General features: G+C 44.5%; 3 protein-coding genes across 4 annotated transcripts; 2 read left to right on the forward strand and 1 right to left on the reverse strand.

The window, feature by feature from the left end:
• The first annotated feature begins 1,083 nt into the window (after positions 1-1,083).
• LOC123121806 (pentatricopeptide repeat-containing protein At5g48910) lies at positions 1,084-3,111 on the forward strand. Its single transcript, XM_044541869.1, has one exon. The coding sequence runs from the start codon at positions 1,254-1,256 to the stop codon at positions 2,994-2,996; it is 1,743 nt and encodes a 580-aa protein (XP_044397804.1). The 5' UTR covers positions 1,084-1,253; the 3' UTR covers positions 2,997-3,111.
• A 5,416-nt stretch (positions 3,112-8,527) lies between these two features.
• On the forward strand, positions 8,528-11,353 carry LOC123121807 (transcription factor bHLH49). The gene is made up of 7 exons (XM_044541870.1): positions 8,528-9,128; positions 9,216-9,443; positions 9,555-9,620; positions 9,720-9,788; positions 10,094-10,165; positions 10,258-10,440; positions 10,871-11,353. The coding sequence occupies exons 1-7, from the start codon at positions 8,601-8,603 to the stop codon at positions 10,997-10,999; spliced, it is 1,275 nt and encodes a 424-aa protein (XP_044397805.1). The 5' UTR covers positions 8,528-8,600; the 3' UTR covers positions 11,000-11,353.
• Positions 11,354-26,688: 15,335 nt separating this feature from the next.
• LOC123124954 (uncharacterized) lies at positions 26,689-31,142 on the reverse strand. 2 transcript variants are annotated; one of them, XM_044545501.1, is made up of 5 exons: positions 30,293-30,503; positions 30,091-30,209; positions 28,848-28,951; positions 27,312-27,366; positions 26,689-27,237 (listed from the first exon to the last, which is right to left on the reverse strand). In XM_044545501.1, exons 2-5 carry the CDS (start codon positions 30,135-30,137, stop codon positions 27,024-27,026), a joined length of 420 nt encoding a protein of 139 aa, XP_044401436.1. In that variant the 5' UTR covers positions 30,138-30,209; positions 30,293-30,503; the 3' UTR covers positions 26,689-27,023. The 2 variants fall into 2 exon arrangements, with proteins under 2 accessions (XP_044401436.1, XP_044401435.1); XM_044545500.1 differs by lacking the exons at positions 30,091-30,209; positions 30,293-30,503 and adding an exon at positions 30,906-31,142.
• Positions 31,143-72,089: the final 40,947 nt, after the last annotated feature.

The raw sequence follows: 72,089 nt of genomic DNA on the forward strand, positions 1-72,089 counted from the left end.
GTCCAAATGCTTTGAAATTTGGAACGCACCTCGCGCACTCAAACATCTTCCATGCAAAAATATGTTTTTTTTGAATTTATTGTTCGTGTGAGCCAGGGTTCAGAATTGGATATTCGATATTGATTGATTTTTTAATTGTCTCAGGGTGGGACATCTTGACGCTGTCGATGTAGATCCTAGCATAGTGGATGTCGGAGGGCCCCTGCTTGGTCACGACCTTGATGCAGGGCTAGATGCACCAAAAGTTAACTCCTCGGAAATTGAGGGGTTAGGTTTTGAAGTTCCTTATAGAAAAAACACCCTCGGGTCTCTTTATTCATCAGTGGACAAATTCATCATATGTGATTTAACATGCTCAACCAGATTAACAGGGATTACATCATAAACAGTAAAGTAATGAGCAAGATGAAAAGCCTTTCTACTAGCCAACACATGTGCTAAAACTGAAGCTTAAACCCCCGCGGGGACGAGACCGCCACACCGACACCACCTCATGGCACTCCATCTCAATCATCACATCCACGAACCAGTTATGAAGGTTATTTGAGGACTTCAAGTTCAGGAGAAGGGCTAGAGATGCTTCCAAGCTCTTTAGAGAGTGTTTTTGTTGTTGCGGGAAAACATGTGAATTTTACAAATCATATTTTATTTTATTTATAGATAGAAAAATTGGGACACATCAAAAGCCAAACTCTCGTGTGATTTTAATATCTCATTACTGATAAAGAATCATTCAAAGAATTATTTTCGAAAGGAAAATATGTACAAAGAAGTTGCACATAATGCTAGAGTCAGATACACATGTTTCTTTCTTTTTTGATGGTACACACATGTTTCCTTTTAATTAGGGGAAGATCTCCATGTTTCTTTAGCAAAAAATCTATATTTTGAGAAGAGATTCCCATGTTTTCTTTTCTTGAGAACCATGCTCCTGTGATGGATGACCTATGATCCAGTAAGACCCAGTTTGGAAGTACTACATTTGGGCCTACAGCTGTACGAATCCAGTAAAGGCTAAGCCCAGTACAACTACTTGTCTCTCAGTACTGTAGGGCCCAATAGAATTATAGCCCGAGCCAAAAAGGGATTGCACGGGCCGGAATCCCATTTCGACCTCATCCACGACGCGACGCACCCGCCGCGCCTCCGGCGCACGACGCGCCCGCCCTTGCCATCGTCTTCACTGCCCTCGCCGGCCGTGACACGCTCGCTGCACGCCGCTCGTTCCTCCTCCACGCTCGCTGCCACAAGCGATGCCTCCTCCCACCGTCCCCTTCTTCCTCACCTCCACCACGCTCGCCACCGCCGCGAAACCGCAACGGCAGCAGCTACCGGCGCAGCCGCCGTCATGCGGCGCCCAAACCCCAGCCGACTCCCTCGCCGCGTCGTACACCGCGCGCATGCGGCTCAACCCGCACCTCGCGCTCCGCTTGTTCGACCACCTGCTCCGCTCCGGCGCCGACCCGGACCCCATAGCGTACGCGCTCGCCCTGGCCCGCTGCGCGCGGGCGCGGGCCCACCCCGCTGCCGCGCAGCTCCACGGGCACGCCGCCAAGCGCGGGGCCGCGTCCCACCGCCGCGTGCGCAACGGGCTCATCCACGCCTACTCCGTCTGCGGGATGCTCCGCGACGCGCGCAAGGTGTTCGACTATGGGCCCGAGGTGGACATGATCGCCTGGAACTGCCTGCTGCGAGGGTACGCGCATGTCAGGGACGCAGGAGCACTCCGGGAGTTCTTCGCGCGGATGCCAGCCCGAGACTCGGTCTCTTGGAACACGGTCATTGCATGGTGTGTTGTGAATGGGGAGCATGAGGAGGCAGTTGCGGTGTTCCGGGAGATGCTTGCGAGCAATGAGTGCCAGCCTGATAGGGTGACATTGGTGAGCGTAATCTCAGCAATCGCGTACTTGGGAGCACTTGCGCAGGGGCTCTGGGCACATGCATATGTTTGCAGGAAAGAGATTGAGGTCGATGAGAAGTTGAGCTCAGCTCTAATAAACATGTACTCCAAGTGTGGTTTCATTGAGGGTTCAGTTTATGTGTTTGAAAATTCGTGTGCGCTGAGGAGCGTGGATACCTGGAATGCGATGTTAGCTGGTTTCACAGCAAGTGGCTGCAGTGAAAGAGCTTTGGATCTTTTTGCTAGAATGGAGTCATCTGGGTTCATGCCTAACAAAATTACGTTTAACAGTTTACTGAATGCTTGCAGCCACGGGGGGTTTGTTGAGGAAGGTATTGGTTATTTTGAGAGAATGACAAATTCGTATAGTATTGAGCCCGACATTGCCCACTATGGTTGTATGGTGGATCTGTTTTGCCGCGCGGGGCTGTTTGAGAAGGCAGAGGAGATGATTCAGATGATGCCAATGGAGCCAGATGCTGCTGTGTGGAAGGCCCTAGTTGGTGCTTGTAGAACTTACAACAACTTCGAGTTGGGAAAGAAGGCAGGCCACAGGCTTATCGAGGCTGCACCGAATGATCATGCAGGGTATGTGTTACTATCCAACATTTATGCGCTGGATGGCAACTGGAAAGGAGTGCATAAGGTGAGGAAGCTGATGTTGGATTGTGGAGTGCAGAAGGTACCTGGGAGCAGTTCAATAGAACTTGATGGTGTTATTCATGAGTTCATATCTGGAGATAAAAGTCACTCAAGGAAGAGGGATGTATATGAGATGCTAAGCGAGATATGCCAGCAGTTGAAAATTGCGGGATATGCTCCAGACACCTCCCAAGTGCTGCTAGATATTGATGATGAGGATGTGAAAGAGAGTTCACTTGCTCTTCACAGCGAGAAGCTTGCACTTGCCTTTGGGTTGATTAGCACTGCACCTGGGACACCAATTAGAATTGTAAAGAACCTCCGGGTCTGTGGAGACTGTCATAATGCGATAAAACTTCTAAGCAAGATTTATGGGAGGTGCATTATTGTTAGGGATGCAAATCGATTTCATCGTTTCAGAGAAGGGTCTTGTTCTTGCGGAGATTACTGGTAACCTTTCAGATGAGCTGCAGTTCAGTTCCGTTAGTTTCTTGTTACACAGAAATATATAGCATGCTAGAAATGTTCTGGCAATGATTATACTTGTCCATTTGAGAAAGATTTTTAGATGGGCCATGAAGCTCTTGACTCGATTTCATGTCTCTTAAATGCTAAGCTACCCATAAACCAACACCATGATGACCACCCTCTTGTGTCTACACAACTTGAAACCTAATTATTGTCCTTTTCAGTCCCCATGATTCAATACTGAACATGAATCTGAGATGTATGCCCTACGCAAAAGTGCCATTAAATTCCGATAATTATACATCCTTTCAAATGGTAGGGACTAGAAATCATCAATTACCTGTTACATACTTAATGCTGTTTTCCAAATGTCATTACTGTCATCATACAGTTGAGGATGACTGCTTCACATAAACTCACATTTGAATGAGAAAAGCGTAAGCCACAGGACCAACTAGGCCTTCTGCTTTTAGTTTTGGCATGTGAACTGAGACCTTGTCCGTTTCTTTTTCATCTCACACCAAGTATTAGCCTTTATGTTATATTTTTTCTGCACATGATAGATACGTCTACATTGTAGTAGCCTTGTAGGTACATATATATTTGCAGATTTTCCATAAGCCATTTGATTGCACATTCTTTGGCGAAGGCTGAGGTTGATGGATTTAACTTGCTGTTGTGTTCTTCGGTAACTGCCCTTGAGGGCATCAGAAACTCATGTACTAAAGTTTTTAACTCCTGGGATAGCAGTTACCCACTACCACTTTTATGATAGTATTATTATCTCCCTTGCTACCTGTTGTTGATTTCAGAAGAGACATGAAGCGTTCTGCACAAGTGGGTAATTATTGAATTTATGAACCATCTAAAGAGTGAGATTGGTAACAAGGACAAAGATCAACACTATTGGATATAAGTAATCACTTCCACCGTGCTCTTGTTATTACTACCTGGTGGTCTGGTGGATGTAGGAGCTTTGCTTTTGAATGAAAGGACAGTGGATGATGCAAACGCATGCCTATTTGGCATTATAGCATGGGTGCTGTCTGACGGGAAGGCTTCCTAGGTGTAAGTATCACATTCTTGAAGGTGTAGTTTTCTTTGCTAGCGAAACTTTGCATGATTGCATCAAAGCCAGTAATCTTAAAGTTTAACTCTTAGATGTCAAAATTGAATGTTTACTCTTATCTGTGCAATTATATTAATATTTGCATCTGCATGTGATATTTTGCAAGGACATTTTCATGATAAAGAGGAAGGATGTAAAGCATCATACATCTTCACTCTTCACATCATATGATGTTTGCCATTGCTTTATAGAAAGCACCAGACTTAGAGAGACTGGACAACAGTTAATCTAATCAACCTTGTCCCATGTAAAACAGGACGTTCTAACATTTGTAAACATTTCGAATGGTTAGTTGATTGCTAATCGAACGGGAATCTCCAATAGTGTGACGCTGGTTATCTCAAAGCTTTGCTGCATCTGATTTTGGGTGAGGTAAAGGGGGGAGAACTCCAAAGACAAACCAAAGCTGTCTTTCATGCAAGCGACCACTTTGCTGTGGAGTGTTTGAGCCATTATTTTGACAATTTATAGATAACATTTTCTCTACCATTGAGTGGTGTGTTTTGCATTCATCCAAGATTATGTTGAGGGGTATTAGAAATAACTATTGTTAGACTATTATATGTTCCCTTAGGCACCAGAAAGTTCTACACGGCATTAGTAAGCGACCAGATGTGGTACATTATGATTACAAATTGATTTTCTTCTCTCTCTTCACACAAGGCAACATACACACGCATGCATGCACATACGCACACGCACATAATGTTATATGATAGTGTAGAATGCCCTAGCTCCACGCCAATCATTAACAGGTTGGCCTTAATAAACAGCCTGCTGCCCTTATCAACACTATTAGTTTATTTTCCTCTTGGGGGAAGTTCTTTAGTGTTCCCCAGATATGCATTTTGTATTTTGCACCCTATGCCCTAGTTTGTAGCTCTAATCACTGCTCTAGAGTATAATAAGACCATTAGCGTACGCCATAATGCATAATTAGGGTTTAGAATAATCGGTAATATTTACCGCTTTGTATGAATCATAGCCCACGAGGAAGGTTTCACCTAACATCGACCTTTACCAAAAATATACTCACTTGCATCTCGCGTGGAGCTGGCTTTGCCATGGACTGTGCTTTGTTTATGGTTTACAGAAAGGTGTAACATACGCTTTCCTAAGCACAATTAGAGATCCTGTACCCTAGCACATGGGAACAAATGCTGAATTAACACAGAGGTGTACTCACAATGTGGAGATACTATGGGCCAACTTGCCCTGTAATCGAATCATCCATGTTCAACTCAAATCATTCATCCTTGGTAATGATCCCGTTAAGACTGCTTTTGTGCTCTTTGCTTCTCGATACATCTTGGTAGTAAGTGTTTGCACAAACTTTTGTAGCATGTAGTACAAACTATGATAGGTATGGTGGATTGTTTGGTCGTTTTCTTTTTTCTTTTACTTTGAGGAAGCTTAGCATGTTTGAATCAAATCCCTTTATAGCAAGTGTTTGCACAAACTTTTGTAGCATGTAGTACAAACTATGATAGGCATGGTGGATTGTTTGGTGTGTTCTTTTTATACTTTGAGGAAGCTTAGCATGTTCAAATCAAAACTCTTTATATTTGTTCTGGATATTAGATAATTTCTCTTAATAAAAAACCTAAATCATTTGCTGTGTGCTGTTCTGATGATGTTCAAATTTTAAAAGGCGAAGTTGTGATTATTTTTTTCCTGGGAAGAAAAAAAGACATCCGTTCAGAACTTGCTAAGCAGGACAGTAAATACAGGGAGCAGATTCTGAGAGATGAACGAATCCGATGTCGAAACTCTTACCCCATTCTAGCAGGGGGTGTGTATTTTAGCTTTAGACTTACCCGCTAAAGAGACGATTGCCAGCTAATCTCGCGCAGGCATTATTCCATTTGTTTACTTACAGCTCTTTGGCTGCTATTTGTTGGAGCTTCTTTTGTTTGCAGGAATCAATCCTCTGCTCTCACTCACACCAGACGAATGGATGGATTGTCCTGCTGCCAACATGTAGGACCTAAACTCATGTATGTAGTCACTCTCATCACATCAGTACTGCCTATTTGCTCTAAATTATTTCTCTTGACAAAAAAACGCTGCTCTCATTTTCAGCTCATCCTTGACAGCAAGCTCTTCCGCGTCGTCCGTGGATAGGCTGCCCTCGCGCGCTATCCGTCCGTGATGCGATGCGATGCAGGCGCATTCGCATTGGCGCGAGAGAGCACGGATGGATGGATGGATGGACGGATGGTACTGCAACACATGAATTTGTGCGGCAATGATTGGGGAAGGGGGACATAGATCTGCGGCAACCTTTCTGGCGAGCATAATGATGCAGAAGAAGATAATCTGGTGGGCGGTCGGGTCCAGTTCCATTCCTCAATGACTGCGGCGCACGACGGGGGTGGCAATGGCATGGCATGGCACGGGTAAATGCCTTGTGCCGAGCCCGGCCAGCGCTGCCGTGCACAGGACTGGCAAAGCGCGTGCGGACGGACACCGGGTCGTGGACGGCGAAGGCCATGTGTAGGGGCTACCCTAACAAAACCAAAACCCTCTACGATACGAGGCTCACGGTCTTCTCCTCCTCGTTCTCAAAGATAAGATGAGGAGGGGAAAAGAAAAGCGGAGGCAGAGCTAAGCTGGGGAGGGGACTGGTCTCGGAATCTATCTATCTATCGAGGCTTGTTATCTACGTAGCAGCAGCAGCAGCTCGTGGTCCATGCCCTGGGCAGTTTGAAGTCGTATCCTTTCCGGTCTTTGGCCCGGCATTTCTCTCTCAAGATTCGCTACGTATATGTACGTACGTGCCTTTGCTTTATTTATTTATTTTTATCTTCTCCTTCCCGCTTTGGGGTGAACAGTTTACTAATGGCTCCACTAATGTTAGGCAGATGAGGAGGGGAAAAGGCATGGAGCGAGGGAGGGACGCTGCTGCGCTGAGTAGAAAGATAAAGAGGAATGGAGGAGGTAAGCTTAGCTTAGCTGCAGGGGAATAACTTGCACTTCACTTCTTGCAGTGTTAATCAGCATAGATGGCTTATGACACGGCTGCTTCCTTCCTTGCTGATGCTTTTCTTAAGCCCGGATTTGAAAGCTTAAGGAGGGGGGAAGGGGGAGGGGGGGCAAAAGCGTGTTTGGAGTGAATAAAAGTATTGCATGGGTAGTAGGCTTTAACTAATCTAAAGCTAGATTCGAGCCTTCGCTAACCCCGAGGCTAACGAATTGTTTTTATCCTGCTGCAGCCACAGAAAGATTGAGATTAGGAGAATCTCAACTCTGCCCTGCGGGAAAAAGCATCTCCAGCAGCTGGGGCAGACCGCAACTCCTCCTCTAATCAATCAAACAAAGGTTTCATTTTCAGCTCTGAATTTCGCAAGAAAAAGAAAACGGTATAATTCCTACTACTCCCTAGTATGAGTTTCCTACGCTCGAAAGTCCAAACAAATCTCAATCAATAATGAAATGAAATGAAATGGGACGAAAGCGGCGTTGCTTTGCCGTGGGGGGCAAAACGGCGAGGCCTCGAACGCAGCCCCTCCTAATGTTGACCACCAATTTCCCTTGAGCAAAAAACTAATGATGGCGATCATGGAGGGCGTGTAAATAATTGCCCGTGTCCACCCATTAAAGAAGTGCAAACAGTCAAATAATGATGAGCGGGGTGGGTGCACAAGTTTTACAGCCAGGCAGGCACCTTGAGAAAGCGAGCATAAACTAATGCCTGCGAGGGTTGGCAATGTCAGGGATGCCTCTTTACGCCTGCTCCTCCTCTGCTCCTGCTATGCTATGAGCGGTGCGGTGCGATGCCAAGCAAGTAAGTAACCCAGGCAGAGGGAGTTGTAACTAAAGGAAAGCAAAGGTAAACACCATGATTAAAGGGCTGTTAACAAAGGAAAGATAAAGCGGGGACGGTTAAGGTGCCCTAAACATTTTAATAAAGCTTATTAAACAAAACAGAAAACTGGCCGTGGATGGCGGTGGTGGCCAGTTTGTGACTAGGAGGAGGAGCAGAGGGCTAAAGCGGTTTGTTGCCCCTCTCTCTCTCTCTCTCTCTCTCTCTCTCTCTCTCCTCTCTCTCTGTGGTTAACCATGCACAAAAACTAGTAGGGCCTCTGGTGGTGGTGGTCAAGAAGAACTAGTAGTAGTACTAGCAGTGTAGTCCTACAAATGCCACAAGCCTTTGCCTCCACACTCCCTCTAGCTATGTAAGCATGGTCTATGCGTCTCCCTCTTTTCCTAGCTCATCTTCTTCCTACGCCTCTCGCCGGAACCCCTAGCGCCACAATCTGCAGCGGCCGCCCCTCCTTTTCTTGCCGTTTCTGTCCATAGCCTCGCTGCCTTAAGAGCTTTTGCCCATCGCATTGCCCACACGGCCCTACCCGACCAGAGCACTTCGTCTTCCCTCTCGGCTGCCTCTCGGGTTCTTTCGGCCAGCGGAGGAATCCATTTGCTACGCTTGTTGTGCGAGCAGGCAGCTAGCTAGGAGCCATGGACATGAACGAGAGCAGCGAGAAAGGGATGGAGGGCAATGGGTCCTCTGGCCCCGGCGGCGGCATCCCCGTGGAGTGGCAGAGCCAATTCAGCGGCGGCGGCTTCTCGGCGCACCAGCACCAGCATCCCCACATGATGGACTCCTTCGCGTCGGGCATGTGGTCGGCGGCCTCGCAGCATGGCGCGGGGTTCCTGGCGCCGGTGCCCGGGTTCCTCCCGCCGCCTGGCCTAGGTGGCCATTTCCCGGTGGACTCGGGCTTCATCGAGCGCGCCGCGCGATCGTCGTGCTTCGTCGGCCCCGGCGCTGGCGGTGGGATGATGGGCGCCGGCGCCTACGGCGGGGCGGGCGATCAGCACATGGGCAGCGCTTTCGGGGAGGGGTACTTGGATCATCGTAGGAAGGAAGGCGGGGACAAGGCCGAGCCGGAGCTCGCCGGGAGCGGAGGCGTGCCGAGCTCGGAGGCAGCCGGCGGAGACTGCTCGTCCAAAGGGTCAGACTCCAAGAAGAGGAGAAGGCCCAGCGAGGTATATACTGCTTGCTGTTCGTCGTGTTTCCAGCTTCAGTTCAGTACTTTTGTCAGGTGTTCAAGAACGAGCTTGTGCTTCATTCAGGCGATGGGTGGAGGCGATCAGGTTCAGTCTTCCAACGTGGCCGCTGACTCCGCAAACGAGAGCGCCCAGAGCAAAGATAAAGGCGAGGAGAGCAGCCCGGCGACGGGGACGACGACCGGCGGCAAGTCCAAGGGGAAGGGTGCCAAGGAGAGCTCCGAGAAGGAAGACTACATCCATGTCCGAGCCCGGCGCGGGCAGGCAACCAACAGCCACAGCCTTGCTGAAAGGGTACACAGATTTTGCTCACCGCTTCCTCGTTTGATTAGCATGGATGCAGTATGTATGCATTTGAGCACACGAGTGGTGCTGAAACCATGGATGTTTTTATCCTTTGTGCAGCTGAGAAGGGAGAAGATCAGTGAGAGGATGAAGCTTCTACAGGACCTTGTTCCCGGCTGCAGCAAGGTACTCCCTTTTTCCACCGAAAGAAGTTACGTGTTTCTGATCAGTCCTAGTATTTCGTAGCAAATGTAAAGGATGTTCTGTGTCTTGGACTGAATTCAGGTCACCGGGAAGGCGGTGATGCTCGACGAGATCATCAACTATGTTCAGTCCCTGCAAAGACAAGTTGAGGTAACGGCCAACAATTCGTCTGAGAATCTATCTAGGCAACCTGAGCATACATACTAGTAGGATTTTAGCTTCTCTTGAACATACTCCGTGTCAGGTGTAAGGGAAGAAGTACAATCACTGGATACAGATAACTTTTTTTTTGTTGAAACATTGATACAGATAACTGAATACTTTGCTCTAGTAAGTAGCATGTCAGTGATCACTGGATGCAGATAACTGATCAGTAGTGTGTTCTAGTAACTGGTACGTCGGTGATGGTAAACAACCACCAGAGTTTTGACGCTCGCTCCCTTTGCAATTTGCAGTTCTTATCGATGAAGCTGGCGACAGTAAACCCGAGGCTTGACCTCAACATAGAAGGGCTTCTCTCAAAGGATGTAAGAGCATCATCGCTTATATGAATTTCCTTGGACTACCAGTTGCCTGCTTTCAAGTAGTGTCTAACTAATCATGTTCATGCCAACAACAGCTTCTTCGCTTCCCTGGAGTGTCTTCGTCGTCCATGGGATTCTCCCCGGAGATGATGCACCCGCAGCTGCAGCTGTCGCAGCCGGGGCTGATGCAGGGAGGCGCCGCCGCCATGGCAAACTCGGACGTGTTCAGAAGAATCATGCAAGCGCAACTAGGAGCAAAAGATGGATCCCATTCCCAGGTTAGCATGATAGCATCTCTTCAAGCTCAACAACTGACATACATACCAGTACGTGGTTAATTACTCCAGCAACGAGCTAGTAGGAGATGACACAGCTCACTAAGATAAACAATTTAATTTGCTCCCAAAACCCCATAGTACGTCAGCAGTCAACAGCTCCCAAAGATCCACTACCTACCAATGTGCTAGATAGACCATAGTGTGACCGAGACCTACGCCTGTAGGCTAGCAGCTAGCAGCCTATTAGATTCATTCACCTGGCCTGGCCAGTAGGAGTATGAAATGAATAGTTTGAACAAGTACGTGCATGCATACTTACATAGCTAACGTGCGCGGCAGCTTCATGCATAAACAACATGTGGATGAATTACTAACATGTTGAAGCTTGCTGATAATGTTTCCGTTTGGTTTTGTTGTTTGGATTGCGCAGATGGCCCACGCATTGAATGGCCCGTTCAGCGATCACGTTGCGCAGATGGCTTACCCGTCCATGGGCTCCTCGCACTCGCACTCGCAGGACCTCAGCATCAGGCCGTCCCAGGACGCCTACCAAATGTGATTGATGAGAGATGCCATTGCCAGCCCCGAGCCTGAGAGCCACCCGGCCCGAGTTTGTTTGTCCAGCTAGCTGGCTGGCCTAGCTATCAATCACCTGACCGCCAACGGGACGGGCAGCAGAGGCCACATGCACGAGCAATATGACCACTGAAGCTGCTGCTGCTGCTGCCCGTGCGTGCGTGCAGTGCACAGCTGGAGCCTTTAACTGCGCCGTGCGTGCGTGGCCGTGTGTAAATCGATCCATGGGTGGATCGGTCGTGTTCTTGTTGTATTCGGGGCTGGAACTGGAAAAGGGGGTTGAGCCCCGCGGGGTGAAATGAAATCCTGTGGCGTGGAATGGATGGGAATTGTGCTCTGTCTGCATTTATGTGTGGTGCACGAGGCGGTGGCAGCGGCAGCGGCTGATGAATTGCTGCCGCTGCTGCTGCTGCTGCTGCTGCTGCAGGATATCTCATCCCAGGGACGCAAGCACAACCAGTACGTCCCAGAACTATGGGGGTGCATGGCGACGTTCAAACATCGAACGGGAACGGGAATCTACACCTGCACGAGTACGAATGAATGGCAAGATGATTAAGCGTCTCCGTCGATTGATTCGGTGCTCCTGGCGAGCACGAACTTTTACCAGCCCCGGTCACACGACGAAAGCCCTAGCGACCAGTGCATGCAGGTGACGCCGAAGCGGACAATGCTACGCGCACGGGTGCACGCAACCCACAGCACAGTACTACGAGTAAAACACAAGTCGATCTTTGGGGTGGTACGTAGAGTACGTATATTCTGCTCTGCGGGTGTCGTCGTGTCATCGCTAGGGGTTCCAGCCAGGACAAGGGGTTTGGCACGATCGGGATCAGTTTAATTCCTCCAACGAGAGGGGCCGCTGCTTCTAGTGTTTTGTATCTACGTCTGCCTGCGGCCTGCACACGTCGAAAACACCGGCGCAAGGCAATTCCGTGAACGCCTTTTTTTTAGGCAAACTCGGCTGTTGATCGTGCAAGGATTTATCTAGAGGAAAATATAGGAGAGAGAGATCGATCCCGGTTGGCGGTACGGTCGGAAACACCCAGCGAAGGCGACGGCGAATGGGACAATTTTCTCGCCGTGCATGCGCTCTGCTCCACGCGCGTTTCCACACTCGTCTTGTATTCTTGTTGGCCGTAGACATGTAAGTTTTCTGGCCGGCTGGTTGGCTGGCTGTCTATGGCGCACCTATGCAGCGATTTCTATCACAGGGTCGCCTGCACGGCGCCTGTTGGGGGGTGGGGGGGTGCGTTCATATTTTCGTTTTTTTATTTTTTTCCTAATGTATATATATATGAAAAAAAATACTAATCATGCATTTGATTTTTTTAAACATGTATACAAAAATGTTAATCATGTGTAAATAAATGTTTGTGACATTGAAAAAAATGTCATGTGCGTACAAAAGTGTATGTGCCATTTAAATTTTGTTTACAAAATTTATGAAAAATGTTCAAAAATGTTTTTATGACATTTTCAAAAATAATTATACAATGTAAAAAAATTGTATTAATTTTTTTCATACCATTAAAAATGTACATGAAATTTTACAGAAAAAATTCGTCGATTCAAAAAAATGTTTGTGACATTTAAAAATCTGTTTGTACAATGTTAAAAAAAAATGTTCTCATAGGTTAAAAAATTGTATTAAAAAATGTACAACGTGTATTTGGAAAGAAATATATTCAATTTTTTTTAAAAATGTACATCAAGTATTTGAAAAATATCCAAAGTGTTTCATAAAAATGTTTCACATGTGCTCTAAAAATGTACATCGGGTACTAAGGAAAAAATAAGACATGTTTGGGAGGCGGGGGGACCTATGAAAACGGACAAAGAAACAAAAAAACAAAGAAAACGAATAAAAGCAAAGAAGAAACCAAAGTATAACGAAAGAAAAAAACAATGAGGAAACAAAGAAAACCATAGCAATAGGGAAAAAAAGAAAACCGACGAAAACTGGTGGAAAACAAATAAAACGAAAGTAAAAAAAATTGTAAACCAGACCTACAGCGACCGGAGTGAGCGAACATACGCGTGCAGCGAGCACACGCGCTAAAATGGGTCGGCCTGCTACTGTCGCCCGTAGGTGATTCCTATTAGGAATCAGTACGTGCGACATATAGTCCTGGCGCGTGTGTAAAAAAATGTTTGTGACATTGAAAAGATGTCACGTGCTTATAAAAGTGTATGTGCCATTTTAAAATTTATTTGCACAATTTATGCAAAATGTTTTTATGACACTTTAAAAAAATATACAATGTAAAACCCAAATTGTGTGCTTAAAAATGTTTCATACCATTAAAAATGTAGATGACATTTTACAGAAACAATTCGTCGATTCAAAAAAAAAAATGTTTGTGACACTTAAAAATATGTTTGTACAACGTTAAAAAGATGTTCTCATAGGTTAAAAAAGGTTTATGAAATGTACAACGTGTATTTGAAAAAAATGCTATTAAAAAAGTGTTAAAAAATGTACGTCATGTATTTGAAAATGTCCAAAGTGTTTCATAAAAATGTTTCACGTCCGCTCTAAAAATGTACATTGGGTACTAAGGAAAAAATAAGACATTATAATTAAACAAAAAACCCAAAGAAAATGAATAAAAGCAAGGAAGAAACCAAAGTATAACAAAAGAAAAAAGAAAGAGAAAACAAAGAAAACCGTAGCAAAATGAAAAAAAGGAAAACCGAAGAAAACCGGTGATAAACAAATAAAATGAAAGTAAAAAATAGTTGTAAACCAGACCTACAGCGACCGAAGCGAGCGAACTTATGTGCGCAACGGGTACACACGCTAAAATGGGTCGGCCTGCTACTGTCGCCCGTAGGTGATTCCTATTAGGAATCAATACGTGCGACATATAGTCCTGGCGGGCTGTCTACGTGGTTTGCGGAGGTGGGCGGGTCGAACAAGGCCGGGAGAAAGGGAGCAGCCGTTTCCTGCTAGGTTGTGGCCCTTTGGGTCGCTTGTGCAGTCGTTGGCATGCATAATGATCTACTCAATCATAACTGTGTTGCTCAAAAGAAAAAAACTTGGTCATAACAGTAAAAAAAGCTTTTGATCAAATGCCTGGTTTTGACTATAATTTTTCATAAAGGTAAACTCTCTCTAATTTGGGGGGAGGGGATACTATTGAAAAATGCGATCTATATCAAGATTTTTTTTACTTGTGAGTTGGGTTCCGTTCCTTTGAAATATTTGGGCTTACGTGTGTCCATTGTTAGGAATAAATTAGAAAGGAGTAGATGTTAACGTTGGCAAAGGAGGCTGTTGAACGACAATTTTTCTAATCGCAACAGGTATGGGATTGAAAGACATCATGAAAAGAGCAATATTAGTTAAACAAGACCGCACTAGGGTAATTTTGCCAACAATGTTATGTGCTATCTAGAGATGTAGAAATGGCATTGTATTTGAGAGGAAATTGATTAGTGATCCTATGATAGTCGTAAAATTGATTTGTCAATGGATTACCGGTTGGTCCATTTTGCAGGTAAAGGTGTAAGAACAAAGGGAGATGTCCCCGGGGGCAAAACTCGTCGAATGAGTAGCAAATGAGGTGTATCGCGCTTCACAAGCCTTGCGGCCAGGAGTTCTGAGGATTGATGGCTGATCACCAGCGGTGCTTCTCTCTTAGGGTGCCTCTTGCTGCTCCGAATGGATGATGTCTCTTCATGCTTTAGTTTGCTTTATTATCTTCTATCATACTTGTTTAGTATAAGCCATGGTGGTTTGGAGTCTGGGATCCGGCATGTGTTGACTTGAGACTTGGAGTTGTTCATGCTTGATCCTTTTGCTACATCTAGACCCTCTTATCTAGATGATTGCAATTAGGTTGGTTTCCTTTATGGTCATGGGAGTCTGTAGCTTGTCACCTGAACCACTTGATTTCATTTATATGAAATCGGAGGGGGTGACCTCGCTTTCACTAAACAAAACTGTAAAAAAAATATTAGTTTCCATAAAAAATGTTACCCCTAAATTACTCCGATAACGACAAGTGGTGTAAAACATTTGCATTGGTTTCCGCTACGAGAGAGTTTTGCTGGATTTTTTTCACCGTGGGAGGATGGGGAGGGTGTTGTGTGCATTTTTCTGTGAGATCTGATTTTAATATGAAATATCTCTTAAACCGAGCTTCCAAACAGTTTTCATAGTTGCATTCCTTGCGTTGAGACCTCCCAAATTAGATCACATATTGACAGGCTTTGATGAACTCTTTTCTGGACGTTATGTGCTCCCATCGAGAACTAATTTGTGTCCCACTGTAACGTACTTGTGTTTCATGCTGCAAAAAAGTGGTACTCCCCACGAGCAATGTAGTCCCATGTGCTGCAACTTATGCCTTCTGTATAGTGTAACTTGCACTTCCACTGTAATGTTCTTGTGCTTCACGCCACAGCAAATTGTACTCCCATGTATTGCAAGTTGTGCTTCCTGGGTAGTGCAACTTGTGTTCCTGTTATAGTACAACTTGTACTCCTCGACGCAACATGCCAACATGTACCTCCTGCACAATGTAACGTGTACTATGCATGCAACTTGTGCTTCATGGGTGGTGCAACTTGTACTCCCCTATGCACCTAAGTAGTGCAGTATGTGCCCCCTGTGATGCACAACGGGGCACGCTTGTGATGCGTCATGGAGCACACCGTGCGCATCATGCTACTGTTGGGAATCGTAGCATAATTTTAAAATTTTCCTACGTTCACCAAGATGCATCTATGGAGTGTACTAGCAACGAGGGGAAGGGAGTGCATCTACATACCCTTGTAGATCGCGAGCGGAAGCGTTCCAATGAACGTGGATGACGGAGTCGTACTCGCCGTGATCCAAATCACCGATGACCGAGTGCCGAACGGACGGCACCTCCGCGTTCAACACACGTACGGTGCAGCGACGTCTCCTCCTTCTTGATCCAGCAAGGGGGAAGGAGAGGTTGATGGAGATCCAGCAGCACGACGGCGTGGTGGTGGATGTAGCGGCTCTCGTGCAGGGCTTCGCCGAGCTACTACGAGAGAGAGAGAGAGAGGTGTTGCAGGGGAGGAGGGAGACGCCCAAGGCTCTTGTGTGCTGCCCTCCCTCCCCCCCTTTATATAGGCCCCCTGGGGGCGCCGGCCCTGGAGATCAGATCCAAGGGGGGGGGGGCGGCGGCCAAGTGGGGGGAAGGGGTGCCTTGCCCCCCAAGGTAAGGGGGAACTCCCCCCCTAGGGTTCCCAACCCTAGGCGCATGGGGGGAGGCCCAAGGGGGGCGCCCCAGCCCACTAGGGGCTGGTTCCCTTCCACTTTCAGCCCACGGGGCCCTCCGGGACAGGTGGCCCCACCCGGTGGACCCCCGGGACCCTTCCGGTGGTCCCGGTACAATACCGATAACCCCCGAAACTTTCCCGGTGGCCGAAACTGGACTTCCTATATATAATTCTTCACCTCCGGACCATTCCGGAGCCTCTCGTGACGTACGGGATCTCATCCGGGACTCCGAACAACTTTCGGGTTTCCGCATACATATATCTCTACAACCCTAGCGTCACCGGACCTTAAGTGTGTAGACCCTACGGGTTCGGGAGACATGCAGACATGACCGAGACGCCTCTCTGGTCAATAACCAACAGCGGGATCTGGATACCCATGTTGGCTCCCACATGCTCCACGATGATCTCATCGGATGAACCACGGTGTCGAGGATTCAATCAATCCGTATGCAATTCCCTTTGTCAATCGGTATGTTACTTGCCCGAGATTCGATCGTCGGTATCCCAATACCTTGTTCAATCTCGTTACCGGCAAGTCTCTTTACTCGTACCGCAATGCATGATCCCGTGACTAACGCCTTAGTCACATTGAGCTCATTATGATGATGCATTACCGAGTGGGCCCAGAGATACCTCTCCGTTATACGGAGTGACAAATCCCAGTCTCGATCCGTGCCAACCCAACAGACACTTTCGGAGATACCCGTAGTGCACCTTTATAGTCACCCAGTTACGTTGTGACGTTTGGCACACCCAAAGCACTCCTACGGTATCCGGGAGTTGCACGATCTCATGGTCCAAGGAAAAGATACTTGACATTGGAAAAGCTCTAGCAAACGAAACTACACGATCTTTTATGCTATGCTTAGGATTGGCTCTTGTCCATCAGATCATTCTCCTAATGATGTGATCGCGTTATCAATGACATCCAATGTCCATAGCCAGGAAACCATGACTATCTGTTGATCAACGAGCTAGTCAACTAGAGGCTTACTAGGGACACTTTGTGGTCTATGTATTCACACATGTATTACGATTTCCGGACAATACAATTATAGCATGAATAATAGACAATTACCATGAACAAAGAAATATAATAATAACCATTTATTATTGCCTCTAGGGCATATTTCCAACAGTCTCCCACTTGCACTAGAGTCAATAATCTAGTTACATTGTGATGAATTGAACACCCATTGCGTCCTGGTGTTGATCATGTTTTGCCCTAGGGAGAGGTTTAGTCAACGGATCTGCTACATTCAGGTCCGTATGTACTTTACAAATATCTATGTCTCCATTTTGAACACTTTCACGAATGGAGTTGAAGCGACGCTTGATATGCCTGGTCTTCCTGTGAAACCTGGGCTCCTTCGCAAGGGCAATAGCTCCAGTGTTGTCACAGAAGAGAGTCATTGGGCCCGACGCATTGGGAATCACCCCTAGGTCGGTAATGAACTCCTTCATCCAGACTGCTTCCTGTGCTGCCTCCGAGGCTGCCATGTACTCCGCTTCACATGTAGATCCCGCCACGACGCTTTGCTTGCAACTGCACCAGCTTACTGCTCCTCTATTCAAAATATACACGTATCTGGTCTGTGACTTCGAGTCATCCAGATCTGTGTCGAAGCTAGCGTCGACGTAACCCTTTACGACGAGCTCTTCGTCACCTCCATAAACGAGAAACATATCCTTAGTCCTCTTCAGGTACTTCAGGATATTCTTGACCGCTGTCCAGTGTTCCTTGCCGGGATTACTTTGGTACCTTCCTACCAAACTTACGGCAAGGTTTATATCAGGTCTGGTACACAGCATGGCATACATAATAGACCCTATGGCCGAGGCATAGGGGATGACACTCATCTGTTCTATATCTTCTGCCGTGGTCGGGCATTGAGCCGTGCTCAATTGCACACCTTGCAATACAGGCAAGAACCCCTTCTTGGACTGATCCATACTGAACTTCTTCAATATCTTGTCAATGTATGTACTCTGTGAAAGACCAATGAGGCGTCTTGATCTATCTCTATAGATTTTGATGCCTAATATATAAGCAGCTTCTCCAAGGTCCTTCATTGAAAAACACTTATTCAAATAGGCCTTCATACTTTCCAAGAATTCTATATCATTTCCCATCAATAGTATGTCATCCACATATAATATGAGAAATGCTACAGAGCTCCCACTCACTTTCTTGTAAACACAGGCTTCTCCATAAGTCTGTGTAAACCCAAACGCTTTGATCATCTCATCAAAGCGAATGTTCCAACTCTGAGATGCTTGCACCAGCCCATAAATTGAGCGTTGGAGCTTGCATACTTTGTTAGCATTCTTAGGATCGACAAAACCTTCCGGCTGCATCATATACAACTCTTCCTTAAGGAAGCCATTAAGGAATGCCGTTTTGACGTCCATCTGCCATATCTCATAATCATAGTATGCGGCAATGGCTAACATGATTCGGACGGACTTCAGCTTCGCTACGGGTGAGAAAGTCTCATCGTAGTCAACCCCTTGAACTTGTCGATAACCCTTAGCGACAAGTCGAGCTTTGTAGATGGTCACATTACCATCTGCGTCCGTCTTCTTCTTAAAGATCCATTTGTTTTCTATGGCTCGCCGCTCATCGGGCAAGTCAGTCAAAGTCCATACTTTGTTTTCATACATGGATTCTATCTCGGATTTCATGGCTTCTAGCCATTTGTCGGAATCCGGGCCCGCCATCGCTTCTTCATAGTTCGAAGGTTCACCGTTGTCTAACAACATGATTTCCAGGACAGGGTTGCCGTACCACTCTGGTGCGGAACGTGTCCTTGTGGACCTACGAAGTTCAGCAACTTGATCTGAAGCTTCATGATCATCATCATTAACTTCCTCCCCAGTCGGTGTAGGCACCACAGGAACATTTTCCCGCGCTGCGCTACTTTCCGGTTCGGAAGGGGTGACTATCACCTCATCAAGTTCCACTTTCCTCCCACTCAATTCTTTCGAGAGAAACTCCTTCTCTAGAAAGGACCCGTTCTTGGCAACGAAGATCTTGCCTTCGGATCTGAGGTAGAAGGTATACCCAATAGTTTCCTTAGGGTATCCTATGAAGACGCATTTTTCCGATTTGGGTTCGAGCTTTTCAGGTTGAAGTTTCTTGACATAAGCATCGCATCCCCAAACTTTTAGAAACGACAGCTTAGGTTTCTTCCCAAACCATAATTCATACGGTGTCGTCTCAACGGATTTAGACGGTGCCCTATTTAAAGCGAATGCGGCAGTCTCTAAAGCATAACCCCAAAATGAGAGCGGTAAATCAGTAAGAGACATCATAGATCGCACCATATCCAATAGAGTGCGATTACGACGTTTGGACACACCATTTCTCTGAGGTGTTCCAGGCGGCGTGAGTTGTGAAACTATTCCACATTTCCTTAAGTGTGTACCAAATTCGTGACTTAAATATTCTCCACCACGATCTGATCGTAAGAATTTTATTTTTCTGTCACGTTGATTCTCGACTTCACTCTGAAATTCCTTGAACTTTTCAAAGGTTTCAGACTTGTGTTTCATTAGGTAGACATACCCATATCTACTTAAATCATCAGTGAGAGTGAGAACATAACGATATCCTCCGCGAGCCTCAACACTCATTGGACCGCACACATCGGTATGTATGATTTCCAATAAGTTGGTTGCTCGCTCCATTGTTCCGGAGAACGGAGTCTTGGTCATCTTACCCATGAGGCATGGTTCGCACGTGTCAAATGATTCGTAATCAAGAGACTCCAAAAGTCCATCTGCATGGAGCTTCTTCATGCGCTTGACACCAATGTGACCAAGGCGGCAGTGCCACAAGTATGTGGGACTATCGTTATCAACTTTACATCTTTTGGTATTCACACTATGAACATGTGTAACATCACGTTCGAGATTCATCAAAAATAAACCATTGACCAGCGGGGCATGACCATAAAACATATCTCTCAAATAAATAGAACAACCATTATTCTCAGATTTAAATGAGTAGCCATCTCGAATTAAACGAGATCCAGATACAATGTTCATGCTCAAAGCTGGCACTAAATAACAATTATTGAGGTTTAAAACTAATCCCGTGGGTAGATGCAGAGGTAGCGTGCCAACGGCGATCACATCGACCTTGGAACCATTCCCGACGCGCATCGTCACCTCGTCCTTTGCCAGTCTCCGTTTATTCCGTAGTTCCTGTTTTGAGTTACAAATATGAGCAACCGCACCGGTATCAAATACCCAGGAGCTACTACGAGTACTGGTAAGGTACACATCAATTACTAGTATATCACATATACCTTGGGTGTTGCCGGCCTTCTTCTTGTCCGCTAAGTATTTGGGGCAGTTCCGCTTCCAGTGACCACTTCCCTTGCAATAAAAGCACTCAGTCTCGGGCTTGGGTCCATTCTTTGACTTCTTCCCGGAAACTGGCTTACCGGGCGCGGCAACTCCCTTGCCGTCCTTCTTGAAGTTCTTCTTACCCTTGCCCTTCTTGAACTTAGTGGTTTTATTCACCATCAACACTTGATGTTCTTTTCTGATCTCTACCTCAGCTGATTTCAGCATTGAATATACCTCGGGAATGGTCTTTTCCATCCCCTGCATATTGTAGTTCATCACAAAGCTCTTGTAGCTTGGTGGAAGCGACTGGAGGATTCTGTCAATGACCGCGTCATCCGGGAGATTATCTCCCAGCTGAGACAAGCGGTTGTGCAACCCAGACATTCTGAGTATGTGCTCACTAACAGAACTGTTCTCCTCCATTTTACAGCTGAAGAACTTGTCGGAGACATCATATCTCTCGACCCGGGCATCAGCTTGAAAAACCAGTTTCAGCTCCTCGAACATCTCATATGCTCCATGTTTCTCAAAACGCTTTTGGAGACCCGGTTCTAAGCTGTAAAGCATGCCGCACTGAACGAGGGAGTAATCATCAGCATGCTGCTGCCAAGCGTTCATAACGTCTTGGTTCTCAGGGATTGGTGCTTCACCTAGCGGTGCTTCTAAGACATAATCTTTCTTGGCTGCTATGAGGATGATCCTCAGGTTCCGGACCCAGTCCGTATAGTTGCTGCCATCATCTTTCAGCTTGGTTTTCTCTAGGAACGCGTTGAAATTGAGGACAACGTGGGCCATTTGATCTACAATACATAGTGTAAAGATTTAGACTAAGTTCATGATAATTAAGTTCATATAATCAAATTATTTAATGAACTCCCACTCAGATAGACATCCCTCTAGTCATCTAAGTGAAACATGATCCGAATTCGACTAGGCCGTGTCCGATCATCACGTGAGACGGACTAGTCAAGATCGGTGAACATCTCCATGTTGATCGTATCTTCTATACGACTCATGCTCGACCTTTCGGTCCTCCGTGTTCAGAGGCCATGTCTGTACATGCTAGGCTCGTCAAGTGAACCTAAGTGTATTGCGTGTGTTCCGAGGCCATGTCTGTACATGCTAGGCTCGTCAACACCCGTTGTATTCGAACGTTAGAATCTATCACACCCGATCATCACGTGGTGCTTCGAAACAACGAACCTTCGCAACGGTGCACAGTTAGGGTGAACACTTTCTTGAAATTATTATAAGGGATCATCCTACTTGCTACCATCGTTCTAAGCAAATAAGATGCAAAAACATGATAAACATCACATGCAATCAAATAGTGACATGATATGGCCAATATCATCATGCTCCTTTGATCTCCATCTTCGGGCACCATGATCATCTTTGTCACCGGCATGACACCATGATCTCCATCATCATGATCTCCATCATTGTGTCTTCATGAAGTCGCCACGCCAACGATTACTTCTACTTCTATGGCTAACGCGTTTAGCAATAAAGTAAAGTAATTTACATGGCGTTTATTTAATGACACGCAGGTCATACAAAATAATAAAGACAACTCCTATGGCTCCTGCCGGTTGTCATACTCATCGACATGCAAGTCGTGATTCCTATTACAAGAATATGATCAATCTCATACATCACATATATCATTCATCACATCTTCTGGCCATATCACATCACATAGCACTTGCTGCAAAAACAAGTTAGACGTCCTCTAATTGTTGTTGCAAGTTTTTACGTGGTTTGTAGGTTTCTAGCAAGAATGATTTCTTACCTACGTATGACCACAACGTGATTTGCCAATTTCTATTTACCCTTCATAAGGACCCTTTTCATCGAATCCGTTCCGACTAAAGTAGGAGAGACAGACACCCGCTAGCCACCTTATGCAACTAGTGCATGTCAGTCGGTGGAACCAGTCTCACGTAAGCGTACGTGTAAAGTCGGTCCGGGCCGGTTCATCCTACAATGCCGCCGAAACAAGAAACGACTAGTAGCGGCAAGAAGAATTGGCAAACTCAACGCCCACAACTGCTTTGTGTTCTACTCGTGCATAGTAACTACGCATAGGCCTGGCTCATGATGCCACTGTTGGGAATCGTAGCATAATTTTAAAATTTTCCTACGTTCACCAAGATGCATCTATGGAGTGTACTAGCAACGAGGGGAAGGGAGTGCATCTACATACCCTTGTAGATCGCGAGCGGAAGCGTTCCAATGAACGTGGATGACGGAGTCGTACTCGCCGTGATCCAAATCACCGATGACCGAGTGCCGAACGGACGGCACCTCCGCGTTCAACACACGTACGGTGCAGCGACGTCTCCTCCTTGTTGATCCAGCAAGGGGGAAGGAGAGGTTGATGGAGATCCAGCAGCACGACGGCGTGGTGGTGGATGTAGCGGGTCTCGTGCAGGGCTTCGCCGAGCTACTACTACTACGAGAGAGAGAGGTGTTGCAGGGGAGGAGGGAGGCGCCCAAGGCTCTTGTGTGCTGCCCTCCCTCCCCCCCTTTATATAGGCCCCCTGGGGGGGCGCCGGCCCTGGAGATCAGATCCAAGGGGGGGGGGGGCGGCGGCCAAGTGGGGGAAGGGGTGCCTTGCCCCCCAAGGCAAGGGGGAACTCCCCCCCTAGGGTTCCCAACCCTAGGCGCATGGGGGGAGGCCCAAGGGGGGCGCCCCAGCCCACTAGGGGCTGGTTCCCTTCCACTTTCAGCCCACGGGGCCCTCCGGGACAGGTGGCCCCACCCGGTGGACCCCCGGGACCCTTCCGGTGGTCCCGGTACAATATCGATAACCCCCGAAACTTTCCCGGTGGCCGAAACTGGACTTCCTATATATAATTCTTCACCTTCGGACCATTCCGGAACCTCTCGTGACGTCCGGGATCTCATCCGGGACTCCGAACAACTTTCGGGTTTCCGCATACATATATCTCTACAACCTTAGCGTCACCGGACCTTAAGTGTGTAGACCCTACGGGTTCGGGAGACATGCAGACATGACCGAGACGCCTCTCTGGTCAATAACCAACAGCGGGATCTGGATACCCATGTTGGCTCCCACATGCTCCACGATGATCTCATCGGATGAACCACGGTGTCGAGGATTCAATCAATCCGTATGCAATTCCCTTTGTCAATCGGTATGTTACTTGCCCGAGATTCGATCGTCGGTATCCCAATACCTTGTTCAATCTCGTTACCGGCAAGTCTCTTTACTCGTACCGCAATGCATGATCCCGTGACTAACGCCTTAGTCACATTGAGCTCATTATGATGATGCATTACCGAGTGGGCCCAGAGATACCTCTCCGTTATACGGAGTGACAAATCCCAGTCTCGATCCGTGCCAACCCAACAGACACTTTCGGAGATACCCGTAGTGCACCTTTATAGTCACCCAGTTACGTTGTGACGTTTGGCACACCCAAAGCACTCCTACGGTATCCGGGAGTTGCACGATCTCATGGTCCAAGGAAAAGATACTTGACATTGGAAAAGCTCTAGCAAACGAAACTACACGATCTTTTATGCTATGCTTAGGATTGGGTCTTGTCCATCACATCATTCTCCTAATGATGTGATCCCGTTATCAATGACATCCAATGTCCATAGCCAGGAAACCATGACTATCTGTTGATCAACGAGCTAGTCAACTAGAGGCTTACTAGGGACACTTTGTGGTCTATGTATTCACACATGTATTACGATTTCCGGACAATACAATTATAGCATGAATAATAGACAATTACCATGAACAAAGAAATATAATAATAACCATTTATTATTGCCTCCAGGGCATATTTCCAACAGCTACAACTTGTATTCCCACCTTTTTTTTACAATGCACGGAAAAAAGGTAAAAAACCAAAAGAAAAGAAAGGGAAAATACCATTTCATTGGGGAACATAGTACAAATTTAGAAAATTACTATCTGTACAAACACAACCAGGAACACTATAAAGATGCATGGATAGATCAGTCTCACCAATACAACACAACGAAGATGAAGTAGATGTTGATGAAGATTTGAAGATTCCCACAACTAGGTATTACCTCTCAGCCGCGAGAATTTTCCCCAATCGAGAATCGAATGTACGGCCCCTCTGCTACAAAGCGTACCATATCAGTGATTCGACAACACTTCATCATCTAGGACAATGAGCTACTAGTAGAGAACTAGAGACGGAGCAGCCTTCCGGCGTGAGAGAAAGATCACACAAATGGGAGGGGGCGCAACCTTGGACTTGTGTGTCTTTGGGGGTTGCCCCTCCCCTCTATTTATAGATGGACATGGGTGCGACTTGGAGGAGGGGCAGCCCCCTCCTAAGGCTGGCAAACAAAGGGGAGGGAAATCCTCCCACGACCCCCTCCCCCCGACACCAAGTGCCCCCCCCCCGGATGGGAGGGGCCAAACCACCTTGGGACCAATGTGGCGCATGTGGCTACTGCCTCTTGGACCAGCCAAGGAGGAGTCCCACTGGGACTTTCTAGAACCTTTGTGAAAGTTACATGCCCTTCTAAATTATTCCCGGACCTTCCAAGGCCTTTCGGGACACTCCCAAAACATTTTTAAAACATTCAGAACACTTCCGGTGCCTTTCTCTCATTCTCATATGATCTCCAAGTACTCTATCAAATCACTAACGACTAGCATGTGACCCTGCAGAATTGGTAATATGCAAATATGGCACAGAACACCTTCCGGTCAATAATTAACAATGGGATCTAGGCACCCATATAAATTTCCACACATACATGAAGATATTTATTTTGCTTTTGTTCCCGTACACAATTCCCTTTGCTTCAATACACTACAAAACTCAAGGCGAGACTTCAGTTGGTATCTTTGTGAAGCAACTCTTTGACCACAATACCAAGTTATCTTTGTTATCTGTTTGTTCTCTTTTCGTGTACTTATTCCAGTAAGCCCGTGATCACTATCTCAATGTGTCTGGCCAGACGGTGATGGATACCGTAATACTGAGTGCGCGTAAAGAGTATCCCTCCATCTTCGGAGAAGCAAATTCCAGTCTTGTACTATCGAGTCCCGTGACAAACTTTTCTGATGTACCCGGAAGTTACCGTTATGATCACCCATTTACGAATAACGTTTGGAAACCCCAAAGTAACCGTTCGGTATGAAGGTCCACAATATTCTCATGGTCTAAGGACGTGATTATACGTCAACCTATAATATGAAAATATCAACAACAGGGTGACGATTAAATCTCATAGTAATCATAAGTTGGATCTATCCAATACCATTATTCTGCCAACAATGTGTTATCATTATTACCATTAAAAGAGGCGTCATTGTACACCTACTGTAGGGTTTTTACCCTACTGTTTTTGCTAAAAAAAGGAGGTGTCACCGTACACCGCCAACCATGCTCATAGACCGACGATTTTGCTGCAACTTCACCGAAGAGCACCGCCGTGCCGCGAAGGACAAGACCTCCACAATCATGACATGTGTCACTCCGGTCTTGAGAGGGTGGCCAGCCTGATTCGTCTAACGGTACATGCATGCCAAGTGTGCTCCAAATGCCCAACACTGACAACCAATGGTCAGCCCCAAACGGACCCACCACCGAAGACACCACCCTCACCTTACCATCACCAGCTCCCGACATTAACGGCGAGAAAGTGCACACCTACCGTCGAGACAACATCCCAAAAGCACCCCATCATCAGATATGGAGCTCCACACATCCTGGTCGGAGCACAACCAACAGCACCGCGGTCTCGACCCGAGAGCTGAACAAGGACGCAGCCCTAAGGTGCACCTCCACTCCACGACATCGGGTGTCACAACTCAGGCCACCGCACCGAAGCTTCCCCATATGCATCGTGCTAGTTGGAGAAAACGACCAACAGGGAAACAACATGCCGCCGGCTTCCCTAGAGCTGGCCCGACGTAAAAGGAAGGTGGCAGCGGTTTTAGGGTTTCTTCCCCCACGCCACCCGAGGGATAACACGGTATGATATCACAATACTTAATTCAAAGTGCATATTGATACTCAGAGTTGCAGCTGGTTAATCCGTTAATGTTTTACCACAAATACTCAGCAACCAAATAAAATACCAAGAATACAACAATTCTTCGCAACAGGTAATACTGAAACAGATTCAATGAAATGAATGTAGCATCGCCTACAAACAAGCTTCAGGTAGCATATACCTTCAGACTTAAGACAAAAAATTGTTCCGAACAGATGCTGAAACCGGTTCGATGAAATGAATCAAGCATCGCCTGCATACATCTGCTGGACGGAATTTTATTTCATGATGATACTTGCATGCTTCGGGTTGTTGCACGTCTTCGGACTTGAGAACATACAACGACCCACCAGCCTACTGTTATCCCATCAGGTCTCCTTGGATACCTGTCTCTTGGCAGGTGTCAGATTGTTTTCTGTTGCCGGAACACCTGCATTATTTTTTGGCGAGGCTTCAGCTACCACAGATGGAGAATCGTTCTTCACAGAGGAATCTGCTGCTGATGGAGAATCCCTCCTTTCATGGTTGTTCTTCTCTCGGAGAAAATTTGCCGGGTTCGCATACGAGCTTGTGCATGGCCACCTAAGAACGAAAAATGAAGATCATTGCTATATCCAAATTTGAGATATTTACACAAAAGCACATAGGAAACGCACCTGCTTGAATGGATGGTTTCGCCTTCAACAATAGTTTCTTCTTCAAAGATTTTTCCTATTAACAAAAAAAGGATGAGGAACTGAACATTGACACGGTCTAATAGCAAAAAGAAGGACCAACATATAATTAGTAATAATCAGGAAATTTGAACACAATTATCAGTCATTTACACAAGTTTGCAGACTAGCGATCACTACTGAGTTCTGAAAAAAGGCAAACATGCAAATTGACCTAAAAGACCACCTCAGTAATGAGGTGTCCCATTCAATAAAGTCACTTCTATACTATTTTCCCCTGAGAATTCATTTAAGTAGGAGTCTGCTAGTGGACACTAGTAAAGTATATGTAAAGTCAAAAAAGGAAATGGCTGAGAAAAATGTGAACATAAAGTACATAACTATTGTTAATAATTTTCAATAGTATATTCCCATAACCATAGATTCATAGTGCTTCAAGATGTTGATCAAATCACTTGCTATATAAAAGGGCCAATTTACAAATAACCATATACCATGACTACAATGCTGGCTAAGTCACATGGCCCCATATTAAGAAACAATGGATCATTTTTTTTGACAGAAAGACTGTAAGGGAACCCCCTACAGTATAATTGGTGCAACAACCCCAAATTGCACGTACCATGCCTTGAAACTGAGTGGGTCATTGTCAATATAGATTGACAAACTAGGCATAAAGATAAAATATAGCATGTACTTGTGCATAAATAATTACAATCAAAGTTCATACCATATATGCAAAATATCATGTGGGAGATATCATTCATTGGCAAAAAACATAGCCACGGACCCATAGCTCTTGACTTGTTGAAACTTAGGATTACTGGTAGTAAGTTAGCTAATTTAACAATTAAAATATGACCTTCAGATAGAGATATTTCAAAATCATGTACTCCCATTAGATTTTCAGTTATGGATATCTGGCTGACTTGTGAATGAAAATGCGCAAGTTATTTCCCTATTACCAGGCAGATAAACAACAAGACAGGCTATATTTTTTCATTTACAATATGAACCAAGTAACTCACTCGAAATCAGATGAGCTTAAATCAACCCTACCTCTACATAGTTGGAAGTCGTACATTGGAAAATACATAAATAGAAACACCATCATAGTTCGAGATCTACTATCAAGATACGATGCCTGACGCAGAGGTTGTGTGCTTAATTGTTTGGAGCTCTGTTCTCACAAGGCTTGAGTAAAATTTGCAATAGAATTCTGCCCTTAACTTAGTTGTGGAGCAGATAGCAACTAATATGTAGGATTTGTCCTGACCCACACTGAAGAAAACTTAAACAATACAAGTACGAGGTTTAATTCCTTTTTCTTATTTCATCCAGTTTTTCTGAAAGCAACTTGATGCATTGTGAACAAATGATAACTGCTACAATATCAGACGAAAATAACAACCTATCTGACATCAAAACAAGTTTTAGAAAGTTCAGAATACTAGGTGATTATACACATCTATTAAGGTGAATCCATTTAATGCATGAAGCTGAAGACTAAAGAAGTACCTCCGTCAGAAGCCTTATTAGAGAAGTATTTGGCCTTAATGCGGGCTGCAAGTTCAGCTTGGTATCTGTTTACCTTCTGTTCATGCTCCTCAATTTCCGGTTCACTGCACATGAGTAGGCAAAGAACTTACTACCATGTTTCATGATCTCTTACAGCAACAACAAGCAGAAGATAAAGTCTGTAACAAAAGAGTAACTGTGCTCTGTCAAGGATGGGCTAAGATCTAGATGTTCAAAATTCATGATCATTTTGGTCCTGAGGTGACATGGAAGTATCAATTTGTCTTTTCCGAAGCCCATGTGTATTTAGTTTATCTCAAACTTTTAATGGTACAAGATTCCCGATAGAAAAGGTTCAAATATTTATGGCAAAGGAAATATTAGATGGAATAGAGGTGGCATGTTCAGGTTAATTAGGATATAAAGAAAGTACATGACTGTCGGAAACATAAAAACCAAAGCCTCCTTCATTCTGTCATTGTTTGCCTTATTATTCTAGCCCTAGGTCTAGTAAAGTTATATGCCACTTTTTCTCATAAAAGAAGTAGTATGGCACTTCCACTCGCAAAAAAGAAGCGACATGCCATTTCAAATGATAGTAAAGCGTAACATCCTGAGTGACTTGAAACTAAGTCCAGCACAGACCTACAGAATGGTATCTGTGAGCAAAAATGCAGGCTGTCCTTTTTCAGAAGATAGATTCAACTTCACAACTATATCATTTGTGTTCAAAATAATCTGCGCTTACAATTTATTGTCAGGCAAACAATTCACTGTGTTACTCTTTCTTTTCTCTCTCGAGAAAATGCAAAGCTTGCATCTCAATATATTGTTAGAACAAATATTAATTACAAGCCTAAGAGTAGGCCGGAATAACCGGCCATGAATAAAACGGCATCCAACGGATGACAGACACTCGTTACAACTGACAGCAATGTATTCTATCCTCATTCACCATGTTACTCCTACCTAGCCAAAATTGTAAAAATTAACTTCCACAGCATAGGTTTTATGTACAATTGTTTATGTACATCTGAATTCTGAAGGATCAAAATTGAACAAAACATAAAGCGCATAGGCATGAAGTCTAAAATGGCATCCTTCGTGTTCTCTAGAGAACTCCACATGCTGAAGTGGAAAAAGCAAAATAGGAGGAAAACCATAAAACTGAACGGTGTGCTCCCCCCCGTCGTGCACAAAGAACATTGCCGCTTTCAGACATTAAAAGGCAAAATTGACTCACCCCACTGCATCCATTGCAGTTGCAGGTTCGGACTTGACGTTGAGCATGGTTCCTCAATGCCCAGCCGAACGCCGCCGGAAACTCTTGGAAGGTCAGCCGCCACGCGAGCCCGCAAGAAACTGAACGCGTTGGAGAAAAATGAACACTCGGATTACCAGGAACAGAACGCGAGCCGGTTAGGGTTCGTCACCAGCAAACCTACCGAATCGAGCCCAGACGGGTGCCAACTCCACGCCGGTCTAGTGCGACGGGGGAGAAGAAGCCGACGGCGGGGCTGATGGGGAGAAATTTCTTCGGGGTGGCGAGCTTCGGCGGAGGGGGAGCGCTGTCGCGGAGGGCAGGGGAGGCGAAGTGGGCTGTGGGGATGGCCAGGAGGGAGTGATGGAAAGTCTGGGAGTCAACTGGGAACTCGCTTGACCCTCTACGAATTTGGTGGGCCCTCCGGGGTGAGGTCGCGTTTCTTTCTGTTTCCAGCGGCGTACTCGTAAACGGTGGGTAAAAAAGGAAACGACGTAAATGATAAAATAGTAAAGTGACAGCGGGGTGTATGCGCGTATTCTTTACTGTATTCTGTTTTGTTTAATTGGCAATTTGTTATTGAATACATTAATGTTCTTTTGACAGCTTTCGTCCCTGCTGTACAATAGACGTGTGTTAAACTTTGAAAATCATAAAAAAAATCTTTAGATTTGGATTTATCTATAAAAAACCACAAACATTGAGCAGAAATCTCAACATTCGGAATTTGAAGCATATTACGCGCATGCAGTAGAAATCACGAAGATCGAAATTTGGATCCATGAGAAAAACACTACCTGATGGAATCGGCCGTCGCCGCCGCTACTTGCGCAACATCATCCTTGCTCCTCCGTGGCGGGTTGCTTGTGGAGTAGGGGGAGATCTGGGCTCCAGGGGCATCCAGCGCCAGCACCACCTGTCTATGAAGGGGAAGGGCGGCCGCCGCTGCTCTTCCCGCCTCGGCGTTGCTCTTCCCATGACGAGGTGGGCGTGACATGGAGAAACTTGGATGGGAAATCGGGGCCTCGGCGAGTAGTAGCCCCTAGACGACAAAGAAGAAGAACTGGGAAAGATGCAGGACGGGGTCGGCGGCGGAGGGTTTTCTCGAGCAGTCCCGGGTTCGCTCTCACCCTTGTCCGGTAAAGAGGTCTATTTACGGTGGGGGGTGGGGGAATTTGGGCTTGAGTAGGGCCATGCTAGTTTGTGCGGTACCCATTTACGGTCCAGTATAACCAAACATGTTCACGAGAATGGGGTAACAATGTAATTGAATGACGAGTAACAAAAGTTGGAACCAAACACGTTCCAAACGTTCTTAGCTGTGAGACACAAAGAGGCGAACACAAGTAGACAAGAGCGCCTAAGAATAACGAAGGAACTCATATGTACCCAATATTTTGAAAACATAGGAGCATAAGAAAAAATCGATTGTACCAAAAACCAAAAACATCATTTGTTGAGGAGAATCGTTTGGATACCTCACAAGAAACGAGCAAATAGAGGTAGTAGTGTTTGATTGGCAAGAAAAAGATAAAAAGGTACATTGGAAGTTTCAAAGGATTTTTTTCACCGAGCTACCGAAGTATCCTGGCCATCCCCCCTCATCGCCGATGGAACCAACGTGGGATGCGGCCACACCTCTCCTTCCTTCGCATATAACATGCCATCGGAGGTGGTCGAGTTCGGTTGGCCTAAAAGTGGATTAGGGGGAGAAGCTGCGTGAAAAAGAACCGTCTAAGGACGACGAAGCGGAAGCCCGGATAAACAAAATATGAAATACATAACCAGATAGGAATTTCCCAGCCTGGGAATGGTAACACATGAGTACAACATGACCATCCTTCACTGCAAAGCATGATGACGGCAGCCCAGCTCCCCAGATGGTCATTGCATCATCTTCTCATATTAACTGCGCAGATGATACGACCGAACAAAGGGTGTCCTGCGAACATGGTTCGCAATGCTTGATCGGGCGGGCCCAGGTCGATCTTATTCGGCACAAGCGGCTCGAAAAGAGTGATGAAACGGACTCGCCAGTTGGCGCTCGTTCTATTGCTTTCTCTATACACGGTTATCGCACACGAACTGGTCAGCCCTATTGTTGTGTACTTGTCATATGATTTTCACGTGTAGCGGCTCTTCTTAGCGCTTCATTTATTCGCACCCGTCTGCTGAACGCCAACTGCTCGCCCCTAGTGTGCTCACCAGGCTAGCGATCGTGTTTTTATGTAATCTTGTCTTGGTTCGATGTTGGCTATCCACATGTATCATTCTTGTTCGCTCTCAGGACTTCGAATAGGGCAGGCCGAGGCCACTCGCACTGGTCGTACATGGCGTTGCAGAGCAAACATATGAGGGTAGGATTGGGGCAACGACTCGTATGTGCGAGCATTTAATTTGGTTCTTCGAACTTGGTCATCCTTACACGCAAGCAAGTTATCGGCAGTCGCACCACTCTATGGGGTCTTTCAATGGAGTCTGGATAAGCGGTGTGGGAATACGAATCGGGACCGAACAGACGCAACAATACAAGCAGTTGCATGCTTTTGAGTGGTTGGATGTTTCGTGTGACCGACTCCGATGGTTTAGGGTGTTCGCCGAGGGGTGACGACGATGGTAGAGGAAAGTTACATGTTCCATTCCCTCCCGCCTGACACGCACGGAGAAGATTGATACCACTACAAAAAAAGACACTTCCATGATGATACGTGTTTGTCACAGTACGTCACGTTTTCTGTCATGCATGTCCATCCATGACAATTTTATGACAGAATCAAGATAGTCATACATGTGTTGTCGTAGAAGTGTTCCATGACATTACCAAAATTATCATCACGGATGTGTCCACTTCGATGACGATAAATCGCGCGTCATAGAAGTGCTTTCGTCAAGGGTGACCGACACGTGGCATCCACCGTAACGGTTCACCGTTAAGCTATCGGGACCGGTTTTGGATCCGATAACCCGTTAACAGCCGGCCACGGGAGGCAGGAGCAGGCGGCATGACCGGCGCTGCTTTGGGCGGCTGGAGCAAGAAGACCAGAGGTTGAAGAAGCACTACGACCGTTGGATGGACATCGTACGGTCACTTGAGCTAGAATCGTTCATATTGACTAAGTTGACAAAGCCCTCCGTCCCCGTCAACTTAGGAGTAGTATAGGAATTTGATAGGATGTCACTTGCCATCCTAAGGAATTGACTTGCCTCATTCCTACGCGCAAAATGAGCTTTGAGTGGATGTGTAGTTTCCCCCAAAAACACAGGAAATGAGTGGTATTCCTACGAAATTCATGTACGCATTTCCTACAAACCGAATGTATATATAGGAAATTTTCCTCCGGAATCCTTGTACCTATGTTTTTCCTACAAAAATCCTTCAAACCGAATGAGGCCTGAAGTTTTGTCATGTCGGATTGAATGTCAGACTTGGGAACACATGATGTATGTCTTGCGGTATGAATACTTGAGGTGATAATGAGGTGTCATATTGATTCACTTGATATACGTTATGGCACTCAACTTGCGGATTCCCACGGTGACATTGGGTAATCTATGCATAGGGGTTGATGCACGTTTTTATTATCTTTTCTCCGATAGAAACTTTGGGGTCTCCTTGTAGTTCTTTGTGTGGATTGAGTATTATGAATATGAATTTGCTTTGGTGTTATTTTAGTATGAACTATAGGATATATCGAACGGAAAGAATAGCTGTGTGTTATTTTAGTATGAACTCTTGAATAGATCGAACGGAAAGAATAGCTTTGAGGTGGTTTCGTACCCTACAAACAATTTTTTTCTTTTGTTCTCCGCTAATAGGAACTCGGGAGTGATTCTTTATTGCACTTTGAGGGATAATCATATGATCCAACTATGGTAGCATTGTTGACAAGTTGCACTAGTGAAAGTACGGACCCTAGGCCTCATTTTAAAGCATTGCAATACCGTTTTTGTGCCCGTTTACTATTTGTTACCTTGCTGTTTTTATTTATTTAAATTATAAAAATATATTTCTACCATCCATATTACACTTTTGTCACCATCTCTTCGCCGAAGTAGTGCACCTATACAATTCACCATCCATATTACCTAACATAATTTTCAATGCAATTCTCTTTACTGCGGCATGAATGTTCAGATCCGAAAGATTCAAGACAAAAGTTTAATATTGACATAAAAATAATAATACTTCAAGCATACTAGTCAAGCAATTATGTCTTATCAAAATAACATAGCCAAAGAAAGCTTATCCCTACAAAATCATATAGTTTGGCCATGCTTCATTTTCGTCACACAGAATGCTCTCATCATGCACAACCCCGATGACAAGCTAAGCAATTGTTTCATACTTTAGTATTCTCAAACTTTTTCAACTTTCACGCAATACATGAGCGCGAGCCATGGACATAGCACTATGGGTGGAATAGGATATGATGATGGAGGTTGTGTGGAGAAGACTGCTACCTCTTGAGCATGCGTTAGTTTTCCCTTGAAGAGGAAAGGGTGATGCAGCAAAGTAGCGTAAGTATTTCCCTCAGTTTTTGAGAACCAAGGTATCAATCCAGTAGTAGGTTACACGCAAGTCGCCTCGTACCTACACAAACAAATAAGAACCTTGCAACCAACGCGATAAAGGGATTGTCAATCCCTTCACGACCACTTGCAAAAGTGAGATCTGATAGAGATAATAAGATAAATATCTTTGGTATTTTTATGATATAGATTGGAAAGTAAAGATTGCAAAATAAATAACGGAAGAAATAGTAAATTGATAGGAAATTAATATGATGGAAGATAGACTCGGGGGCCATAGGTTTCACTAGTGGCTTCTCTCAAGATAACATAATTTACGGTGGGTGAACAAATTACTGTCGAGCAATTGATAAAAAAGCGCATAGTTATGAGAATATCTAGCCATGATCATGTATATAGGCATCACGTCCGCGACAAGTAGACCGAAACGATTCTGCATCTACTACTATTACTCCACACATCGACCTCTATCCAGCATGCATCTAGAGTATTAAGTTCATAAGAACAGAGTAACGCATTAGGCAAGATGACATGATGTAGAGGGATAAACTCAAGGAATATGATATAAATCCCATCTTTTTATCCTCGATGGCAACAATACAATACGTGCCTTGCTGCCCCTGCTGTCACAGGGAAAGGACACCGCAAGATTGAACCCAAAGCTAAGCACATCTCCCATGGCAAGAAAGATAACAAATCATACATATAAGAATTCAGAGAACAAATCATACATATAAGAATTCGAAGAGACTTGCAAAGATAACAAATCATACATATAAGAATTCAGAGAAGAACCAAATATTGTTCATAGATAATCTTGATCATAAACCCACAATTCATCGGATCTCGGCAAACACACCGCAGAAAGAATTACATCGAATAGATCTCCAAGAGAATCGAGGAGAACTTTGTATTGAGATCCAAAGAGAGAGAAGAAGCCATCTAGCTAATAACTATGGACCTGAAGGTCTGTGGTAAACTACTCACACATCATCGGAGAGGCTATGGTGTTGATATAGAAGCCCTCCGTGATCGATTCCCCCTCCGGCGGAGCGCCGGAAAAGGTCCCAAGATGGGATCTCACGAGTACAGAAGGTTGCAGCGGTGGAAATAGGGTTTCATGGTGCTCTCGGATGTTTTCAGGGTACATGAGTATATATAGGCGAAAGAAGTAGGTCGGTTGAGCCATGAGGGGCCCACGAGGGTGGGGGGAGCGCCTACCTCCCTGGGCACGCCTCCCTGCCGCGTGGCCACCTCATTGCTTGCTTGACGTCCACTCTAAGTCTCCTGGATTGCGTTTGTTCCAAAAATAACTCTCCCGGAGGTTTCATTCCGATTGAATTCTGTTTGATGTTCCTTTTCTGCGGAACACTGAAATAGGCAAGAAAACAGCAATTTGCACTGGGCCTTCGTTTAATAGGTTAGTCCCAAAAATAATATAAAAATGTATAATAAAGCCCATTAAACATCCAAAACAGATAATATAATAGCATGGAACAATAAAAAATTATAGATACGTTGGAGACGTATCAAGCATCGCCAAGCTTAATTCTTGCTCGTCCTCGAGTAGGTAAATGATAAAAACAGAATTTTTGATGTGGAATGCTACCTAGCATAATTTTCTAAGTAATTTTGTTTGTTGTGGCATGAATGTTCAGATCCGAAAGATTCAAGATAAAAGTTTAATATTGACATAAAAATAATAATACTTCAAGCATACTAACTAAGCAATTATGCCTCCTGAAAATAACATGGCCAAAGAAAGCTTATCCCTACAAAATCATATAGTTTGGCTATGCTTCATTTTCGTCACACAAAAATGCTCTCATCATGCACAGCCCCGATGAGAAGCCAAGCAATTGTTTCATACTTTAGTAATCTCAAACTTTTTTCAACTTTCACGCAATACATGAGCGTGAGCCATGGACATAGCACTATGGGTGGAATAGAGTATAACGATGGGGGTTGTGTGGAGAAGACAAAAAAGGAGAAAGTCTCACATTGACGCGGCTAATCAACGGGCTAGGGAAATGCCCATCAATTGATGTCAATGCAAGGAGTAGGGATTGCCATGCAACGGATGCACTAGAGCTATAAATGTATGAGAGCTCAACAAAAGAAACAAAGTGGGTGTGCATCCAACTTGCTTGCTCACGAAGACCTAGGGCATTTGAGGAAGCCCATTGTTGAAATATACAAGCCAAGTTCTATAATGAAAAATTCCCACTAGTATATGCAAGTGACAAAACAAGAGACTCTCTATCATAAAGATCATGGTGCTACTTTGAAGCACAAGTGTGGAAAAGGATAGTAGCATTGTCCCTTTTATTTCTTTTATTTCTTTTTTTTGGCCTTCCTTTTTTTATTTGGCCTTTCTCTTTTTTTGGGACAACGCTCTATTAATGATGATCATCACACTTCTATTTATTTACAACTCAATGATTACAACTCGATACTAGAACAAAATATGACTCTATATGAATGCCTCCGGCGGTGTACCGGGATGGGCAATGAATCAAGAGTGACATGTATGAAAAATTATGCATGGTGGCTTTGCCACAAATACGATGTCAACTACATGATCATGCAAGGCAATATGACAATGATGAAGCGTGTCATGGTAAATGAAACGGTGGAAAGTTGCATGGCAATATATCTCGGAATGGCTACGGAAATGCCATAATAGGTAGGTATGGTGGCTGTTTTGAGGAAGATATAAGGAGGTTTATGTGTGATAGAGCATATCATATCACGGGGTTTGGATGCACCGGCGAATTTTGCACCAACTCTCAAGGTGAGAAAGGGCAATGCACGGTACCGAAGAGGCTAGCAATGATGGAAAGGTGAGAGTGCATATAATCCATGGACTCAACATTAGTCATAAAGAACTCACATACTTATTGCAAAAATCTACAAGTCATTAAAAACCAAGCATTACGCGCCTACTCCTAGGGGGATAGATTGGTAGGAAAAGACCATCGCTCGTCCCCGACCGCCACTCATAAGGATGACAATCAAAGAACACCTCATGTTTTAAATTTGTCACACAACGGTTACCATACGTGCATGCTACGGGACTTGCAAACTTCAACACAAGTATTTCTCAAATTCAAAACTACTCAACTAGCATGACTCTAATATTACCATCTTCATATCTCAAAACAATCATCAAGTATCAAACTTCTCATAGTATTCAATGCACTTTTTATGAAAGTTTTTATTATACCCATCTTGGATGCCTATCATATTAGGACTAATTTTATAGCCGAAGTAAATTACCATCCTGTTCTAAAGGACTCTCGAAATAATATAAGTGAAGCATGAGAGATCAATAATTTCTATAAAATAAAACCACCACCGTGCTCTAAAAGATATAAGTGAAGCACTAGAGCAAAATTATCTAGCTCAAAAGATATAAGTGAAGCACATAGTGTATTCTAATAAATTCCGATTCATGTGTGTCTCTCCAAAAGGTGTGTACAGAAAGGATGATTTTGGTAAACTAAAAGGCAAAGACTTAAATCATACAAGACGCTCCAAGCAAAACACATATCATGTGGTGAATAAAAATATAGCCTCAAGTAAAGTTACCGATAGATGAAGACGAAAGAGGGGATGCCTTCCGGGGCATCCCCAAGCTTAGGCTTTTGGTTGTCCTTGAATTTTACCTTGGGGTGCCTTGTACATCCCCAAGCTTAGGCTCTTGCCACTCCTTATTCCAAAATCCATCAAATCTTTACCCAAAAACTTGAAAACTTCACAACACAAAACTCAACAGAAAATCTCATGAGCTCCGTTAGTATAAGAAAACAAATCACCACTTTAAGGTACTGTAATGAACTCATTATTTATTTATATTTGTGTTAACCCTACTGTATTCCAACTTCTCTATGGTTCATACCCCCCCCCCCCCCGATACTAGCCATAGATTCATCAAAATAAGCAAACAACACACGAAAAACAGAATCTGTCAAAAACAGAACAGTCTGTAGTAATCTGTATCAAACGTATACTTATTTAACTTTAAAAATTCTTAAATAAATTGGTGGACGTCAGGAATTTGTCTATTAATCATCTGCAAAAATAATCAACCTAAAATCACTCTCCAATAAAAAATGGCAGCTAATCTCGTGAGCGCTAAAGTTTCTGTTTTTTACAGCAAGATCAAAAAGACTCCACCCAAGTCTTCCCAAAGGTTCTACTTGGCACAAACACTAATTTAAAACATAAAACCACATATAAATAGAAGCTAGATGAATTATTTATTACTAATCAGAAACAAAAATCAAGAAACAAAAATAAAAATTGGGTTGCCTCCCAACAAGCGCTATCGTTTAACGCCCCTAGCTAGGCATAAAGGCGAGAATAGATCTAGGTATTATCATCTTTGGTTGGCAATTATTCAATAGAACACTTATACCCATTAGGAGTTTCCTTCCTTTTGTTAATGATCGAACTCCTAGGCAAGAAATCAAGAAATTCATTTGTAGCAAAAGGTTCCTGAATGATAGCGAAAAAGTTGGAGTGAACACTTATGGATTTGAGATCCGCATTTTCCTTACTAGAAGATTCACCCTTATTTGTAGGAACATACATCAATTTGGTAACTTTAGTAGTAGGAGGATTTGGAGTATTTTTCACGGATGAAAAGGCAGACCCTAAGTTGGTAATAATATCCTCAAGTTTACCAATTCTTGTGGAATCTTGATCTATTCTTTCGTTAACTATAGGTTCCTTTTCTTTTAAAAAAATTCAGAGTAACTCCTACCTTAGATCCATATTGGGTAATTTGGTTGTGGATATTTTTATCCAAATTTTCAATCAACTCTACAGTGGCAACTTTATTTTCAATAATTTCAAGCCTTTCCATCACATGTTCCAAAGTTAAAATAGTTCCATTAACCAAAAGAGGTGGTGGGCCAAACAAATCTATCATAGCATTATAAGAATCAAAAGTATGGCTATCCAAGAAATTCCCTCCGGTAATGGTATCAAGAATATATCTGTTCCAAGGAGTGATGCCTACATAAAAATTGTGAAGAAGAACAGAAGTAGATTGCTTCCTAGTAGATCTATTCTGAGCATTGCAAATTCTATGCCAAGCATCTTTTAGATTTTCTCCGTCCCTTTGTTTAAAATTAAGAACTTCATGATCGGGAGTACTAACAATGATAGAAGGACTAGTGATGACGACGAAGGATCTAACACACGGCGACACAAGAAACAAGCGAAAAAGAGGCGAACGGAAAAAGAGGGCGAATAAAATGGCAAAGGTGAAGTGGGGGAAAGGAAAACGAGAGGCAAATGGAAAATAATGTAATGCGAGGGATAAGAGTTTGTGATGGGTACTTGGTATGTCTTGACTTGACTTGACTTGGCGTAAGCCTCCCCGGCAACGGCGCCAGAAATCCTTCTTGCTACCTCTTGAGCATGCGTTGGTTTTCCCTTGAAGAGGAAAGGGTGATGCAGCAAAGTAGCGTAAGTATTTCCCTCAGTTTTTGAGAACCAAGGTATCAATCCAGTAGGAGGTTACACGCAAGTCGCCTCGTACCTACACAAACAAATAAGGACCTTGCAACCAACGTGATAAAGGGATTGTCAATCCCTTCACGGCCACTTGCAAAAGTGAGATCTGATAGAGATAATAAGATAAATATTTTTGGTATTTTTATGATATAGATTGGAAAGTAAAGATTGCAAAATAAATAACGGAAGAAATAGTAAATTGATAGGAAAGTAATATGATGGAAGATAGACGCGGGGGCCATAGGTTTCACTAGTGGCTTCTCTCAAGAGCATAAGTATTACGGTGGGTGAACAAATTACTGTCGAGGAATTGATAGAAAAGCGCATAGTTATGAGAATATCTAGGCATGATCATGTATATAGGCATCACGTCCGCGACAAGTAGACCGAAAGGATTATGCATCTACTACTATTACTCCACACATCGACCGCTATCCAGCATGCATCTAGAGTATTAAGTTCATAAGAACAGAGTAACGCATTAGGCAAGATGACATGATGTAGAGGGATAAACTCAAGCAATATGATATAAACCCCATCTTTTTATCCTCGAGCAACAATACAATACGTGCCTTGCTGCCCCTGCTGTCACTGGGAAAGGACACCGCAAGATTGAACCCAAAGCTAAGCACATCTCCCATGGCATCAAAGAACACCTCATGCTTCAAATTTGTCACGCAACGTTTACCATACGTGCATGCTACGGGACTTGCAAACCTCAACACAAGTATTTCTCAATTCCACAATTACTCAACTAGCACGACTCTAATATTACCATCTTCATATCTCAAAACAATCATCAAGTATCAAACTTCTCATAGTATTCAATGCACTCTATATGGAAGTTTTTTTATACCGATCTTGGATGCCTATCATATTAGGACTAATTTTATAGAGAAAGCAAATTACCATGTTGTTCTAAAAGACTCTCAAAATAATATAAGTGAAGCATGAGAGATTAATAATTTCTATAAAATAAAACCACCACCGTGCTCTAAAAAGGTATAAGTGAAGCACTAGAGCAAAATCATCTAGCTCAAAAGATATAAGTGAAGCACATACAGTATTCTAATAAATTCCGATTCATGTGTGTGTCCCTCCAAAAGGTGTGTACAGCAAGGATGATTGTGGTAAACTAAAAAGCAAAGACTCAAATCATATAAGACGCTCCAAGCAAAACCCATATCATGTGGTGAATAAAGGTATAGCCTCAAGTAAAGTTACCGATAGACGGAGACGAAAGAGGGGATGCCTTCCGGGGCATCCCCAAGCTTAGGCTTTTGGTTGTCCTTGAATTTTACCTTGGGGTGCCTTGGGCATCCCCAAGCTTAGGCTCTTGCCACTCCTTATTCCAAAATCCATCAAATCTTTACCCAAAAACTTGAAAACTTCACAACACAAAACTCAACAGAAAATCTGAAATAAATTGTCAAAAATAGAACACACGAGAAACAGAATCTGTCAAAAACAGAACAGTCTGTAGTAATCTGTATCAAACGTATACTTATGGAACTCCAAAAATTCTGAAATAAATTGTTGGACGTGTGGAATTTGTCTATTAATCATCTTCAAAAAGAATCAACCTAAAAGCACTCTCCAGTAAAAAATGGCAGCTAATCTCGTGAGCGCTAAAGTTTCTGTTTTTTACAGCAAGATCACAAAGACTTCACCCAAGTCTTCCCAATGGTTCTACTTGGCACAAACACTAATTAAAAAAATAAAACCACATCTAAACAGAGGCTAGATGAATTATTTAGTACTAAACAGGAACAAAAAGCAAGGAACAAAAATAAAATTAGGTTGCCTCCCAACAAGCGCTATCGTTTAACGCCCCTAGCTAGGCATAAAAACAAGAATAGATCTAGGTATTGTCATCTTTGGTATGCAATACATAAGTGGCTCATAATAGATTCATAAGGTAATTTAATTTTCTTCCTAGGAAAGTGTTCCATGCCTTTCGTTAATGGAAAGTGGAATCTAATATTTCCTTCTTTTATATCAATAATTGCACCAATCGTTCTAAGGAAAGGTCTACCAAGAATAATAGGACATGTAGGATTGCAATCTATATCAAGAAAATGAAATCTACGGGCACATAATTCCTATTTGCAACAATAAGAAAATCATTAATCCTTCCCATAGGTTTCTTAATGGTGGAATCCACAAGATGCAAATTTAAAGAACAATCATCAAATTCACAGAAACCTAACACATCACACAAAGGTTTTGGAATCGTGGAAACACTAGCACCCAAATCACATAAGGCATAGCATTCATGATCTTTAATCTTAATTTTAATAGTAGGTTCCCACTCATCATAAAGTTTTCTAGGGATAGAAACTTCTAATTCAAGTTTTTCTTCATAAGATTGCATTAAAGCATCAACGATATGTTTAGTAAAAGCTTTATTTTGATCATAAGCATGTGGAGAATTTAACACGGATTGCAACAAGGAAATACAATCTATCAAAGAACAATTATCATAATTAAATTCCTTGAAATCCAAAATAGTGGGTTCATTGCTATGTAAAGTTTTGACCTCTTCAATCCCACTTTTATCAATTTTTGCATCAAGATCTAAAAACTCTGAATCATTGGGACGCCTTTTAACTAAAGTTGACTCATCTCCAGTCCCATCTTTATCAAGATTCATATTGGAAAAAAAATATTTAATAGGAGACACATCAATCACTTTTAGATATTCATCATTATTATCATGAAAACTAGAAGAACACGCTTTCACAAAGCAATCTTTTTTAGCACGCATCTTAGCGGTTCTTTCTTTGCACTCATCAATGGAAGTTCTCATGGCTTTGAGAGACTCATTGATATCATGCTTAGGTGGAATAGATCTAAGTTTCAAAGAATCAACATCAAGAGAAATTCTATCCACGTTCCTAGCCAACTCATCAATCTTAGGCAATTTTTCTTCAAGCAAAGCATTGAAATTCTTTTGCGAATTCATAAATTCTTTAAAACTAGTCTCAAAATCAGAGGGAATCTTATTAAAATTTCCATAAGAGTTGTTGTAGGAGTTACCATAATTATTAGAGGAATTACTAGGGAACGACCTAGAATTAAAGTTTCCTCTATACGCGTTGTTACCAAAATTGTTCCTACCAACAAATTCACATCCATAGGTTCATTATTATTCTCAATCAAAGTGGACAAAGGCATATCATTAGGATCAGAAGAAACACTCTTATTAGCAAACAATTTCATAAGTTCATCCATCTTTCCACTCAAAACATTAATCTCTTCAATCGCATGAACCTTTTTACTAGTAGATCTTTTGGTGTGCCATTGAGAATAATTAACCATAATATTATCTAGGAGTTTAGTAGCTTCTCCTAAAGTGATTTCCATAAAAGTGCCTCCCGCGGCCGAATCTAAAAGATTTCTAGAAGCAAAATTCAATCCGGCATAAAAAATTTGTATAATCATCCATAAATTCAAACCATGTGTAGGGCAATTACGTATCATTAATTTCATCCTGTCCCAAGCTTGTGCAACATGCTCATGCTCAAGTTGCTTAAAATTCATAATATCGTTTCTAAGGGAGATGATCTTAGCGGGAGGAAAATACTTAAAGATAAAAGCATCTTTGCACTTATTCCATGAATCAATACTATTCTTAGACAAAGAAGAGAACCAAGTTTTAGCACGATCTCTAAGCAAAAATGGAAATAGCTTCAATTTAACAATATCATTATCCACATCTTTCTTCTTTTGCATAACGCACAAATCAACAAAGTTGTTTAGATGGGTAGCGACATCTTCACTAGGAAGGCCAGAAAATTGATCTTTCATGACAAGATTCAACAAAGCAACATTAATTTCACAAGATTCAGCATCGGTAATAGGAGCAATCGGAGTGCTAATAAAATCATTGTTGTTGGTATTGGAAAATTCACATGATTTAGTATTGTCTTGAGCCATCGTGACAAACAATCAATCCAACACACAAGCACAGAAGAAGCAGGCGAAAAGAAGTGAATGAAAAAGGGCGAATAAAACGGCAAAGGTGAAGTGGGGGAGAGGAAAACGAGAGGCAAATGGCAAATAATGTAATGCGATGGATAAGAGTTTGTGATGGGTACTTGGTATGTCTTGACTTGAGCATAGATCTCCCCGGAAACGGCGCCAGAAATCCTTCTTGCTACCTCTTGAGCATGCGTTGGTTTTCCCTTGAAGAGGAAAGGGTGATGCAGCAAAGTAGCGTAAGTATTTCCCTTAGTTTTTGAGAACCAAGCTATCAATCCAATAGGAGACTACACGCAAATCGCCTAGTACCTGCACAAACAATCAAGAACCTTGCAACCAACGCGATAAAGGGGTTGTCAATCCCTTCATGGCCACTTGCAAAAGTGAGATCTGATAAAGATAATAAGATAATTTTTTTGGTATTGTTGTTGTATAGATTGGAAAATAAATATTGCAAAATAAATAGTAAACTAGAATTATAGATCGGAAACTTATATGATGTAAAGTAGTCCCGGGGGCCATAGGTTTCACTAGTGGCTTCTCTCAAGATAGCATATATTATGGTGGGTGAACAAATTACTACCGAGCAATTGATAGCAAAGTGCATAGTTATGAGAATATCTAGGCATGATCATGAACATAGGCATCACGTCCGTGTCAAGTAGACCGAAACGATTCTGCATCTACTACTATTACTCCACACATCGACAACTATCCAGTATGCATCTAGAGTATTAAGTTCATAAGAACAGAGTAACGCATCAGGCAAGATGACATGATGTAGAGGGATAAACTCAAGCAATATGATATAAACCCCATCTTTTTATCCTCGATGGCAATAATACAATACGTGTCGGTTCCCTTTCTGTCACTTGGATCGAGCACCGCAAAATTGAACCCAAAGCTAAGCACTTCTCCCATTGCAAGAAAGATCAATCTAGTAGGCCAAACTAAACCGATAATTCGAAGAGACTTGCAAAGATATCAAATCATGCATATAAAAATTCAGAGAAGAATCAAATATTGTTCATAGATAATCTTGATCATAAACCCACAATTCATCGGATCTCAGCATACACACCGCAAAAATTATTACATCGAATAGATGTCCAAGAACATCGAGGAGAACTTTGTATTGAGAACCAAAGAGAGAGAAGAAGCCATCTAGCTAATAACTATGGACCCGAAGGCATAGCCTAGTGGTGGGAAGGGGCTGATGCCTTCCCACCCACCGAGGTTCAAGGCATGGTACTTGCAATTTGGGGTTGTTGCACCAATTATACTGTAGGGGGTTCCCTTACAGTCTTTCTGTCAAAAAAACTATGGACCCGAAGGTCTGTGGTAAACTACTCACACATCATCGGAGTGTGGCACCCCGGCTCAGAGAAAACCGGAACGCCCCGTATTCCAGCCCAGAGATCGAGGAGAAGTCTTCTGGAATACGGCACTGCTTAGCATAGAACAAACCAGCTTACTATTTATTACATGAATATGAATACAAGGTCTCCGATATTACAATGAATAACATCGGCACTACGACACTATGCCATCCTCAGTTGCTCTATGCAAGCAGCAGAACAACTCGAAGCAGCGGAACAACGACAACGGTGGTGAACTCCACTCCGTAGGGACTCTGGCTGGAACGCTTATCCTAGCTTGCGAACACAGGAACAACACCAAACAAGCAAGCAATCTAGGCACGACCTGCAAGCTGGCATGGCACGCCAGGTCAGTACATTGAATGTACTTGCAAGCTCACAATAACCAGACGCATTCAAGACAAACAACGGCATGGCAATTACATGTTAATCAGGGATTATCATGAGATCATCAGGATAACATGGCATGAACAATATGAACATAATATCGCTAGGACAATATATGATCATGGCATGAACATATAAATCTTATGATACTAGCATGCAACATGATGACACTACATGCACCATTTATTCTGTTCGGGTTACCTCATAACCATCACATGCATCACTTACCAACCTCGGACATCACACGATCATCTCAGGATCAAATCAAGCTTGGTATAAACAATACCGTAGTAATCATTAAATGACCACAAGGAGCTTGATTTTTACCCACGATTCTCGCACAACATCATGAATGTACAACAAGTCGGTATCCTCGATACCACGGTGATCTTTTCGGCGATCACAACCACGACCAACACTTGGTCTTACACGGTGATCTTTCCAGCGATCACAACCAACTTATCTCATCGTCGAACCGGGGTTGTCATTAATCAAGTTATTATTAATACTGTTGACTCACAGTGGGACCGACTATGAACTGGGCCATTATCCGCGGGCGCGGCTATCGATAGATTTAATATACGCTCTGCAGAGGTTAGTACACTGTATCCACACCACGGAACCCATGGCCTCGCACTCCCATTCGGGTGGACCAACGGCGTTCCGACAAAACCGATCTACTGCCATGACACTCTCCCGGCCACTCCGACTCGCTCCCCATTGGGCTAGTCCTGGGTGGCCCCGTGTCTACCAAAGACACAACGACCACCGTCGTGGTCCGTCCCAAACAGGGACAAAAGCGCTTATCATCCAACTACGGTCACACAAGGTTATGTCCTGCTTACCTGATCAGGGCACGCATGCCCATAACCTTCCCTAGTTGGAGGCACCGGTGATAGGCACGACAATAGACCCAGTTAGGACCCCCCATAAGGCAAGTGTGGTTGCACTGGTCAGCTCGATTTGGTGGCACCATGACTCCGCCAAAAGTTGTCAAGTTCAATTTAATCCGGTTAAACTTGAATGCAATATGCTGAGCCATGATAAAATAACATGATGCAATAATGCATAAACATGATATCAACATAAGCACGGGGTGCAACATAACTATCCACCATATCCACAATGAATCATATCCAACTGAGCATAGTATAATGACAAGCATGAATATCACAAGTACAACACTACTCATAGAAACCTAGCATGACCACTAGCATCAACAATAAATATCATGCAAGACCTATCAACAATGCTACTATGCAAGCATTTACCCAGCTGGATGCAATGGAACATGCATAACAACGGTAACTCGGGACAGACAACAGCCATGCATCGAAGACCATCACCAACATCAACATGTACTACTAGCAAAGCATAAGCATATGAAAGGAATACTAGCAACTAGCAGGGCATGATAACCAGGTGCATAACAACATAGCAAGAAAGTAAGCACTAACCCAGAAGCATTACCGAAACAACGATAACCATATTTTAAACAAGCAATCATTTAATAAATATTCAAGTTGAAAACCATGGCTACTGCATGACTATCATGCATGTGGGTATTGTGGCTTGCCTGGGGGTGAAGAAGGCATCGGGGAGAAGTGCGGTGAAGCCGCGGAAAGATTTGCCGGAAACAGTTCTCTCTCGGAGGGGTTGTTTACGTGCAAGGGCAAAAGGGTCATTTTCATAGTGTCAAACCATAGTGAAAATGAAACCAGCAGAACGGGCTCGACGAAACAAAGACGTGGGCTTTGGAATCACCTCATTTGGAGTTGCGAGCCAAAAGTTATAGCCCGACGAAATTCAGGGACCGATCTGTAAAAGAATCTCTACAAACAGGCCCCTGAGTGAGAAAACAGAAGGCGCCTAAGGACAAAACACGTTTTCAAACTATGAAAGCGCACTTACGGCTGGAGCAGCAGAGAAATACGCTTTCTGAAGGCGAAAACTTACTTGTTCAAAGTACGCTTCCACTTATCCACGTGGACACTGGCGGGGCCGGGCTTAGGGTCGCTGACGCGCGGGTCCCGCGGGGTGGGACCCGTCACTTATCCACGTCGGCCGACCGGGTCAACGCGCGCAGAGGTGGGGCCGGGGTTTGTGCGGCTGATGGGTTGGGTCAGGGAAGAGGAGCGGGGCCCGGCTGGCCCTGTCTTCTTCCTCCTCTCCCCGCCCCCGATGGAAACAGAGGAGGGAGCAGCCGGCGACGGGCCGGCCTGCTCCGGCTGGCTCCGGCCAGGCGGCGGCCACAGGAGGACGCGCGGTAGTGTGCCGCTCCCGCCTGGAGCAGCAGCAGCGCCAGAGAGGGGATAGGACGGCGGCGGCTCGCGGAGCAGAGGGCTTGGGCGGCTCGGCCGATCCTAGGGTCGCGGTCGCACGGGCTCCGGCGGTGAAACAAGGAGGTGGGAAGAACCACTGGATCTTGGTGAAGATGTAGGTGAGGTCAGAAGGGAGGGGGAAGGCCGGCATCAAGCCAACTTGGGCGGAGCTGAACCGCGGCCATGGCGGCAGTGGGAGAGGAGGGGAGCTCCGGGAGGCTAAAGGAGAGGCTGGGGAGGGAGCTAGGAGTGCGGGGAGGCTGTTGGTGTGCTCGACCGGCTCGGGGGATGGCTACTTATAGCCGGGGCGAGAGGGATGGGCTCGGGTGCCGCCGGGCACGTCCGGCCGAGGCTCTGGCGACGGCCAGCGAGCACGGGATGGCGCGATAAGGTGACGAGGGAGGCAATGGACGAGCTACATCAGTGTACAGGGCAAGAGGGGCCGAGGGCGTAGAGGAGAAGCGGCCACGGCGCCATTAAAGCGCGGTCGGCCACAGTGCGCCCGTGGGCGCGTGGCGACGAGCTCTGACGGAGGGGCTGACGGAGGGGGAGAGGGGTCTAGGGGAATGGCGACGACGAGATGCAGCCACTGGACATGCTCACGAGCTCTAAGACGACGAGAGGGAGCGGTGCCATAGCACAAACGATGCTCTGGACACGCCACAGCGCACAGAGCGCGTGCACAGGCACGCCATTGTCGTGGTCACCATGTGAATCGGGGCATTAAATGCTCTAAAACACCCAAGACGTTGTCTAGATGATAGAGCATCCAGGGGAGGTTGCAACTGCGGTGGTAGTTCGGTGAAAAGAGCTCTCGTTGAATGGTAATTAACCTATGAAGTTTACTGCAGTAAACTTGGATGAGAACTGCTGATCAACAGGAAGGAGTTTGGAAGCAATGGAGTTGTCTGGTAGGTCTAGGGTAAGAAGGACTTTCACCCTGGTAACTTGGAGAGGATTAGAATCAAGATTTAATGTAGTTGCTTAACAACCACATAAACTGGTCCAGAAACTAGATTAGGATGATGCACTCTGATGAAGCATCAACATGAGCTCAAATTGGGCAAGGCAGAGTCATGTGGTCCTATGAAGATGCTCAAAAAGTCTCATACCAATTGGCCTAGCCAAACTGGTACTTGCTTCACAAACATCTCCTCTGGACAGAAACTTGCAAACATTCTAGAGGAAAAATGGCGTGATTAAACATGCCCAAAATGGGTGGAGGTTGGTTATATGGATAATAGAAGGCCTAGAAAAATTGGCAGCCATAATGGAGCAAGATAAAATATACTTGCTTCACAAACTGAAATTTTGGACAGAATCAAAGAATTGAAGATGAGCTCACATGGAGGCATGACATGAGCTCTACTTTGGTGAAGGTCTATTATATGATAATATGAGGGATCATGCAAAATGGCAACTCATTTGGACATGCCTAGCTTGCACCTCCTTCACAAAGCTTCTTTCTGGATAGAAACTTTGGAAAATCATAATTAAATAATTAATAGGCAAATGAGGTTGCATTTTGGCATGTGGCAATTATATGGACAGGAAAAGGTGTCCAAGGAGTTTGAGGTCAATTGGGAAAAGTAAAATAACACTTGCTTCACAATGTGCCATCTATGGCAGAATAGGAAATGAATTATTTGAGCATGATGATAAACATGACAAATGAAATATTTTTCCATATTTGAGAAAGGTATGACCCAAAAAATTTATGAGAATTATTTGGGAATTTTAGGAGTGATGGAAATAAAGGTTGCTTCACAACCTAGGGCAATTTGAGTTATTCCTTTAATAGAAAAGGAATATTCCCAGTAAAAAGAATATTGGGATTTGGGCTAGGATGAAAATGACAGGGTCTAGGGAAGGATTTGGGTATGACAAGCCACTCTGGAAGCAAAGAAGAGTTCATCTTCTTCACTTTCCAGACCACAAAGCCACGGGAAAAAGAAAACTCAAGCAAAAACCTCGGAAAAACAAAAGAAAAAGAAAGGGCCAAAAATCAGGCTGTCACAAACCTTACCCCCTTAAAGAAATCTCGTCCTCGAGATTTGGTTGCTCAGGGAACAAGTATGATGGTACTGACTTAAGGAAACTGTTTCCAACTCGGGTATCCTTTTTCTTATTTTTGTTCCCACTAAATTCTTATCTGACTAGTCCCGGGGTGGTCTGATTCACTGTATCCATATTCTGACAGATCCTACCTGGCTGGTTCATGTTTATATAGGCTCCCATTTCTTTTAAGATCTGCCGACTTAACTGACTGTGATGGATTCTCACGACTGAAATATATGTCGGTCTCACAAATCCAAGAGTGATTTCCGCTGGGTGTGTCATTCGGCACTGACAATCTTTCATGGAGTGGTGATCAGATTTTTCTAGTGGCCACCCAAGCTCTAACTCCTTGCATTGGGTTTCTCCACTAAATGCAGGTCCTTTGGGTTCCAAACAGTGAGTTGGGTCATAACCGCTTTCCTGACAGATTCTGGCTTATCGCGGAAGTTTCTGAATCATCTTAACTGGTTCCACTGTCTTGAGTATCGGATCCGTACCAAATATTTGATTGTCACCTGTCGTGGCTAGCATAAGAGTTTGACCTGTATGATAATATCTGCAGACTTGATTGATGGTGGTTCTGCACCACGCGGGTCTTGCAACAATTTTCATACCTGCATCACTGGTCTTGCTCCTTCATTATTGTTTTCTTGGCCTGGATCCTTGGCTGAAAGAGCTGGGTCATATTGCTTCTTCGTATCACCATAGGTACTATTGGTGCAATTTTGGCAATCGTAACTTATCCTCATTTTTCTGACAGGGTACCCCATTAAATGGCAGGTTCAACACCCCTCAAGTTCTGACCGCAGGAAAATGATCATCCAAACCTTTGCAAGAAATCGGCAAATAAATCAGTAGCCACCAGAATGGTCTTTACAACTCAGATCTGGGACATTACTGAAATAACTCAACCACGGCTCAGGACGGCCGAAAAGCAGCTCAGAACATGGGACCGGGTTGATAAGAAGAAGGTGGCAGCTCCCTAAAATAGCCAAAAAGCAGCTATAGGGCTACTGTCACAGAAAGAAACTCAACAGATGTACGAGACGGCCGAAAAGCAGCTCAGAACTCATAACAGTCGTTGAAGAGAGAAATAAAAATCGGCATCCACCCCGGATAGCTAAAAACAGCTTAGATCACAGGCGTGGTGCCGTCATTGGAGAAAAAGGGGACAATGGCTCATCAGGATCATTTTCTAGGTTCACAGGTACTTGTATTGAGCTCATTGATGTCATAAATCCTCATAATCCTTTGTCATAGTGCTGTGTATACTGGCTTTCTTCTCTTAACCATCCTTGCGTGGTTGTCAGATCCTCATCCGAGTGACTTGTAAGATCTTGGTGGTATGCTCATCGCATATATATGAGAATCCGATTCCCGAGACAGACGTGTATTCTGACTGATTCTTGCTTCTGACCAAAATGTTGCGGATCTGATTCTTGGGATTCACTACCATATGCTGTCAATTCACAACGTACTACCTTGTACCAATGTCTTACTGAGGAAGATTGGCCGGCTTGTGCTTGAAACTTTCATCGGACAACTTGCTGAAGAAGACTGGGTATCGTGCTTCAGAAGCTTACCCCCCTTAAAGACTTTGCTGGGGAAAGACTCAGTACCTTATGCCGGAAGCTTTTGCGGTTGCTTACTGAAGAAGGCAGAGTACCTTGTACGGGAAATCATCCATGTATTGTACTGAGGAAGATAGATGAATCTTGCCTTGGAAGCTACTCGGGTATCTTGCGAGGGAAGATTGGGTTGCTTACACCAGAAGCTTCTTATTGTGATATGCGGACCGATTTCCACATATATAACCATCTTACAATTTCTGTTATTGATTTCTTGTATGAAATGGGGTTTTGCAGGACTATGCTCCTTTCCATTTTTTTGCTTGCTTCCAGGTACATCGGGTTCCAAAATCATCCTCAACGAAAAATTAAACTTGTTTCTGAGCCATACCTTTGATAATATTCTGTTAACCTTGCACACAATTTTATCTTCTTGCCGATTTGATCATTTCTGCTATGAGGAGTGCACGCTGAGAGAGACTTGACACTCAGTAACATGATCAGATATCCCCCAATCTGAATGCAGTCGGCTGAGAATTCCATACTATTGTGAGGAGTGCAGGTTAATGCAAACTTTATACTGACATTCCATCCATGATTTCTTTTGTATTCAAACGAGCTATTTCCAATTTCACTACAGTCTGCTGACAATTCCATTCTGTTTAGCTGAGTTTCCAAATATATGCATTTCTTGCTGACTCTTCGGGTCCGGTGTCGGCTGACGAGCAACTTTAATAGGGGGAAAATTTGTAAAACCGAAGGCCCAAAGAAAGAAACAAAAGAAACGACTAAAACAAAAGCACCCAAACATACTACTAATTTAATTAATCAAGCAATGATAGAGGCAAAGGTGTCCCGATCTTTCGATGAGATGATAACTATCGATTTGGTGGAGACGACTTTGACGATCCGACTACAAACGTGCACGACGTTGCGCCTTATCAATCGCTAAACCAATCTCCTGAGGTTACTGACGATGCCGGAAGCACGATCAGCCTGACCACGAAGGTCTATTCCTGCAAGCAATCGAAGAACGAGCAAGAATATGATAATGCAATCTGAATATTGCGAATATATATGAAGTATTGATAGTGGTGGGAATCCGTAAGCGGTCTTGGTCTGGTCGTTGGACACAAACGAAGTACACGAAGTTGCAATGGCTAACTTTTAACTAAACAAATTCCAAGGAAAAAGCTACTAGATGGATCTACTTATATAGGAGCAAGGGGTGGCGGCCAAGGAGGTGGGAGGACGTCCCAAGGCAGCCTAAAACCAACCCTAGGTCGTACAAGGCTCATGGGCCCAAGTGGAGGTGATGCAACACCTTTGGACTTGTAGTTTGACTCGGATTCTGGTGCAACGTCAGATTGTTTCGACCATAACTCAATGCTCCGGACGAATTTAAAGGTGAATCCAATTGGGTTGGAAAGAGCACGAAATCTAGTTTCCAACAAAAAAAGAATCACCCAATTCGGAGTCCGTATGAAAAAGTTGTTGGCGTTTTGAGTCAGGTATGTCTGTGCAGTCCGAATCTGAATCCAGAACGTGAGAGACTTGGACTCTATCTTCTCTTGGCCCAAAAGTGACGTGAGAGGACTTTTTGAACAGAACCTAAACTTCTCCTTTTGCCTTATCTTCATATGTGGATTGTACAAATGTCCCATACACCTGCAATTAGACAAAACACAAAAGTGTGTGAAGTATTTTTGTTCTGAATAACATAAATAGATTATTGAATAGTTTGCACTAGAAATCACCTGACAAATATGCATGTATGCAATATTTTTGGTCGTATCCAAGGTAGTCATGTCCTCATCATCCTCCCCTTCTTGAAAACAAAGCCGTCCTCGGCGTTGCTTAATCTGAAATATGGCTAACAAAAGAGACAAGGTGTACATGTTGTATATGTATATGTCATCCATTTTTACTTCCCGTGGATTTTGCACATATGACACATGTATACATGAGTAACTTTCATAGTTAATAAAATATAAAGCCAAAATATTATCACAAGAAGTAAAAGGCATGAAAGTATTGCAACTCAGTTTGCACATATAAGTGAAGCTCTTATTCATATGAAAAGATTGACAATATTCATCATTAAACCATCCCAACATTGATGAACCATCACCAAGATTAGAGGTCATATCAAAATGATTAAACATTGGCACAATTATTTTCAAACATATTTGATCCAAATCTGATTTATTCCCTGATTCACTTGATTCTTTTGCATCGATAGTTAATTCAATGGGCTCACTCAAAATTGTTTGATGACATGGCAAAGTCAAATCATCAACATAGTCCTCTAAGGTAGCTGGTGTGATCAAAGTAGTGGGTAGCTCACCGCATGGTGCACTTAAATTGACAAGACATTCATCATACTCATGTGGAAGTGGAAGATTAGTACCTTTGTCATTACCTCTTATGATCAACTCAGATGAGGTAGGCACTCTCGGTGATGATGTGTCACATGGTGGAGGTGATGTAGTCCTCACAACAACGGATGTGGTTGTCATAGTATGCTTAGTAGTTGAAGGGACAACCGTATCAACTCTTGGAATGTGCATCTTGTGCTTGTTCTCCTTGTGCGCAACACATCGTTTTATTTCCTGTTCAGCTTTGCAAGCAAGATGAAACAAATGGTCCATAGGATAACACTCTTCATGTATTAGTATCTCCTGAATGTCACGATTTAATCCTCCCCAAAATCTATCCATAAAATCTTCTTCACTTTCTTCTAAAGAGGAATGCAGCAAGGTAGTTTGTAAAGTATCATAATATTTCCTTACGGTGTCACTACCTTGTTTTAAATGTTGCAATTTTGTAATCATGTCACGAGTATAATAAGCGGGAACGAATGTATGTCGCATGGCAAGTTTCAAATCATCCCAAGTAGTAGGTATATCATTAGGGTGTAACCGACAATATTCACTCCACCAAACTACAGCATAACCAGTGAAAGAACCAACCGCAACCTTAACTTTTTTACGTACATCAAAATTATTGGAAGCAAATATATTATTTAGGTCAAACTCCCATTCAATATATAAAGCAGGTCTAAAACGGCCATTAAATGGTGGTATAGAAACATTAACCTGATCATGTGCATTTGGATGTTTGTGCACCTCTCGTGACGGTTGTGGTATTTGCATAGGTGATGGCACATCTCCCACGATCGACAAACCCCATGAATTGACTCTAGATCCTGTCATGATTAGTAGAAACAAGAAACAAAATTCAAGAATAATGTTCCTATGAACTACTAGGATGTGGTGGTAAAGCGCTCACAGTAAAGCAAATATCAATATCTTACAAGTTCTTACCAAGCAGCAGGTGGTGACAGGCAACCAGCGGTGTCAAATAACTCCAAAGATTGAGTAAAGCGATTGCCAGGGGAACGTACGTATACACGGTGTAGAAATATGTGGAGCTAGGTTGGCTATATATGGTAGCAAAATATTAGCAATAATCAATTCAGAGATGCAATGTTGAATAAACGCTCAACGACGGTACTGTGCTGGTCCTAGGCTAGACCGGACTAGAGACGCGAGCCTAGAACACTAATGAGGTCACGGCGTAGCACAACTAGCATCAATGAAGGATACTAAGTAGCTCTGGACAGCAAGATATAAGTGAAGATCACAACGGCAGTAAAGATAATGATGAAAAACAACTGCCAAGCAGGATATACAACAACTCTCTCCAACTTTCCTCTTGAAAAGTTTGTGCCAATTTTCTGATAATTTTTTTCAAAGAATGCTACTAACTCAAGCTTTCCAATGCAAAAAGAATCACTCAATTCCGAGTTGATATGAGGAGTGAAAGAATTCTGAAACTGGCTTGAAAAACTGGAATAAGCTGTGTCCGCGAACTTCGGAGGGCAAAAAGACCTATTTAGAAGACGATTTTGAGGTGTCAAATATTGAACTAGTCTCTGCAACTATTTAGATGCGGCTCGTCGCTAGCTTTCATTTGAGTACTCGCGGAGTCAAAACGGACTTCGTATGAGGAAGGTATGCCTGTTTTACTAAACAGTGCACAAAACAGATTCCAATCCGAATTCAACTACGAGATTGAGTCTAGATAGATCCGAATTTTGTTTTTTTTTCTTCTCTTTTTTTTTCCTCACACTTTTTTTCTTTCTCTTTTTTTTCTGACTTCTTTTTCTTTTTTTTTCTCTTTTTTTTTCTCTATCTGTTTTTTTCTCTCCCTCTTTCCAAGACAAACTAGATAAGATGCAGATTGGATCAAGCGAAGATGTGAACGACCTCAACTATGATTGTGACAATGAACTATGGGTAGCACATGGTGGAATTTGATGGATGGTGTGGTGGACAGCAGAAGGGATAACGATGCAGCGGCGACGTGACTAATGTGAACAGAACTCGAAACTCTAAACGAACTAGACCCTAAGACCAGCAACTCGACACGACGATGCAACCGATAATTCAATAATGCAAACAATGAATAGAAAATTGCAAAGGCTCAGACTGGCTTGGACAAAAGGATGAATAGATCTAACTTTTTTGTGGCTTTTTCTTGGACAATAGGTAAGAAAATAAATCTAATCTAGGGGAAACTGGAAATTCTCACCGAGCAACCTGAAAACTGATACCACTTGATAGAGGCAAAGGTGTCCCGATCTTTCGATGAGATGATAACTATCGATTTGGTGGAGACGACTTTGACGATCCGACTACAAACGTGCACGACGTTGCGCCTTATCAATCGCTAAACCAATCTCCTGAGGTTACTGACGATGCCGGAAGCACGATCAGCCTGACCATGAAGGTCTATTCCTGCAAGCAATCGAAGAACGAGCAAGAATATGATAATGCAATCTGAATATTGCGAATATATATGAAGTATTGATAGTGGTGGGAATCCGTAAGCGGTCTTGGTCTGGTCGTTGGACACAAACGAAGTACACGAAGTTGCAATGGCTAACTTTTAACTAAACAAATTCCAAGGAAAAAGCTACTAGATGGATCTACTTATATAGGAGCAAGGGGTGGCGGCCAAGGAGGTGGGAGGACGTCCCAAGGCAGCCTAAAACCAACCCTAGGTCGTACAAGGCTCATGGGCCCAAGTGGAGGTGATGCAACACCTTTGGACTTGTAGTTTGACTCGGATTCTGGTGCAACGTCAGATTGTTTCGACCATAACTCAATGCTCCGGACGAATTTAAAGGTGAATCCAATTGGGTTGGAAAGAGCACGAAATCTAGTTTCCAACAAAAAAAGAATCACCCAATTCGGAGTCCGTATGAAAAAGTTGTTGGCGTTTTGAGTCAGGTATGTCTGTGCAGTCCGAATCTGAATCCAGAACGTGAGAGACTTGGACTCTATCTTCTCTTGGCCCAAAAGTGACGTGAGAGGACTTTTTGAACAGAACCTAAACTTCTCCTTTTGCCTTATCTTCATATGTGGATTGTACAAATGTCCCATACACCTGCAATTAGACAAAACACAAAAGTGTGTGAAGTATTTTTGTTCTGAATAACATAAATAGATTATTGAATAGTTTGCACTAGAAATCACCTGACAAATATGCATGTATGCAATATTTTTGGTCGTATCCAAGGTAGTCATGTCCTCATCAAGCAATCATCACATATTACTACTACTCACACCATAATATGCATGCACACCTAAGCACACAAATCGCGCGAAAACTCCGGTATTATGGTCTAATATGCTATGGCAGTGTGCACGAAAATTATATCCATGTGTGGAAGGAGTTGACGTAACCGAAGCTACACCAAGCACTGGCTGAACAGTGGCTGGATCTGGATGGATACACACGTGAGGACGGACTTGACGATCAAGTAGCAAGACACAAAAGTCACGACCACATCATCATCAAGCGTACGAAAGGGATTCGTACACGTCCAAAGAATAGAATGACTGGGTAGGGTAGCGGTGGAAAAACAAGGCTCGCTGGCATTGCCCTTTTCTGATAACCAAGATCAGTAAGGATTGCTAGAGGGACGAGATGGATGGCATGATTCGGGATAGAAACAAGTCTATCACCGAAATAATATGGGTGGGTGGCGAAAAAATATACGCGATACCTGAGCATAACTCCTGCAAATGGTGCCTGGAACTCTGGGTACCAGGGCATCACTCTGCTGGGACAGAGATGACGCCGAACACCAAAGGGCAGACATGCTAAGAAGGAGGGTGCAGGTGGTGGACCGAAAACGATGCCACCTACACTCACAAGATTAACCGTTAGTGAAAAAATAATAATCTATATGCATGCTATGCGACAAACAAATGCAACAAAACAACTGGGGTCTATACTACCGCTTTCTAATGTTCGCGCGGGCTAGGACATCCTACAGCCAGACCTGCTCTGATACCAAGCCTGTGGCACCCCGGCTCAGAGAAAACCGGAACACCCCGTATTCCAGCCCAGAGATCGAGGAGAAGTCTTCTGGAATACGGCACTGCCTAGCATAGAACAAACCAGCTTACTATTATTACACGAATATGAATACAAGGTCTCCGATATTACAATGAATAACATCGGCACGGCGACACTACGCCATCCTCAGTTGCTCTATGCAAGCAACAGAACAACTCGAAGCAGCAGAAACACTTCTAGCAACGGAACAATGACAACGATGGTGAACTCCACTCCGCAGGGACTCTGGCTGGAACACTTATCCTAGCTCGCGAACACAGGAACAACACCAAACAAGCAAGCAATCCAGGCACGACCTGCAAGCTGGCATGACACGCTAGGTCAGTACATTGAATGTACTTGCAAGCTCACAATAACCAGACGCATTCAAGACAAACAACAACATGGCAATTACAAGTTAATCAGGGATTATCATGAGATCATCAGGATAACATGGCATGAACAATATGAACATAATATCGCTAGGACAATATATGATCATGGCATGAACATATAAATCTTATGATACTAGCATGCAACATGATGACACTACATGCACCATTTATTCTGTTCGGGTTACCTCGTAACCATCACATGCATCACTTACCAACCTCGGACATCACATGATCATCTCAGGATCAAATCAAGCTTGGTATAAACAATACCGTAGTAATCATTAAATGACCACAAGGAGCTTGATTTTTACCCACGATTCTCGCACAACATCACGAATGTACAACAAGTCGATATCCTCGATACCACGGTGATCTTTCCGGCGATCACAACCATGACCAACACTTGGTCTTACACGGTGATCTTTCAGGCGATCACAACCAACTTATGTCATCGTCGAACCGGGGTTGTCATTAATCAAGTTATTATTAATACCGTTGACTCACAGTGGGACCGACTATGAACTGGGCCCTTATCCGCGGGCACGGCTATCGATAGATTTAATATACACTCTGCAGAGGTTAGTACATTGTACCCACACCACGGAACCCATGGCCTCGCACTCCCATTCAGGTGGACCAACGACGTTCCGACAAAACCGATCTACTACCATGACACTCTCCCGGCCACTCCGACTCACTCCCCATTGGGCTAGTCCTGGGTGGCCCCGTGTCTACCAAAGACACAACGACCACCGTCGTGGTCCGTCCCAAACAGGGACAAAAGCGCTTATCATCCAACTACGGTCACACAAGGTTATGTCTGCTTACCTGATCAGGGTACGCATGCCCATAACCTTCCCTAGTTGGAGGCACCGGTGAGAGGCACGACAATAGACCCAGTTAGGACCCCCCATAAGGCAAGTGTGGTTGCACTGGTCAGCTCGATTTGGTGGCACCATGACTCGGCCAACAGTTGTTCAAGTTCAATTTAATCCGGTTAAACTTGAATGCAATATGCTGAGCCATGATAAAATAACATGATGCAATAATGCATAAACATGATATCAACATAAGCACGGGGTGCAACATAACTATCCACCATATCCACAATGAATCATATCCAACTGAGCATAGTATAATGACGAGCATGAATATCACAAGTACAACACTACTCATAGAAACCTAGCATGACCACTAGCATCAACAATAAATATCATGCAAGACCTATCAACAATGCTACCATGCAAGGATTTACCCAGCTGGATGCAATGGAACATGCATACCAACAGTACTCGGGACAGACAATAGCCATGCATCGAAGACCATCACCAACATCAACATGTACTACTAGCAAGCATGAGCATATGAAAGGAATACTAGCAACTAGCAGGGCATGATAACCAGGTGCATAACAACATAGCAAGAAAGTAAGCACTAACCCAGAAGCATTACCGAAACAACGATAACCATATTTTAAACAAGCAATCATTTAATAAATATTCAAGTTGAAAACCATGGCTACTGCATGACTATCATTCAAGTTTGTATTGTAGCTTGCCTGGGGGTGAAGAAGGCATCAGGGAGAAGTGCGGTGAAGCCGCGGAAAGATTTGCCGGAAACAGTTCTCTCTCGGAGGAGCTGTTTTTGTGCAAGGGCAAAAGGTCATTTTCATAGTGTCAAACCATAGTGAAAATGAAACCAACAGAACGGGCTCGACGAAACAAAGACGTGGGCTTTGGAATCACCTCATTTGGAGTTGCGAGCAAAAAGTTATAGCCCGACGAAGTTCAGGGACCGATCTGTAAAAGAATCTCTACAAACAGGCCCCTGAGTGAGAAAACAGAAGGCGCCTAAGGAGAAAATACGTTTTCAAACTATGAAAGCGCACTTACGGCTAGAGCAGAAGAGAAATACACTTTCTGAAGGCGAAAACGTACTTTTGCGAAGTACGCTTCCACTTATCCACGTGGACACTGCGGGGCCGGGCTTGGGGTCGCTGACGCGCGGGTCCCGCGGGGTGGGACCCGTCACTTATCCACGTCGGCCGACCGGGTCAACGCGCGCAGAGGTGGGGCCGAGGTTTGTGCGGCTGACGGGTGGGGTCAGGTAAGAGGAGCGGGGCCCGCCTGGCCCTGTCTTCTTCCTCCTCTCCCGCCCCCGATGGAAACAGAGGAGGGAGCAGGGGAGGGCACTGCTGGCGACGGGCCGGCCTGCTCCGGCTGGCTCCGGCCAGGCGGAGGCCACCGGAGGACGCGCGGCAGTGCGCTGCTCCCGCCTGGAGCAGTATCAGCGCCGGAGAGGGGACGGGACGACGGCGGCTCGCGGAGTAGAGGGCTTGGGCGGCTCGGCCGATCCTTGGGGTCGCGGCCGCACGGGCTCCGGCGATGAAACGAGGAGGTGGGAAGAACCACTGGATCTTGGTGAAGATGTAGGTGAGCTCAGAAGGGAGGGGGAAGGCCGGCATCGAGCCAACTTGGGCGGAGCTGAACCGCGGCCATGGCGGCAGTGGGAGAGGAGGGGAGCTCCGGGAGGCTAAAGGAGAGGCTGGGGAGGGAGCTAGGAGTGCGTGGAGGCTGCTGGTGTGCTCGACTGGCTCGGGGGATGGCTACTTATAGCCGGGGCAAGAGGGATGGGCTTGGGTGCCGCCGGGCACGTCCGGCCGAGGCTCTGGCGATGGTCAGCGAGCACGGGATGGCGTGAGAAGGCGACGAGAGAGGCAATGGACGAGCTACAGCAGTGTACAGGGCAAGAGGGGCAAGAGGGGCCGAGGGTGTAGAGGAGAAGCGGCCACGGCGCCATTAAAGCGCGATCAGCCACAGTGCGCCCGTGGGTGCGCGGCGACGAGCTCTGACGGAGGGGCTGACGGAGGGGGAGAGGGGTCTAGGGGAACGGCGACGATGAGATGCAGCCACTGGACATGCTCACGAGCTCTAAGCCGACGAGAGGGAGCGGTGCCAAAGCACAAACGGTGCTCTAGACACACGACAGCGCACAGAGCGCGTGCACAGGCACGCCATTGTCGTGGTCACCATGTGAACTGGGGCATTAAATGCTCTACATCACCCAAAACGTTGTCTAGCTGATAGATCATCTAGGGGAGGTTGCAACTGCGGTGGTAGTTCGGTGAAAAGAGCTCTGGTTGAATGGTAATTAACCTCTGAAGTTTACTGCAGTAAACTTGGATGAGAACTGCTGATCAACAGGAAGGAGTTTGGAAGCAATGGAGTTGTCTGGTAGGTCTAGGGTATGAAGGACTTTCACCCTGGTAACTTGGAGAGGATTAGGATCAAGATTTAATGCAGTTGCTTAACAACCACATAAACTGGTCTAGAAACTAGATTAGGATGATGCACTCTGATGAATAAGGATGGCAATTTTACCCATGGACATGGATATCCATGGATATCCGACCCGGATGGATAGGGTTTGGATATGCTTTGTGTCCATGGGCGGCGCCCAAACCCGACCCGGTTGCTCGTGGGTAGGGCATGGATATAATCTTGTACCCATGGATATACCCAAACCTGACCCGATAGTATGACTTAATGGTTAAAAATCTGCTATGCCTATCCCACAATCACATGTCCCACTGCAATTTTACACTTTCTTATATAAAACATTCAAAAGAAATTACACAATCCCCGTCGTAGCTTTTATTAATTGACATTCAATCCCCTTCGTAACATACTCCAACGCACATATAATCCCTTATTTTTGTCTCCTTGTTAAATGACTCGTCATTCTCATCTGTTAGAAAAATACTAAATGATCTTATGTTGTTAGTGGACATTGATTTACCCTAAGTGAAGCCTAACCTGCCACGAGGTGAAGAATGGAAGAGCTTATGTTGAAATTGTGTTATATCTTATTTATATGTCTCGCGAGGACCCAATGGATATCCAATGGGTATGGATATCCATCGGGTTTGGACATGGACACAATTTTTCAACCGTGGATTTTTTCATGGGCGGGTAAAGACCGTCTTCATGGACATGGATATGGATTTGATATTGTTCAACCCGATCCAAACCCGACCCATTGCCATCCTTACTGATGAAGCATCAACTTGAGCTCAAATTGGGCAAGGCAGAGTCATTTGGTCCTATGAAGATGCTCAAAAAGTCTCATACCAATTGGCCTAGCCAAACTGGTACTTGCTTCACAAACATCTCCTCTGGACAGAACCTTGCAAAAATTCTAGAGGAAAAATGGCTTGATGAAACATGCCAAAAATGGGTGGAGCTAAGTTATATGGATAATAGAAGGCCTAGAAAAATTGGCAGCCATAATGGAGCAAGATAAAATATACTTGCTTCACAAACTGAAATTTTGGACAGAATCAAAGAATTGAAGATGAGCTCACATGGAGGCATTATAGGAGCTCTACTTTGGTGGAGGTCTATGATATGATGATATGAGGGATCATGCAAAATGGTAACTCATTTGGACATGCCTAGCTTGCACCTCCTTCACAAAGCTTCTTTCTGGATAGAAACTTTGGAAAATCATAATTAAATAATTACTAGGCAAATGAGGTTGCATTTTGGCATGTGGCAATGATATGGATAGGAAAAGATTTCCAAGGAGTTTGAGGTCAATTGGGAAAAGGAAAATAGCACTTGCTTCACAATGTGCCATTTAGGGCAGAATAGGAAATGAATTATTTGAGCATGATGATAAACATGAAAAATGAAATATTTTGCCATATTTGAGAAAGATATGACCCAAAAAATTTATGAGAATTATTTGGGAATTTTAGGAGTGATGGAAATAAAGGTTGCTTCACAACCTAGGGCGGAGTTATTCCTTTAATAAAAAAGGAATATTCCCAGTAAAAAGAATATTGGGATTTGGGCTAGGATGAAAATGACAGAGTCTAGGGAAGGATTTGGGTATGACAAGCCACTCTGGAAGCAAAGAAGAGTTCATCTTCTTCACTTTCCAGACCACAAAGCCATGGAAAAAAGAAAACTCAAGCAAAAACCTCGGAAAAACAAAAGAAAAAGAAAGGGCCAAAAATCAGGCTGTCACACGGAGAGGCTAGGGTGTTGATGTAGAAGCCCCCCGTGATCGAATCCCCCTCCGACAGATCGCCAAAAAAGGCCCCAAGATGGGATCTCATGGGTACAGAAGGTTGCGGCGGTGGAAAAGTGGTTTCGTGGCTCCCCTGGATGTTTTCAGGGTATAAGAGTATATATAGGCAAAAGAAGTAGGTCGATGGAGCTACGAGGGGCCCATGAGGGTGGGGGCGCGCCTAGCCCCCTGGGCGCACCCTCCTGCTTCGTGGCCACCTCGTTGCATCTCTGACTTCCACTCCAAGTGTCCTGGATTGTGTTTGTTCCAAGAAAGATCCTCGCGAAGGTTTCGTTCCGTTTGATATTCCTTTTCTGCGAAACACTGAAATAGACCAAAAAACAGCAATTTGCACTGGGCCTTCGGTTAATTGGTTAGTCCCAAAAATAATATAAATGAGTATATTAAAGCCCATTAAACATCCAAAACAGATAATATAATAGCATGGAACAATAAAAAATTATAGATACATTGGAGACGTATCAGTGCCGCGGTGAGCGAACCAAGGCGGAGGACGATGGTGAGGCCTCGGACGGGAACTTACAGGAGCCGGGGAAGACGCGCAGAGTTTTAGGGTGCGATGTGGCCATGATGCGTGCGCGGCAGCACAACCAGCCATGGGAGGCGGGAGCAGGCGGTCCCGCCGGCACTGGTTTGGCTTTGGCTGCTGGAGGAAGAAGAGACTGAAGTAACACGACGGACGTTGAATGTCAATCCAACGGTCAAGGTTGGCACAATCGTTTGTTGACTAAGCTGACACCAAGTAGCATACTTTTTATATATAGAAAGAAAAGAAAAACTGGGCTCGTTCGCCTGATAACATTCCCGAAACTGCGACCGTTCGATTGCGTCACAACTAAAACTGCGAGGAAAATGCGTTCGTCTGCCGTCCTCCTCCCAGGGAACGTTTGCCACATAATTGACTAGCACCCTTGGTTTTCAACCGAGAGGTCTTGGGCTCGAGTCCCAGGAACTCTCAATTTTGTCCTCCTTCCTTCCTCGCAAAAAAAGAAAGAAAATCAAAGACTTGAGAAGGCATACAAAACAAGCTAGCGTACCAGTAAAGGGACGTTGCTGAGTTTTAGAAAAAAGAGAGACGTGCTCCTGTAGCTGGTTCGATCCAAACCTAGACTATGACTACATATGGTGCTATGCTACTCTGCAAGTAATGAAACTGACATATCCAATGTTCGCTTCTCCTCTTCTCTACTTAATCCGCCTAGCGTCAGAAGCTCTGGCCGCAGCAACCATGTCCGCTGGCTGCTCGTCCACCTGCTCTTCAGCAGGCAACAACCAGATATGCGCCAAGTCGCCACCCGTACCATCGCCTGTGGGTCTCATCACACCCCCGCCGACACACGCACCGCAGCCGGTTGCTCATCACAACCCGCTGCCGTTGGTGTGGTGCCACTGCTGCAAATCACGCAGAGTCATCCGTCGCGTCTCAACCACAATCCTCAACCCTGGCCGAGTCTTCTACAAATGCCCGAATCATGGGGGTAATAATATGTTTAAGTGTTGTTCTACTGCTTTTAGTTGCTGATTTTTTAATAGTTTGGTTGATGATCTTCCAATTTGATTCGTGCAAAAAAGGGAAGATTCGTGTGATTTGTATTTCTGGGAAGTTGCTAATGTGAGGGAACGCAACTACGCTGATTATTTGGTTAGCCGAGGAATCCCAATACCAGCAGGTTCGGGTGTTGGACAAGTAACTGAAGGAACGATAGAAGAGGAAGATGTAGAGCAGAAGGTTAAAGATGCAGTTCCTCTGATCATGGCCAAGCAACAGCTGCTGAACGACCTTGACAACAATGAGGAGATGAAAGAGCTTGTGAAGATAATGGGCAAAATCGGTGTGCTCTGTAGGATGATTGTCTCTTTATTTGCAGTGTATGTAGCACTTGTGATGTATTCAGTGGCTATGACATGAGCACTTTGCTGAAACTAGTAATGAATGAAACCTGTGTAGCAGGCTGGGCGTAGTGTTGTGAACATCTAATGATTTCTATTAACAAAAATGGGGGGGGGGGGTATCCCCTTTTGCTCATAATTAAATAAATAGCATAGGCCCTTTTGGTAATAAATAAATAAATTAGCAGAGGCCCTGTCGGGTCAGCTTTGTTCCCATTTGAAGACGTCGAGCAAATTGCAGTCCAACAGCAAACTATGTCATCAAATTCAAGTTTCACAGCCAAATATGAGTACAACTAAACAACAATGTCATCATGTTTTAGTCGTCATACAATCACCAAACACAAATGAACATACATAACAAGTGATGTTCTCACAGCAAAATACTAAACAACACGTTCATCAGGTTTCAGTTGTCATAGCAAACCCAATTTCACATAGTAGATAAAAAACGTCTTCTGACAGGAAAATACGACAAAAGCAATCTAATCATCATCCGCAGCAGCAGCGTCAACATCTTCGCCATGTGTATCAGTCTGAATCATAATTCCCCAGAGTGTCATCTTCTTCTTCATCCTCAATGTCCTCGAACGTTAGCTTCTTCTTGATCAACTCTTGTATGTCCACAACACGACAGGCAATCTTTTTGCCAGCGTCATTGACATGATGGTTCTCAAAGATATTAGGAACATCTGTGGAATCTTGTACATCAGGAGCAGTGTAAGCATCATCTTGTTGTGCAACTTCATTAAACGAATTCCTCTGCTCAAACCTTGGCAATACTCTCCAGTCATCGCTACGTGCAAATGTGTCTTCCAAGAAAAATATCTGTGTTGCTTGAGTTGCCAAAATAAAAGGCTCGTTGGTATGGTACGCCGCCTTGACATTGATGGATCTGAAATAATCATCAGCTCTGGGTTTTGCGATCCTGGAGAACAGGTTATACCAACGACAACACAACAGAACCACACACCGATGATCCTCGAAACTGGAGATATACTGCAACTGAACAATGCCTGTTATGTTAGCATACATTTCAGTTGTCTCTCTGTCGTACATATCCGTGCTCATGATGGCACTGTTTTGTGTCTTCCTACCTTCGTCGCGTGCAAGGGTGTTGTAGCGCACATCTCCAACAACGCAAGATTCATAATGTCTTACCCGAGTATCAGGACCCATTGCTAGTGCGTAAAGGGCATCATCAACTGCCTGCCCATCCTCCCGGATCTTCTTAACCAATGGTTAGAAAATAGACAAGCTGACCATCTTATGTACTCAATATATTAAAAAACTGACAGTGCAATTCAAAAGCTTACATGGAACCATTTCACAAATCTTGCCATAACCAGTTTGTCAATGTTTCTTGGATTTTGCGGTAGTAACTCCTTTTTGTAGATGCTGCACAGCATAGTGATCGCGTCAAACATGTAAATATATAAGAATGTGCTGCAAGTTTAGTAGATTACGATGTATAAGCTGCAGTACTGAGCACTTACTTGATATAAGGTAGTATCTCAGGACAGTTATTCAACACATACCAAACCATTTTGTCCAAATCTTTAGGTTTGTCCTCTTGTCGACTCTTCCCTGTAACTCGAACAGAATAATCGAAAACATTGAGCCCGAGATTGTCTTCACCCACCTCTTTGCTAAGCTGATCAGCTGTTTCAATGTATTTTGAGCAGAATGTCAACGCTTCTGTAGCAATGTAGGCCTCTTCAATGGAACCCTCGGGTCTAGCTCTGTTCCTAACATAGCCCTTGAAAGTGCATAGCCGCCTTTCAATAGGGAACATCCAGCCATACTGTACTGGACCTCTAAGTAGTGCCTCATCAGGTAGATGAACAACCAAATGCACCATCACATCAAAGAAGGCTGGAGGATATATCTTCTCAAGGTCGCATAGGATAGTTGGTATCTTGTCTCTAAGACGCTCCAAAGCATCTATCCTGATATTTCTACTACAGAGTTCCCTGAAGAATTGTCCCAACTCTGCAACTGCTCTGTATAAGTCAGGGCGGCCCAATCCTCTAAGGATAACAGGTAAAACCCTTTGAAGTAGGACGTGGCAGTCATGAGTTTTCAACCCTTGTACCTTGTTTCCATCTGCACTGACTCTCCTTTCAGGGTTGGAAGCAAATCCATGTGGGAATCTCACACGTGACAGGACCTCGCAGAATTCTTTTCTTTTTACCTTGTCCAAGACGTACACAGCTGGTGCCATATCCCGTGGTTTACCTTCATCTTGCACCTGCAAATCCTTTCTGATACCCAGGTGTGTCAAATCAATCCTAGATTTTAAGGTATCTTTCGTCTTGCCTTCAATATTAAGAAGTGTGCCGATAATGCTGTCACATATATTTTTCTTGATGTGCATCACATCAAGATTATGCCGCAGATCCAAATCTTTCCAATACTCCAAGTCCCACAAAGTGGACCTGCGGGTAAACAATAATCTCTCTTCTGCCCTGCCACGCTTCCTTTTCCCGCTACCATTACAGGATGGTTTCCTGGTGTAATATGCCTGACCTTCTCTAATTCCACTTGCAACTCATCGGCGGTGAGCCTCTTTGGCGCATCGCGGTTTTCATGCTTTGCATTGAACACATGTCTTCGGTATTTTGTAGGACGCGGCTTGTCCTTGGCAAGGAAACGACGGTGTCCAATGTAACAGATCTTGCTAAGTATTGTGCATGACAGCGGATTCCTGTCACAGCGAACCCATGCATTGTAACCATGTGTCATTCGCCCTGACATAGTGCCCAAAGCCGGATAATCATGGATGCACCAAATTATAACAGCACGCAGAAAGAAATCAGCTGGTGGGCTGCTATATAGGTCTCGAGTGAGAACACCCCTCCATAGCTGTTGAAGTTCCTCCACAAGAGGCTCCATGAATAAATCAAAATCCTTTCCAGGACTTTTTGGACCTGGGGTGAGCAAGGCCATCATGTAGTTTGATTCTTTGGTGCAGACATTTGGAGGCATGTTGTAAGGGATAACAAGCACTGGCCACATGCTATATGTGGCGCTCTGGTGGCCAAATGGGTTAAATCCATCTGAAGCTAAGCCAAGTCTAATGTTTCTCGGGTCAGCAGCAAACTTTTTGTGTTTCTGATTGAAGCATTTCCACTCACTACCATGAGATGGATGGCTCATTACATTCTGATCTCTGTACTCCTGGTTCCTAGAATGCCACAGTACATCCTCTCTTGTTTCAGCATCATGAAACAACCTCTGCAATCTTGGTGTAATTGGAAAATGTCTCAGAACATTATGAGGAATCCTCTTCACAGCATCGCCATCTTTCCATCTTGATGATTTGCATTTCGGGCATTCACTTAAGTTGGCATAATCCTTCCAGAACAGAACACAATTATTCTTACAAACATGGATCATATCATATCCAATTCCAACTGCACGAAGGAAATTCTTCATTTTACTGTAGGTGTGTGGCAGCTCAGACGCATCTGGGAAAGATTTGCGGAAAGCAGCCAACATTGCATCGAATGATTTGTTGGTCATCCGCTCAGATGTCTTCACCTGAAGAAAGGTGACCATAGCTGAGAATACTGACAGCTTATTTCCTGGGGTGACAGGCACGTTGCATTGTTCCAACATGCGGGCCCACCGATTTTCTTCTGCAGGTGAAAGTTCACGAAATGCATGAGCATTTAGTAGCATTGTTTTAATGTTGGTCAAACTCACTGGCTCCGCGACCACCACCTCCTCCTCCTCTTCCACCTGAGCATCAGGCAGATCAAGATGGTGATCGGCTGCTTCCACATAGTCAGTAACATTGACGTTCACAGCTTCACCATGATGAACTCACCTAGTATATGTGACCGACATCCCATACAAGTGTAGATGATTTTGCATAGTTGACTGGGGTCTTGTAACTGAATTCATACAACTGCTACACGGGCAGAGCACATCTGATTTCGGACCACCGTACTCGGCTCTGATAAAGTTCATGAAGTTTTCAACCCCCTCGACATATGCAGCGGAGAATCTTCGAGCAGAAGTTATCCAAGTCATGTCCACCTGTTAGACATACAAATTAGTTCTTCTACTAGATATTACAGGAAAAACATATATGTTTTTTTATGAAGTCCAAAAAAAAATACCTAGGTCGATGTCTAAAGCTATTGCAAGATATTTAGACGAGCAGATCTAAGTAACAAAATATATTTAAAGCTAATTCAGCAAACATATTTGAGTGCTAAATTATGGTAGGCTGTTTCAGCAGACAATGAGGCCGAGCACACATCCATCAAACTATCGAAGGCCATCGCAGCAACAACGATCGAGTATAAAACGGTGTAGAGTTATTTCACCTAACAGATTGGCTACTAGACCATGGCAATCTACGTCACAATAAATATATGGCAGGATATTTTAGCAACTAATCGGGCTTGGCATGCCATCTCAACTAAGCAGATTGAGTGCAGAACAGGGCAAGGAAGCTTCTTAAGCAGAGCATACTGACTGTAAACTACTTCGGCAAACAGTGAGATTAACAACGTCTATCAGCTAACATTCAGCGCTACACCGACATGTACGGGGCCTCAGTCTAGAATGCGCGTACCGTGGGAGAAGCTGACCATCGTGCGTCTCCACACGAACGTTGCCAGCGGTGGCGGCGCTGACCGCCGTGCGCCTCCACAAGAACGTCGCCAGCGGTGGTGACGCGGCTCGAGGATGGCAGTCTATGCGAGCGTACTGTGGGAGCAAGAGGATCGCCGTGCATCCCCTTGACGAACCGCGGCGCCGACGTATTGTCGCGGCGGGGAGGGCGGCTTTGGTGGAGCGAATGGAGTGGAGGTGGACAGGGGGGAGGGGGTTTGGGGAATATTATTGGCTAGTTGGCCGAAGGGCGGTTGAATTTGGGGTTTGGGGGAATTTGGGGGGGGGGGATTTTCGCGCGGTGGGCGGGGGGAGTTTGGCGCATGGTCGGTTTCTCCAAGTGCAGTCCCACGTGTTAGTGAAGAGGCAAGCCGAAGCGCGTTCCGTTTGCATGAGCCATGTGTAGGACCGAACGCGTGAGCTGTTGATTGTAGATTGGGGGGAGGGAGGGGCCCACCACCATGAAAATCAGGGAGGAGAGAGAGAGAGAGGCAATTTACGTTAACCCTTTCGTAGGTTCCCGTAGATGTAGAAAGATGTGAAATGTGTGAATGTGTAGTGGACGTACTATTGGAGTGCCTAAGATAAATTGTGTATGTAGACCCTATGTGTTTATTTACTTCGCATGTTAGCTTTGTCTTGGTTCAATAAAAAGCAGAGTTGGTGATGATGGTGTGCCTGCCATCCTGCAATATATGCCATCCGATCTATATCTAATGGATAGGAAGGAAACTATGACAATTTACCCGCACTCCTCTCCACATTTGCAGATAAGGCCTTCCCTCGTTCATCCTTTTCTCCCACAAGATCTTGATGTTCCGTGCAATGCACGGGCATCTTGCTAGTACTCCTACAATATACTATATTATTGTGAAAGTTCATATACACCGGCCGAGATTAATGCAAACACGGCAGATTTTCATTACATTTCGAACTTTTATAGGACAGAAAAGTAAAAGAAACCCGACCCTAAACCTATTCTACGGCAGCGACGACGTCCTCCATCTGCGATCTCCATGTACGGAGGCGGGGTTCAAGACGAAGGTGCGGCCTCCGGCGAGGAAGAGTAGAACACGGGAGACGGACCGGCCAATTGGCACACCATGCCCTGCCGCCTAACATGCCCTACTCATCCTCGGAGGAGTCCCCGACCTCAGCGGTGCCGGACGTTGGACGGCGGCAAGTAGGACGCGTGGCTGACGGTGCTCCCGTCGTCAGCCGCCATCGTGGCCACCGCTTGTGCGGTCGCGTCCGTGTCCGGCTACGCCGCTATTGCGTCGCGAGCGGCGACTTGAGCGAGGGCGCCGACCTCGAGCTTCATCCCCGAAGAAAAAACTCTCCCGCAGAGCGTTCGCGCTCGCGGTCATGGCGGATGTGGTGCCAGGTAGTAGGACGATGCGCTTGTTGGGGAACGTAGCAGAAATTCAAAATTTTCTACGCATCACCAAGATCAATCTATGGAGTAATCTAGCAACGAGGGGAAGGAGAGTGCATCTACATACCCTTGTAGATCGCGATGCGGAAGCGTTGCAAGAACGCGGATGAGGGAGTCGTACTCGAAGCGATTCAGATCGCGGTTGATTCCGATCTAAGCACCGAAGAACGGTGCCTCCGCCTTCAACACACGTGCAGCCCGGTGACGTCTCCCACGCCTTGATCCAGCAAGGAGAGAGGGAGAGGTTGGGGAAGACTCCGTCCAGCAGCAGCATGACGGCGTGGTGGTGGTGGAGGAGCGTGGCAATCCTGCAGGGCTTCGCCAAGCACTGCGGGAGAGGAGGAGGACTTGGGAGAGGGGAAGGGCTGCGCCAGAAC

This window comes from Triticum aestivum, chromosome 5D, assembly GCF_018294505.1.
Source record: "Triticum aestivum cultivar Chinese Spring chromosome 5D, IWGSC CS RefSeq v2.1, whole genome shotgun sequence".
In the NCBI taxonomy this organism is placed as follows: Eukaryota; Viridiplantae; Streptophyta; class Magnoliopsida; order Poales; family Poaceae; genus Triticum; species Triticum aestivum.

What these genes read in the sequence shown, in the direction of transcription:
- LOC123121806 (XM_044541869.1), top strand. Translation starts at nt 1,254, where the DNA reads ATGCCTCCTCCCACCGTCCCCTTCTTCCTCACCTCCACCACGCTCGCC.
- LOC123121807 (XM_044541870.1), top strand. Translation starts at nt 8,601, where the DNA reads ATGGACATGAACGAGAGCAGCGAGAAAGGGATGGAGGGCAATGGGTCC. An exon ending in GCCACAGCCTTGCTGAAAGG is followed by an intron (nt 9,444 to 9,554) that starts GTACACAGATTT and finishes TCCTTTGTGCAG; the next exon opens with CTGAGAAGGGAGAAGATCAG. An exon ending in CCCTGCAAAGACAAGTTGAG is followed by an intron (nt 9,789 to 10,093) that starts GTAACGGCCAAC and finishes TGCAATTTGCAG; the next exon opens with TTCTTATCGATGAAGCTGGC.
- LOC123124954 (XM_044545500.1), bottom strand. Translation starts at nt 31,105, where the DNA reads ATGTCACGCCCACCTCGTCATGGGAAGAGCAACGCCGAGGCGGGAAGA. An exon ending in GCGACGGCCGATTCCATCAG is followed by an intron (nt 28,952 to 30,905) that starts GTAGTGTTTTTC and finishes ACTCATGTGCAG; the next exon opens with TGAACCGGAAATTGAGGAGC. An exon ending in TAATAAGGCTTCTGACGGAG is followed by an intron (nt 27,367 to 28,847) that starts GTACTTCTTTAG and finishes TTTTGTTAATAG; the next exon opens with GAAAAATCTTTGAAGAAGAA.